General features: G+C 44.6%; 2 protein-coding genes across 2 annotated transcripts; one reads left to right on the top strand and one right to left on the bottom strand.

The window, feature by feature from the left end:
* Positions 1–5,678: 5,678 nt before the first annotated feature.
* klhl42 (kelch-like family, member 42) lies at positions 5,679–11,835 on the top strand. Its single transcript, XM_070901638.1, has 3 exons — positions 5,679–6,686; positions 9,044–9,237; positions 9,952–11,835. The coding sequence occupies exons 1-3, from the start codon at positions 5,935–5,937 to the stop codon at positions 10,395–10,397; spliced, it is 1,392 nt and encodes a 463-aa protein (XP_070757739.1). The 5' UTR covers positions 5,679–5,934; the 3' UTR covers positions 10,398–11,835.
* Positions 11,836–37,611: 25,776 nt separating this feature from the next.
* Positions 37,612–66,790, bottom strand: LOC139281539 (galanin receptor 2b). Its single transcript, XM_070901705.1, has 2 exons — positions 66,685–66,790; positions 37,612–38,570 (listed from the first exon to the last, which is right to left on the bottom strand). The coding sequence occupies exons 1-2, from the start codon at positions 66,788–66,790 to the stop codon at positions 37,612–37,614; spliced, it is 1,065 nt and encodes a 354-aa protein (XP_070757806.1).
* Positions 66,791–72,089: the final 5,299 nt, after the last annotated feature.

The following is a 72,089-nucleotide window of genomic DNA, read 5'->3' as shown; positions in this document are numbered from 1 at the left end:
TTTTAGGGAAGTGGAACAGGCCAAGAAGAGGGCTCGTGTTAAGTCTCTCTCTTCCAACTCGGGGTGACCCCTCCTGAAATTTGCCCACCTCCTATTAACTTCCAGTGGATCGTCCCCATCATTAATGGGCCCCAACTCGTGGCTACATGCGTCAGCACCAGATATGGGCCGTGAGTCGGTATGGTTACTGGTGATGTTGCCGTGCGCATTACGTCATGAAGAAGTGGTTACTAGGGCTACGATTGGCTCTTGTGTCTCCAAGGTATCCCATTCTACACCACTCTCCTGGGGATTATACTGACTTCCTCTTCCCAATCTGTTTCCCCCTTTTTCCCTTCTGCTGTCTCTCTTATGGCTCCCCTTGTTTCTGCGGATACCAGGGCCTGCTGCTCCCCCCCCCCCCCCCAACTTACTTTTTAGCCTCACTATTTATAGTTGCACTGGGAGTGGTCTGCCTCCCTATGTGGCTTCTTAATGACTTCTCTTAATCCACCTCTAGCATCTTCTATCTCTTGCTGGAGCCTCAAGTTTTCCAATTTATATTTTTTTAACTCTAATTTGTTTTCATTTGCTTCAACAACAGCTGTGGTGGCATTTAAGTTTGAAAGGCTTCGTTGCTGTAGCAGTGAGGCTGCCTGTTCGGCCCCTCTTTCTAATTGCTTAATACTGTGGTTTAAACGGCCAAATTCTTGTCTTAAATGCTGTATTTCTCCCTCTTCACTGCTTCACAAGTTGGAGGTGTTCTTCCTTTTGCTGTTTTATACCTTCAATCTCTCTTTCTTTTAACTGAATCTCTTTTATTTACAATTCTTTCAAATCTTATATCTCTTTGGTGTCTTGCCTCATTAATTCCTCATCTCTCCTGGCACAATAAAAAGCGCTAAATGCCATGAGACTGTTGGCCCGTTTTGATCTCAGCTCTCCCCTATCTACCTTCTCCTGGATGAGTTTCACCATTTCCCCAAATGATGCGGGTCTACCCTCGTGCTGTGCCTGTGTCCTTAACTCTTCTGCATCTTGTATCCGGAGCTTTTTGAACAACCTCTCCTGATAAACTAGTTCAACATTACTTTTTATTGTTGGCTTTCTGTCCATGTGTCTTTTGAACAGTTCCAACTATCGAGATGACTGCTCCCCTAAGACACAACTCCCAATCCATTTAATTGTTTCAATTATACTTGCAACACAGGTTAGAATCGCAACTCCCGAGATTTCCAATTGTTCAAAAGAATCATCAAAAAGCTGTCTCGCCAGTTGCCCGCATTCTCCACCAATTTTGTAAGATTTCTGAATCTCTCTGGGCTTATATTTGACAGTGAGACGATTTGTTCAAACCAATTGGAAGGGTTTATTAAAAACATACACACATGCACATTAGCAGCAGTGATCAGTTATCTTAAAAAGACACACACATGCACATTACCAACAGTTGTCAATTATGTTATAACAGAGCTACAATGAGGTTATAATAATGAGTGATGTATGTTACGTCCCTTTTGCTGGCTGGTTTGGACACACGGCTTGCTGTTTTAGCTGGTCTGCAGGGATGTCTCGTGCCGTGTGTCCCAGAGAGAGAGCAACCTGTGTGGCATGAGTTTTTAAATCCCTTAAGTCCATTGTCCCTCCTAAAGCCTCATGATTGGATCTTGGCTCCAGGGCAGCTCCTTATTGACTCTCCTCACACATGTGGCTGTCTGATCTGGCTCAGCCATCTCTGATTAGTTTAAATGGCTTTCCAATACACAAAACCCATGCGGCAGCTCTGGGGGCTTTCATTTTGTTTCTTACAAAACTTAGCCCATACTGGCAATCTGTGGGCTTCCATTTTATCTCAACACAAACAGGCCTTTCCGTTAATCTACACTTTTATCATTTATACATACACATAATCAATTTTAAACATTAATAAACACTTTTATTCTTGCAGTCATACCAAATATTCCAGCCAGGCAGCACAAAAAAGATGCAGATCAAATCTCTATACGGAACCAACAATGTGCTTCAACCTCAATCTCAGAAGAAGAATTTCTATTGTATTATTGTGACATTTTCCATTTCTCACAGCAACCATCATAGATCTCAGAGGTGAAAGGACAGTCTGCAAACTTATTGTGCCAAACACTTTCTTTACCACCTGTATACTCTTGCCGACAGTTTCAATCTCAGAAATAGAGTTTAGAGCAGAACAACCTAGGCTCATTACTCACATGTAGGAGACTTAATGTGTGGTTATATAATTCAAACTGCCTTTTTATAATCTCTGTATTTTTCCATTATAAATGGGAGATCATGGTTGGTGCATTTGAGGTCAGGTTTCCATCCATGCCACAGCAGTGAAACAGCCTTAATCAAATCACAATTAATGTCCTCTGTGTCTGTTACCATGGTGCACTTTCAGTCCTCATCCTCCACAACCTCTCTGCAGCCTTTGACACCACTGACCACACCATGCTTCTTCAAATCACCTTCTCTGTTGTCCAGCTCTATGAGACTGCCTTCACTTGGTTCCACTCTTGCCTATCCAATCATAGCTACAACAATTGATTTTCTTCCCATCCCCCACACCTTTATCTCTGGAGTCCTCCAAGGATCTATCCTTGACCCCAACCTCTTCCTCATACATACTGTCCCTTTGTCACATCATCTGAAGACATGGGGTCAGCTTCTACATGTGCAGTAATGGCACTTAGCTTTACTTCACTACCTCTCTTGACCCCTCTGTGTAGTCAGATTGCTTCTCTGACATCCAGTCCTGGATGAGCTGCAATTTTCTTCCAGTTAAACATTGGAAAGACTGAAGCTATAAACTCCAAATCCTTGCCACCAATTCCATCCTGTTCCCTGGCCACTGCCTCAGATTGAAGTCAACTGTTCACATTGACCCCGAGCTAAGCTCCTGAACGCATATCCTCTCCATCACAAAGACCACTGCTCTGCTTCCTTTCCTCAGCCCATGTCCTGCTGAAGACCTCATCTATGTCTTTGTCACCTCCAGGCTTTACTATTCCAATACATTTTGGGCCAGCACTCCATCCTCCACCCTCACTAAACTTCAGCTCATCCAAAACTCTGCTGCCCGTATCCTAGCCCACATCAAGTCCTGCTCACCCAGCACCCCTGTGCTCGTTGACCTATGCTGGCTTCTGGTCTCTAACATCTCCAATTTAAAATTCTCATGCTCATGTTCGAATCCCCTTGTCGCCTCGCCCCTCCCCATCCCTGTTACTTCCTTGAGCCTTACAATCCTCCAAGTACTCAACGTTCCTCCAACTCTGGCCTCTTACCTGACGCATCCTCTACTACCTTCACCCTACCGTTGGTGGCTGTTCATTCAGACACCTGGGTCCTCTGCTTTGAAATTCTCTCACTGAAGCTCTCTGCCTTCTCACCTCCTTTAAGACCGTCCTTAAACTCTACCTCTTTGACTAAGCTTCTAGTCACATCTCCTAATATCTCCTTCTCTGGCTCAGTGTTAATTTTTGTCTGATTAGGCTTCTGTGAAACACCATGACACATTAAAGGCGCTATATAAATGCAAATTTTTGTAGCATTGCATTGTAAAGTGAATTATAATTATTTTACAAAGTTAAGTACAGATGAAACAGAGTATCTAGTTTATCCTCCAAGAGAATTCCACCACCCCATCACAGTATCTGACTGCCTCTTGAATGATTCCAGAGATTTTGTCTCCACTACCCAATCCAGAAGCAATATTCCAGAGATTAATCACTCATCGGTCTGAAATTATCTTTTACTAGCTTCTACTTATATCCCCTGAAATAATGAGCCATTTATATTCTATTTAGTATCTTGTAAGAGTATTAGCTTGCTTTGAGTCATAGGCCAGTTTGGCCGAATGGCATGTTTCTGTATTCTATGTGACTCTCTATATATATGTATGTATGTAAAAGGGCGTGGGTTTTTCTCCACTCCAGGACTTGAGTACATTATCTAGGCTGATACTTGATGTAGTACTGAGGCAGTGATACTGTTATGTCTTCAGATGCTCTAATAATGACTCCACGAGACAATGTGTTGTGCTTGAACTGTAGTGACCTTAGTCCATTTAATGTAATTCCAGAGTGAGGATCACATCTGGTGGCTTGCCTTTTATACTAGACCTGGCACATCTGAAAAGGTAACCTACAAGTCTCCCACTGCAGTGCCCTCTGGTGGAACACCTTGAAATAGTACAAGCAGTAACCATGTAGGATACATGATAGATACATTGTTGGAGATGCCGTATTTCAGGTGAGACATTAAACAAAGGCCCTGTTTGCCTGTTACAGTGGATGTAAAAGATCCTGCGGTATTATTTGAAGAGGAGCAGGGGAGTTTCTCCCTTGTTTTGGCCAATATTTATCCCTCAACCACCACCATCAAAACAGATTATGTGTGGGACCTTGCTGCACATAGATTGTCTGCTATGTCTGTCAACATAACAGCAACTACACTTCAAAACAAATTCATTAGTTGTGCAGTGCTTTGAGACTTCAAAGGCCCTATATAATACAGGGGCTATGGTCTTTCTTATAGACTTCAACAAGGTCCCCTCTCATTCACCTCCTAAAGATTGTGAATTTGTCTAAACTTTCCTCCTGATTCAGTTCTCTGAAACTAATAGGCTTGCTCTGTACTCCTTTGGTTCTTTTGCCAGTCACTTTAAATCTGTGTCCTCTAGTTCAACCTTTGTACATTGGTGATTCCAGAACTGAACGCTATACTCAAGATGTGCTCTGACCAGAGCATGATACAGTTTCAGCATGATGCTGCAAACTTCTATTTTAATAAATCATAGAATGGTTACAGGATGGATGAAGGCCATTCGGCCCGTTGAGTCCATGCCAGTTCTCTGCAAGAGCACCTCAGCTCGTTCCACATCCCCACCCTTTCCCCGTAGCCCTACAAATGTTTTTCATTCAGGTACTGATCCAATTCCCTTTTGAAAGCTGTGATTGAGTCTGCCCCCACCACCCTCTCAGGCAGTGCATTCCAGATCCTAATCACTCGCTGCGTAAAAAAGTTTGTTCTTATGTTACCTTTGGTTCTTTTGCCAGTCACCTTAAATCTGTGTCCTCTGGTTCTTGACCCTTCCGCTAATGGGAACAGTTTCTCTCTATCCACTCTGTCTAGATCCCTCATGATTTGGTACACCTCTATCAAATCTCCTCTCAATCCCCTCTGCTCCAAGGCAAACAACCCCAGCTTCTCCAGTCTATGATCCAATAATATAACTCAGGATTGTTGATGTCTGGATTGAATACATGTTGAGTTATTTCTTCAAGAGAAGTACAGATAAACATAGACTTTCTCTTTAAAATGCTGTGCTTTCTAATTGTTTTGTCGTTTGCTCAGCTTTGTTTATATCAGTTGTTTAAATATATACAGTTGAAAAAAAAATTCGAGGTACAGCATTTGTGAAACAATCTTTTTAACAACATGTTACAATAATGTAGTCATTAATGTTTTCTAAAAACACTGATATAGGCTGTAACAGATAATATAAGGGACTTGAAGACGCTGTAATTTCATGGACAATCTGAGCGGTTGGAGTGCCTTTAAATGGTAAGGTGAGAGAACGGCAGATTGTGCAGCATGTTGCCTTTTACGTCGGAGATTGGTTGTTGGAAACGGAACGAGAAGTGACGATTCTGAAATGACAAGGATACAGGATTAAACAAGCAAGTGAGCAGACTCTTAAACTTCATCTGAATATGCATGAAAACGGAGCAAGCATTTAGTGGTCGCAGGCAATGTGTGCAACAAGGTTCTGCTGTTAAATTGAACGGAACACAATAATGTTGAGCTGAAACTGATGCATTGCCTGATGTAGGCCTGCGTGGATGGTCTGGATAAATGTAAATAACAGCTGGAACTCTCCACTTAAGGAAAACGATCCCACGGACGGATATTCAGCCCTCGTCTGCTGATACCATGTCTTCCGAAGAAATCATTGCAATCGTAATAGAAGATAAGACGTACAATGTCAGCAAAAGTAAGTTAATTGAGAAAAGCGACTATTTCAGAGCCCTCTATAATTCTGGGATGAAGGAATCCGAAGAGGACTCGGTACAGTTGCAAGGTTTGAGTGTTCGTGGACTGGAGCTGGTCATTGAATTCATCATTACCTCTAAAGTACATTTTGATAACGAGACACTAGAAGATTTGGTGGAAACGGCATCTTTTCTCCAGGTGACTTCCATCTTGAACCTGCTCCTCTCTGAGGTTAAGGTGGACAACTGTGTGGAGTTATATAAACTTTCTGAAATTTATGGAATCAGTGACCTTATGAATGCCTCTCTCAAGTTCATGGTATGTCATTACCATCCCATGCTAAGAAGGCAGGAATTCCGGCATCTACCGAGCACTTTGCGTCAACAGATCAAGGAGATGCGTCTTAAAGGCACCGCTACCTTGATGGCTGTTGGGGATTTCGTCAACGCCGCCTTCGACCTGGTTCCATGGTCAATGCTGAGAAATGATGAGGTGGCCCAGAAATGGCTTCCCCTGGCTAACAACTTCCCTCCGGACATTTTGAATGTGAGAGGTTATGGCTCGATAGTCCTGAATAATTACCTTTTTATTGTTGGTGGATACAGGATGACTAGTCAGGAAATCGCGGCTGCACATTGCTACAACCCCTGCAAAAACGAGTGGAATCAGATTGCGCCAATGAACCAAAAAAGGTACCGAGATCATTTGAATGACTCTCTTGGAGTTCACTCTCACCACATGGCGATATTAGAAATGCTATTTTCCCCCCCAGAATCTCTCTTCTGTTACAAAAACTACTGCAATATTTTTTACGAATAAAATTACATGTCTCAAAAATGTCAACAGTACGGTTCTACAACATTTCCAAGAAAGGTTGGCTTTCCCATAAGCAACGTTTTTACACTTGTGGCTGATACGAGTGGTGAGGCTGACCAGATAATTCATTTGGGTGTGGGATGGGTGGGTGGGGAGTCTCCAGTGAAGAACAGTGACCTCACCAGTTGGGATACTCACCAGATGTGTATGGCCAATTCTCTCTTTGTAAATGTAACACCTGTTCCGGCTTTTCAACTGAAGCAAAGTTAATTAAAACCAGTATTTTGGAAGCCCAATAAATGGGTTGAAACTATTTTGTTACTTACTTTGATATTACACTGATGTAACAGTGGAAGTATAATTTTAATTTCCTCTGATAATTCTCATATCAGCATTAAAAATAAAACACAAATGTTTTACAGCATTGAATGAGCATCATTGCTGTATATTTGTCAGATGTAACACTGACATTGTCCCAGTGTAGTTGTGCTGCCACTGGATTGTTCATGGGTTTTAAATATATAAAAGGCACAATTTACAGCCTTGTGCAACATTTGTAACTGTGCCTTATTAATCTGCATGTCGGGCTATAATGTCCAGAGTGCACGTAAGCTACTATGCAATCATCAAGATATTATGTAAACTATTAAGTTTTGCTTATAACCACTCAGTAAGCCAGAACTGGCTACATCCAGTAGGGAATATAAACCAGTAAGTGTTTGCACTGTTCCAAGTATTCCTTTTCAGCAAGAGAGCTGTCTGTTTTTCCCTTAACTAAGCTGCATTAAAGAAATGGGCACTTGGCAAACTGTTACAGGCCACTCAATATGTTCATAATTTCCTAAGGTTTTAAACTTCCATTAGTTTATTCTATTTGTCTTGTCCTTCTGCCCTGAGCACAACTTCAGAACAGCTAGGTCATTTTTAAATTAAAGTTTTGCGACAGCGGACATTATACTTTTACCACCCATTTTCTTCGTATTACATGAATCTCAACACCCCAAGAAAAGTATGAATATTTTTTGTTCTATGTCTAGTCTGTGCCAGCCTGACCTCCAATTCTAATGGAGCCTTCCAAATTATTTGCAATAGGACTGTGTCTTTATGAGGAAGAGACCTGGGTACACTGAAGGAATTCCTGTGACCTTATTTTTTCCTGTCGCACAAGTACTTTAAAAAAACCTTGATATGATGAAATGTTTGTATAAAGGATGAGATGGTGCATACAAGAACAACGACAGCCAGTATATTTCAGCTGTTGCTTGAAATATTTGGAATATACACACAATGAACAGCATCAGGCTACATTTTAGGAAGCCAGCAGGAGACTCAGACATTAGAAGGCAATTTGAGGGACAACCGTCATAATTTCAGCAGACGTTCAGCAGTGGTAGTATAGTATGAGTCACTTCACCCAAGATATTATGTTGTAACCTTCCTTTCCTGCTAGTCCTCTAGTGGCCTGATATCATCTGGGCTGTGATTACAATGTCAACTAGATACTGAGCCTGCTGCATTTGACACTACTTTGTGCCATGAACCTGGGGAAGGCTAAAGGGAGTGAGATATTTGTACATGAAGGGCAGCACATTTATTGGGCTGCTCATTTTTAGAAAGTGATTTCTCGTAAGTACCATTTCCCTTTTAATTCTTCTAATAAGTCCACCTTTACCCTTGGCATAGTCAGGGCTGCAGCATGCATATTGACTTTCAATGCACTTTTATAATCATATCTGAAACTTGGATCTGAATTTAGTCTCGCTTGACCGGATCCAACTCTTCTGTCTGCTGGCTATTATAGTTGTATGAGAAATGAGAATCTCAAGCTACAGAGCATAGGCCCACAGCACAAAGTTATCCTGAATTCAACATGACTAAGCGCTACATTGTCAATCTGACTCGGAGGTTACAGGATGGCTGGTTAGGAATATGGAAAATGACACACTGGTGCTGTAGGCAATGGGTTTGGGGGTGAGGTACGTTGTTGTGATAGAGGGAACTCTGCTCTGCATCTAACCATGCCACACCTGAACTGGGAATGCTTGACACTGACAATCAAAATAGAGAGTATTCTATTGCTAACACTAACTTACTTTACTTTGAGCACAAAATCTATATATTTTTTTGTCACTTAAAATGACCATATTCTATAAGCTCTCGTTGAAACTGCAAGTGTTTTTGAAAAATATAGTATTCAGCGTTTTATACTATTTCCATGTTTCTGTTTCTTTAGATCAAATTTTAAACTTCTGGCTGTAAGTGGGAAATTGTATGCAGTAGGTGGGCAATCACTTTGCAATGTTGAATGTTACAATCCAGAGATAGATTGGTGGAGTTTTGTAGCCTCAATGCCAGATCCTCTTGTGGAGTTCTCAGCCTGTGAATGTAAAGGGATGATCTATGTAATGGGTGGATACACAACACGAGGTGAGATGTTTTTTAGCTCTAGGTTTTAAGAGATTTGTTGTCTGCCTGCATGAATACAATATATATATATTAAAAATAAAAATTAATCCTTTATGACCAATTGGTGCACTGACTAGTGGCACCATGGCAATGATGAGACACTGATTTGACTTCCCTCATTCTTTTGAGTTCTATTCCTAAACAGAAATTGGAGAGCAGTTGGAGAAAATTAGTGAATTAAAAATTGCATTTAAGTTTACATTCACTCTAATGTAGTGTCGTACACTCATTCCCTTGCATGTCTGAGAATAGCTTGGCGTGCTTGAGCAAATAACATTTTATCTCTGTGATAAGATTTTTCCTGCCATAATGTGGAGAATCACATCAAGGGTCAGCACATGTGAGCTTCAAGTGGTTCGACTGCCTTTTGGATACTCTGATTATACCCTGATATCTACATGTCATCTGTCTCCACAACAGTTGAACACATTCAATTGCCACTCTAGCCGATGGTGCAATTTGGTGCAACTTTTGTCCAGTGTGCATTTTTCTTTTCAAAATCTATATTTTGGTTTTGTAATTGAGGTTAAACCTGGTTGTTTTGAAAATGAAACTACATGCTTAAAATGATACTTCTCAGCTTTGACAGTGTTCGGTTATCCACTTTGTAATTCTATGCATGTTTAGAAGTATTTATCTTGTTATTAAATTCATTAAAAATACTTTTAATTTCAGATAGAAATATGAACATATTGCGATACTGCCCGACCTCAGATGCCTGGACTGTGTTAGAATCCTGTGAGGTCCATATTCGTAAACAACAAATGGTTTCCCTGGAAGATACGATCTATCTTGTGGGTGGCTGCATCCATGAAAAAGATGGAAGTAGAAAGGGAAGCCATTCTGAAGGCGTGCTCACTATACAGTCCTACAATGTGACTACTAGGGAATGGCTGTACCTCCAGGAAATCACATTAAAATCAGGACTAAATTTAACTTGTACATTGCACAATGATGGAATCTACATCATAAGCAAAGATATTACACTATCGACCAGTCTTGAACATCGTGTATTCCTGAAATACAATGTATTTTCAGATATGTGGGAAATATTCCATCGTTTTCCAACATATGGACAAAACATTTTACTTTGCTCGTTGTATTACCCTAATGTAATTTAAAAGGCATTGTTTTGTGTGGAAATACAGTAACAGCAGCAAGATCCCTAAAATGAGGATGGACAGTTGAAATGGGCTAATTTAATGGTGCCACACTGCTCTGTATTGGAGCAGATCATTTCTCTCGGACATTTAGTAAAGAACTAAAAGATCACAATTGTAATAGAAACATCAGTTGACTCCTACATAATGGGGTTTGCATGAAAAATAATATTTGGGGAACAAAGTCTAGAATCATTGACAAAAGGCTAAGACTAATGAATTGCTTTGAATTAATAGTACAAACGTATTACACCTGTTCTTTGCCTTTAAATAAATGTAATACAGTGCTTGGTAATAGCCACTTGAGAAGGGGTCTCTAGTCTTATTCTGAAATGGCTGTTGATGGCAAGGCTGGCTTCCAGTGAAGCATAATGTTGGGCCTGTGAGTGCATTCTCATCCATGATGTGCCTTCAGTGCAGTATGCTTATAATCTAATAAAAGTTCAATTTTGCCCATCTAAAAGCCTTTTGGCCACTCCACATAGTAATAGTTTCCAATTAAATTTATATGGACATTTCACCAGCATCTCATAAAATGTGCAGTAGCTATCTGGCTTGCAGATCACTGCTATTTTATATATAAATGTGTATTTTGAAATGTGAATGTCTCTGTCAAGTTTCCTTTTAAAAATGAAGCCATTGCAAAGTCTTAATCAATTTCAACAGTTGTTCTGTCTTTATATTATGTATTTAATTTATTTTTGTTGAACATTTGTGTCAAAATATCGAGTGAAGAGGAGTGATGACATTGTTGGAGCTAGTTTCCTGGGTCTGGCTGTGTGCATGCTGAATTCACACTGAGGCTGGAATTTTCTGGAGGTAAGTGGGTTTGGGTGACCTCTGAGGCAGGTAGGAAACCCAGGAGGCCCTGCTGACTTTAATGGCGGAGCCTGCTTTGCATGTGAAGCCTTGGTTTCCTGCCTGCAGCCAGCCAGATTTAGAGGCTGGTTGGCTGCGGGCAGGTAGGCATGCAGCTGCATAGAGGGAGAGTTCGGTCCAGGGGAAGGATAGGGAAAGGATAAGGTTGGTTAGGGATCATGGAGGTCTCGGTCACTTACCTCCTGGATCCAGCAATTCATGCCTCACTTTTAACTGCTGGGTTGTGTGAACCCTGTCCACATGCAGTTATTTGCAAAATGGAGGTGACAAAAAAGGGTTCCAGCATCATTATAATATTTAAATTGACGTTCCACCACTGGGAGCAGTTTGGTCGCTTGTCTCCTTCCTGCTTCCGTTAAAACTGAAGGTGGGCGGGATCAGGTCAGGAATTAAATTTTTTATCAATTTAACTACCCCCCTCGCTCCAAACCCACCTGTTTTTTAGGGGGAAATTCCGGCCTTGTTTCTGGCACACATTCATTCTGCCTGGGTTTAAGTTTTCCATTTGACTGTCGCTGAAACAAATCCTGATATTACATAATAAAATTACTCTTACAAATCTCTAATGTATTAAAAAAAATTACTGTTATGTATTTGTCATTACTTTGTGTCCACCTCTATTATAAATTCCTATGTTCACAGTTACAATGGAAATTGCTTATGTGAAACATTCCTATGCTCCAGCAACTCTACCCAAATTATTGTATGTTTTGCTATTTAACCACAAATAATATAAAATCAAAGTATATAAAAATAAGGATAGACTATGTACTGGATGAAATTTTCTGCGGCAAGAGAGGGAGAGGCAGTGGCGAAGTGAAAGTTTTTTTAAAAAAGTGAACCCTAACCTGCCCACTTTCACTCAGGCAGGTTGGGCTACCAACCTGCTGCCAAGAGGCGGGTTGACAATTTAAATATGATAATGAGGCTTGAGGCTTTACTGCAGGTGGCCAAGGATCCCAGGTCTTGGGATTCCTAGCGGCTGCAATGAGGTGGACGCCGACTCGGGGAGCAATGGTTGTGGGCTGGGTTGAGCAGGAATGCTCCCCACACCCCACCTCCCCCAGGCTCCCGCACCAACAACTTGACCCTCCCTGGGGTCAGGGATCCAAACCCTCCCCCCATCCCAGAGCCTGAAACACACACGGCCCGGATCACCATTCGGGGTCGGGGATCAGTCTCCCTGAGATCGCAACTCTCCCCACCCCTGGGGATTAGACCCCTCCTCCCCCTGCGGGAGATTAGACCCCCTGGGCTTGGTAAGTAAATCAGCCAATAAGATGAATCACCAGATAATCTGTTTTGGAGGTGTTAGTTGAGAGATGGGCACCAGGAAATCTTCCATGCTCTTCAAATTGTGCATGGGATTGTTTACATTCTCCTGATGAAATGTATCATCTGAAAGACAGCTTCTCCAACAATGCAGCACTCCCTCAGTACTGCACTGAATTGACAGCCTAGATTATGTCCTGAACACCTGGAAAGGGGTTTCAATCAACCTGTGATTCAAGTGAGAATGCAACACTGATCCAAGCTGACAGTGTATTAGTATAAATATCCCTCAACCTAAACCACTAAAAATACATTATGTCATTAACTCATTGCTGTTTGTGGAACCTGGCTGTGTGCAAATTGGCTGCCAGGTTTCCCTATATCATAAGTGATTACACTTCATAAGTACTTCATTGGTTGTGAAGCACATTGGGACATCTTACGGTCGTGAAAGATGCTATATAAATGCCAGTTCTTTCCTTCTGTCAGTCTTTTTATTTCTAACTGATCATATTCTAATTTTATACATTTTTCTACATTTGTAATGCTTAAATACCAATTCCTTTCCCACTGCTCACTGTCCATAATGGAGGCGTGACCAACATCATTTAAAATTGCACTGTGATCCACTAAGATCCAACTGAAGGACACTTTAAGGCAATAAAGGATCTGAAGCTGATGTTTTCACATACCAAACTTAAAGTACTACCGCTCAGTGAGTTATCTCATCTGTGGCCTGAGAAGTGCAAAGAAGCCCCAACAAAGTAAGTTATTAGTGGCACTCAGCGTTAACATGTGTTTTCTTTAAACTCATTATCATGGGCGGTCCCTCGAACGAAGATGACTTGCTTCCACATGGGTTCACAGATGTTTCAATGAAGGATTCCAGTCCTGAACTCCAGTTGAGGGGGTGGAAGATGCCGGTGTGTGGATTTTTTTAACGTGTGGTGACCGTTGCACATCAATCACCACACGGGCTTGACAGAGCTAGGCATTATTCGGTGGCAAGGGTTAACCAGGACGACTGGAGACCTGCTCTGCTGCATGGAACTAGTGTGCACACATATCGCAGTGTAGGCTGGCCCGTGCTATCCCCGGGCCCTCGACTCTTCTAGGTTCCGTATCCTCATTTGTCGCACCTCCGTCGTGATCTCTCGCCGCTCCTCCGTCACAATCTCTCACCGTTCCACTGCTGTGTTAATGACTGGCTGTACTGAAGTTGATTCAGCTCCTTTACACTGTTAGACTCAGGACCTCCTTTCAATTCAGTTCTGTGATGATCTCACTGTTAAACAAAAATAATCACAAGAACAGGAAGTGGGAGAGAGGTTGTTGATGCATTTTGTGTATTTTGCTTTCTTTTAGTGGGTCACTGTTGATGGCATTTGTTCTTTAATTTTAAAATCAGTTCACACGGGCTTTTAATTTGTTACATACATCCCATATAAATTACTTGTATAATATTTAAATATTGCCAAGTGTACCATTACAATCTAATAATTATAATGGTCCAGATTTTGCTGCAGCAGTCCATCGAATGGTGTGTGCCATTAGACTCGCCCTTCCCTGTTTAGGTTGTGTGTGGCAAGTTGCTGAATGTGCGAGCTGACGTCTCAGCGAGGGGAACTGGGCATCGGGGACCTGAATCAACAGGGCAAGCAACTGTGTAACCAATCAGATTCAAGGATTGAGAATGAAGTGTAAATTAGAGTGGGTGAATTCAATGCCAAATCAGGTACAGTAAGAGAAATAAAGAGAGAAAGAAAGATTGGATTAAGAGAGAGTGAGTAAAAAGACAGGAGAAAAGTTTTTTTTAAAGTTTTAATTTAAAATTTAACATTTTTTAAATCTCTAACAACAACAATACTTAAAGAAATGAAACTTCACATATGTAGTAGTTAATTTTCAGTGTCAGAGAGGTTGATTGGGACTTATTAACACTTATCACATTGTTAAAATTTAAGAAAGGAGGGAGACAAAGCAGAAACTACAGACCAGTTAGCCTAAATCTGTCACTGGGAAAATACTGAAGTACATTATTAAGGAAGTAATGGCAGGATATTTAGAAAATCATAATGCAGTCAAGCAGAGTCAGCATGGTTTTATGAAAGGTAAATCATGTTTGACAAATTTGCTCAAGTTCTTTCAGGATATAACGAGCAGGGTGGATAAAGGAGAACCAGTAGATGTCATGTAATTGGATTTCCTGAAAGCATTCGATAAGGTGCCACATTAAAGGTTACTGCACAAGGTAAGAGCTCACGGGGTTGGCAATATAATATTAGTGTGGATAGAGGATTGGCTAACTAACAGAAAAGAGAGTCGGGATAAACGGATCATTTTCAGGTAGGCAAACTAGTGGGGTGCCACAGGGATCAGTGCTGGGGCCTCAACTATTTACAATTTATATTAATGACTTGGATGAAGGGACCAAGTGTAATGTAGCTAAGTTTGTTGATGATACAAAGATAGGTGGGAAAGCAAGTTGTGAGGAGGACGCAAAGAATCTACAAAAGAGATATAGATCGGCTAAGGGAGATGGCAAAAATTTGGCAGATGGAGTATAATGTGGGAAAATGTGAGGTTATCCACTTTGATAGGAAAAATAAAAAAACAAATTATTTTTTAAATGGGGAGAGATTGCAAAATGCAGTGGTACAGAGGGATCTGGTGGTCCTTGTACATGAAACACAAAAAGTTAGCATGCAGGTACAGCAAGTAATTAGGAAGGCAAATAGAACATTGGCCTTTATTGCAAGGTAAATGGAGTATAAAAGTAGGGAAGTCCTGCTACAACTGTCCAGGGCATTGGTAAGACCACACCTGGAGTACTACGTGCAGTTTTGGTTTCCTTATTTCTACTTGCACTGGAGGCAGTTCAGAGAAGATTCATGAGATTGATTCCTGAGATGGAGGGGTTGTCATATGAAGAAAGGTTGATCAGGTTGGGCCTAAACTCATTGGAGTTTAGAAGTCTTAGAGGTGATCTTATTGAAACGTATAAGGTTCTGAGGGGGCTTGATAGGGTAGATACAAAGAGGATGTTTCCCCTCGTGGAGGAATCTAGAACTAGGGGGTATAGTTTCAGAATAAGCGGTCGCCCATTTAAAACGGAAATGATGAATTTCTTCTCTCGGAGGGTCATGAATTTTTGGAATTCTCTACCTCAGAGAGCTGTGGAGACTGGGTCATTGAATGTATTTAAGGCAGAGATAGACAGATTTTTGAAAAGTAAGGGAATCAAGGGTTATGGGGAGCGGACGGGGAAGTGGAGGCGAGGCCAAGATCAGATCAGCCATGATCTTATTGAATGGCGGAGCAGGCTCGAGGGACCAAATAGCCTACTCCTGCTCCTATTGTGTTCTTATATAAAAGAGTACTTATACTTGAAATGACAAGACTTAACTTTCTGTGGCAAGTTTAGTTCATATCTACTGTGAAAATACAGTAACTTCACGACATTCAATGCATGTCAATGGGGAGGCAGGCAGGGAGATGCCATTTTTGTGAAGATAACGGAAGACAACAGCAATTCGGACAGCAATGTTTGGATATTGGTATTCAAATGCACATCTGCTCCTTGCCTGGAGTTACAGTACCATTTACACATAATTAACGGTGAGTGCCACTAGCCTCACTATTATTTTGACAGTAAAATCTGGCCCATTATTTTTTTAATTGTTTTAATTTTTTTTAAGATAAATTTATCCTGATTGCTCATGAGATTACTATTTTAATAGGAACAGGAGTAGGCCATCAGCTCCTCAAGTCTGTTCCAACATTCAACGAGATCATGGCTGATCTGTATCTTAACTCCATCCATCTGCCTTGGCTCTATATCTTTTTACACCCTAGGCTAGCAAAATTCTATTGATTTCATATTTTAAGTTGTTAATTGAGTTACCTTCTACTGCTTTGTGTGAAGAAGGGTTTCTTAACTTTTCGTCTGAATGGCTTGGCTCTGATTTTAAGCTTATGTCCCCTTGTCCTAGACTCCCCTACCAGCTGAAAAGGTTGATCGCTATCTACCCGAACAATTCTTTTCAAAATCCTAAAATCCTCAATCAAATCACCCCTTAACCTTATATATTCCAGGGAATACAAGCCTAGTTTATGTAATCTCTCCTCGTAATCTAACCCTTGGAGCCATGGTAACATTTTGGTGAATCTGCGCTGAACTCCTTCCAAGGCCAATATATCCTTTTCCTTGTAAGGTTTCATTCAGACCCAACAAAAGAATTGACAGTGAGACTACCACACTGCAACAAGTAGGGACAATTTATTAAGTATAACAGTATAAAAGCTTAACAAAATGGAGGCAGTAATTAACAGGCCTAGACAGGCTTTACTTCCCATTTTGGTCCTGGACAGCGGAGCACGCCGACTTAGCTTCAGTCACGTCTGTGTCTCTGCGTCCTTTCTTGCTTGTAGTTCTGTCTTCTCTACTGTGACAATCGGTGTTTGGCTTTGTCGTTGTTATGCAGTCCCGAGTGCCTAATCTGGCCAAGTGATTAGCTCTTCGAGCGCATGATCTGTCCATGATTGGTTCCTGTCGGCTTAGTCCTGGCCCCTGCCTAGTAGCGAGTGTAGAATCTCTCCATGTTATGTTTTTGTGTACATAAGTTAATTACATTAATCACGCACATCAATTACATAAGCACATTTTGGCAGTTACAGACCAGATGAAACCGAGGCAAACAGAAGCAGTTTTAGGCCTGTACATAGTTTGAGGTTAAGGGTTCGCTCAAGGCCTAAACTCCAGCATTAAAATCGCACATGTACATGATTTACCCACAGAAATTTAATACGAACATGATTTTTTTACAAACTTTCAGCCTTGAGGGTGAAATACATTTATTGATCCCTCACTAATTACTACTATTTCCTAATCAAAGAAGCTATCTCTAGACTATTTGTTCATTTATATAATTTTTGGACTAAGCGTCTTAAATACAAAGCATGATAATGTCAGCAATCAATATTAAGGCCTGAGTCAGGACCAACAGTATCGACAATGTCCTGAGCTATGGGTGTTGCCCTACATTATAGGCAGTTTCCAATCATGGCCCCTTGCTCCTAATTTCCGTCTGATTATTATTTGCATCATTCTTACTAAATGTTTTTGTGAAGTTGAGGACCACTGCAAGATAGACTGCACGCTGAGAGTAAGAAGGGGAAGAGGGTGGCCAAAGTGGGCTATTTCTCCCAAAGCTTCAGCTTGCATTGATAAATCCACCATAAGTTCGGAGACATTATGGACCTTCACTGGGAGCAATCTACGGTCCCCCAGTGTGGTCAGGGCTTTCGGCATGAAGCAATACATGGGCACATCAATGGGGCAGTCCTGATTTCCATGCCTCATTCTTTTAGCATTGGTAGTGACACATCATCCTCATAGGCAGTCTCTTGGAATCGAGGAAGACTTGCTTCCACTCCTAAAGTGAGTCCTTTGGCGGCTGAACAATCCAATATGAGAGCCACAGACCCTGTCACAGGTGGGACAGACATTTGTCGGGGGAAGGGGGGAGTGGGACTGATTTGCCGCACACTCCTTCCGCTGCCTGCGCCTGACTTCTTCACATTTGCGGCGAAGAGATTCGAAGCACTCAACGCCCTCCCGAATGCAGTTTCTCCACCTAGGGCAGTCTTCGGCCAGGGACTCCCAGGTGTCAGTGGTGTAATGTCTGTAAGCTTGTAATGTTTGTAGCTCCAACTGTGGATGTGGACGTATTGTGTACTGCAAGTGCAGGGTTAATAATAAACAGAACTGGGCAGATTTCCGGAGACTTCCGAGAGAGCTGCCTGCCATGTTAGGAAGCTGTGTGTGCTGTATTCTGTGAAGATATCACATTTGGCGACGGAAGATGGGATTTTTCGGATGATTTAAAGCTTAATTTTTGTTGGTGAAGGATTCAGCCAGCCCTCAGAGAGACTTTGGAAGTTTCTGCCTTTGGAAAAAAGCTACAAAATCCGAGGTAAAATACAGCAGATGGTGTGAACAGCTAGAGATTAAAATGGCAGGTGTATTGGGACATTTGGGAGAATATAGACACGACCGGGTACGTTTTAAATCGTATGTGGATCGGCTAGAAATGTGTTTCACTGCAAATAACATAATTGAAGTTCCAGACAATGCAGTCCAGAACCGGGCTGTGTTGGAACGTAAGAAAGCGATCTTTTTATCGGAGGCGGGTCCGGCATTATACGAAACCCTTGTAAATCTGCTTGTGCCTGACGAGCCAAAGGACACAACGCTTAAAGAGATTTTAACGAAGCTGGAGCAGCACTATAATCCCAAACCGTTAGAAATTGCTGAAAGCTATCATTTCAGGATTCAGAATCAGAAGACTGATGAAATTATCAGTGATTACATCGTAGCATTAAAAAAGCTATCAATGCACTGTAATTTTGGAAACTTTCAAAACCGAGCATTACGGGATCGTTTTGTTTGTGGGGTGAAAAATGATGCGATCAGAAGGAAGTTATTGATGACTTGACGTTTGAGATGACTTGACGTGAGGTCGATGAGCATGACCGAACAATATTCCCGAGAATTAAATAATGATTACGGTCATCAGTCAACTGAGGTAAATCACCTGCAGGTTCAAAGTAAAAGACGAGCATGGCCGAAAGTCTCAGAAACTGGAAATTCTACCAGAGCGTCGAAGTCGTGCTATAGGTGCCTGGGACAACACATTGCTCAAAGTTGTCCATACGTGAAGGCAGAGTGTTTCTTCTGCAGGAAGACTGGGCATCTTGCGAAGGCATGCGACTGAAGGGTAAACCAGCTTTTAAAGCTGAGTCCAGCGTTCAAAGCTATGAGTAGAAATCCAAAGAGACTACATAGCATGGAAGAACAACAACAGGACAAGGAGAGGTTAGAGTTACACATCATCAGGAACACGAGGTTAACGGACAGCGATTCGGAAAGCATCAAAATCCACATAGATGTTGCGGGATTCAAGATACCAATGGAAATTGACATGGGTGCATCCATGAGTGTAGTACCGGAGTCACTATATTGCAACAAATTGCATGATTTTCAACTGGAGAAATCCAAGTAAGAGCTGCGAGGGTACTCGGGAGAGAAAATTCCTGTAGTAGGCCGTATCACCGTACCGGTGAAATATAAAGATCAATTTCAGAACTTGCCTCTAATAGTAGTGAAAGGAGATAAGTCTGCCTTACTAGGAAGAAATTGGTTGAGCTCACTGAAGCTGGATTGGAGTAAGATTTTCTGTGTGGAAGCGAGATTTTCATCACCGGATGAGGTTATAAAGAAGTATCCGAAGGTATTCTGTGAAATGGGCAGTCCGATCCAAGGCTTCAATGCGAGTGTCAGGGTACAGAAGGACGCTAGATCGGTTTGCTACAAGCCACGTTCCGTACCATATGCACTCAAGGAGAAAGTTGAGCAAGAACTCAAAAGACTAGAGACTGAGAACATTATTTGTAATTTAGATCGATGTAATTGGGCTACACCCATTGTTGTTGTACCTAAGTCCAATGGTAAGGTAAGATTGTGTGGTGATTATAAAGTAACCGTAAACCATATTCTAGAGGTTACTGTCCCCAATACATTGCCGAATATAGAAGATTTGTTCACAACACTGACAGGTGGTCAGATCTTCTCAAAACTGGATCTTACGAATGCCTACTTACAGCTTGAACTAGATGAGGAGTCCAAGTCATGTTTGACTATAAATACTCATTTAGGCCTATATCAATTTAATAGGCTACCATTTGGAGTGTCTTCTGCCCCTGCCATATTCCAAGAGGTGATGAACTAGATTTTGCAAGATATTGAAGGGGTAGTATGTTATTTGGATGATATACTAATTTCAGCACCAAATAGATAAATTCATAATAACATATTGAATGAAGTCCTCAAATGGCTAGAGAAGCACAGAGTACGAATGTCTGCTTGTAAGTGTGAGTTCTTTAAAAACTCAGTGGAGTACTTAGGGCACAGAGTAGACAAAGATACACATCCATTCTTCATTCGTAGGAATGAATTATCAGTCGATAAAGATTGTATCATGTGGGGTGCAAGAGTGGTTATACCAAATAAATTCAGGTCCAAATTATTAGGAGACCTCCATGACCAGCACCTGGGAATGAGCTTGACCAAGAGTTTTGCACGCAGTTATTTATGGTGGCCAGCTCTTGATAAAGATATAGAGTACATCGTGAGTCAGTGTACGACATGTCAATCGGTAAGCAAACAATCACCACCAGTACCATTACAGCCTGGGAAATGGTCTCCCAGGGTGTGGCAAAGGCTACATATTGATTTTGCTGAGTTAGAAGGACAATTGTTCATTGTGATTGATAGCCATTCGAAGTGGGTTGAGGTGTTTCCAATGTGGAAAATAATAACAAGTAAAACATTGGACATTTTACGAAAATTATTTTCTTCATTTGGCCTCCCTGAAGAAATTGTTTCGGATAATGGACCACAATTTCGTTCAGAAGAATTTGCACAATTCATGAGCAAAAATGGTGTGAAACATACCAAGGTTCCACTGTACCATCCTGCTTCAAATGGTGCAGCAGAACGCACTGTACAAATTGTAAAACGTGCCCTCACAAAACAAATGTTAGATCTAAATCCAAGGAAACAACAGTTGTCATTGGATCGCAAATTGGCTAATTTTTTGATTACATAACAAAATACTCTTCATACTACCACTGGTAGAACACCAGCAGAGTTGTTTCTCAAATGACAGCCACGAACCAGATTCTCGTTGTTAAAACCAAATTTGGCACATTCTGCAGAAGAGACACAATTAAGACAGAAAGTGAATCATGATAGAGGTAGAGTAAAAGAGAGAAGTGTGAAATTAAACCAGAAGGTGAGAGTGAAGAACCATCACCATAAAGTGGTTATCAAGAAGAGTGGTGAAGATATGTGGTCCTCGCACATATTTGGTAAAGATGTTGATAATGGACAGGTTAGGTTTGTTCATATTGATCATATTTTACCGACAGACATGGAAGGAGTTGAAAGTGGGAATGATTCAATTATTTCTGACTCATCAGATAGTTTTGATATACCAGTAGCAAATCCTAAATCCAATGTACTGGAAACAAATCCAGGAGAGAATCAGAATGAAAGTCTGAGTCGGAGTCAGGAAAACAAAGAGCCTGAAGTTAGAGTGAGTTCAAATGAAAATCAAGGAAATTCCGTGGAGGAAAACGTTCCTCAGGATGAGCCTCGAATGAGTTTAGATTCAACACCATGTTTGAAAGGTTCTGTTCGAGAGCGAAGGTATCCTCTTCAAAACAGAAAACAAGTGGTAAAGTTAAATTTGTAAATATGAAAAAAAAAGTTTATATTCTGTGTTATGTATAAACATGAAAGTTATGTATGATGTTTGTTATGATGGCTTCTTCATTAAGGAGGGAGACGTGTAATGTCTGTAAGCTTGTAATGTTTGTCGCTCCACACTGTGGATGTGGATGTATTGTGTACTGCAAGTGCAGGGTTAATAATAAACAGAACTCAGCAGATTTCCGGAGACATCCGAGAGAGCTGCCTGCCATGTTAGGAAGCTGTGTGTGCTGTGCTCTGTGAATATATCACAAGTGGTGATGTCGCACTTTACCAGGGAGGCTTTGAGGGTGTCCTTGTAATGTTTCCGCTGCCCACCTTTGACTCGTTTGCTATGAAGGAGCTCCGCATAGAGCAATTGCTTAAGGAGTCTCTTGACTGGCATGCAAACTATGTGGCCTGCCCAGCGAAGCTGATCGAGTGTTGTCAGTGCTTCAAGGCTGGGGATGTTAGCCTGGGAGAGGACACTGATGTTGGTGTGCTTGTCCTCCCAGGGGATTTGCAGGATCTTGTGGAAACATCGTTGGTGATATATCTCCAGCGACTTTGAGGTGTCTTCTGTACATCGTCCAGGCCTCTGATCCATACAGGAGGGTGGGTATTACTACAGCCCTGTAGACCATGAGCTTGGTGGTAGATTTGAGGGCCTGGTCTTCAAACACTCTTTTCCTCAGGTGACCAAAGGCTGCACTGGTGCATTGGAGACAATGTTGAATCTCCGCATCAATGTCTGCCTTTGTTGATAAAAGGCTCCCGAGGTATGGGAAGTGGTCCACATTATTGAGGGCCGTGCCGTGAATCTTGATGACTGGGGGGCAGTGCTGTGCGGCGGTGACAGGCTGGTGGAGGACCTTTGTCTTACGGATGTTAAGCGTAAGGCCCATGCATTCATATACCTCGGTGAATACATCGACTATAGCCTGGAGTTCAATCTCAGAATATGCGTGGATGCAGGCGACGTCTGCATACAGAAGCTCAACGACAGAGATTGGGGTGATCATGGACCTGCCCTGGAGGCAGCGTAGGTTAAACAGCTTCCCGCTGGTTCTGTAGTTTCGTTCCACTCCAGCGGGGAGCTTGTTGACTGTGAGGTGGAGCATGGCAGCGAGGAAGATTGAGAAGAGGATTGGAGCAATGACGCAGCCCTGTCTGACCCCGGTCCGGACATGGATTGGGTCTGTAATGGAACCGCTGTTAAGGATCATGGCCTGCATGTCATCGTGGAGCAGGCGAAGGATGTTGACAAACTTTTGGGGGCATTCAAAACGGAGGAGGATGCTCCATAAGCTCTCACGGTTGACAGTGTCAAAGGCATTTGTAAGATCGAAAAAGGCCATGTATAAGGGCTGGCGCAGCTCCCTGCATTTTTCCTGCAGCTGTTGCGCTGCAAGGATCATGTCTGTTGTGCCCCATAGAGGACGAAATCTGCACTTTGATTGCGGGAGAAGCTCCTCAGCCACAGGGAGAAGATGGTTGAGGAGAACTCTAGTGACAACCTTCCCAGTGGCTTTTAGCAGGGAGATTCCCCTGTAGTTGCCGCAGTCGGATTTGTCCCCCTTTTTAAAGATGATCACCATCACTGCATCTTTGAGATCTCCCGGCATGCTGTCCTTCCTCCACATGAGAGAGATGAGGTCATGTATCCGCCCCAACAGCGCCTCTCCGCCATATTTTAGCGCCTCAGCAGGAATTCCATCTGCACCCGTAGCCTTGTTATTCTTGAGCTGTTTTATGGCTTTGCCTACCTCATGCAGCGTTGGAGTTTCACTGAGGTGGTGGCGGGATGGAGTTGAGAACACTTGAGTCAAAGGCAGAGTCTCGGTTGAGGAGATCTTCAAAGTGCTCCTTCCAGCAGGCTCTGACAGCCTCGGTGTCCTTGATGAGTGTTTTCCTGTTCTTGGCCAGGAGTGGGTTGGGGCCTTGGGAGTTTGGACCGGTGGATGGCCTTGACTGCGATGAAGAATCCTCGCATATCGTGGCTGTATAGCTTGTGCTTACTCCATCCACCATCTGTTCTTTAGGTCCAGGGTTTTTTGTTGGACCTCAGCCTTGAGCCATCTGTAACGTTGCTTTGCAGTTCCTGAGTTGGGTTGTTGCTTGAGGCTCAGAAATGCTCTGCGCTTACTGTTATGTATGCAATAAAGGTTCAAACTGAGTACTGTTTAACCTTGGCTCTGCTTTATTTAGGCCCAAAGTGCCTGACTCACAAAATGGCTGGCCTTTTACACCAGAGCAGCACCGTGTGCGTGCTGCTCAGTGGCCTCCAACAATGACACCATCTGAAGGCTACAAACAGCATGTACATACATGACACTTACAATCTATTAGTTCTGATCATTTTCATCAAACCAGTCCTGGTGTTTTCTGGTTGAATAACCAAGTGTCTCTTCATAGGCACTGGTTATGGAGACCTGGAGGGCAGACCAAGCACTGTGAGCATTCAGCATCTCAGAGTCATCAGGGCATGCCAGATTAGTTGTGAGGCGCTGGCTGTATTGAGCTCTCTTAGCTGGATCTTTAAGTGCCCCGGCATTAACTTTTTTGCGGCACTGCTTCTACTGTCTCCTCTGCTTTGGGGCTATGTTTATATTGATGATGGATCGGATTAGGCGATGGTCCGTCCAGCAGTCGTCAGTTCCTGTCATGGCTCGGGTGATGCGCACATCCTTATAACTCCTGGCTCGAACGATGACATGGTCGAGCAGGTGCCAGTGTTTGGAGCGAGGGTGTGGCCACGATGCCTTGTATTTGTCCCTCTGGTAGAACAGGGTGTTGGTGATAAGGAGTTCATGTTCTAGACATTTTGTCAGGAGTAGGGTACTGCTGGAGTTGGCTTTCCCTACCCCCTCTCGGCCAATCACGCCTCCCCAGAGGGCTGTGTCTTTGCCGATCCTGGCATTAAAGTCACCTAGGAGGATCAATTTGTCGCCTGTGGGGACGCAGGGCAGGGATATCTCGAAGTTGGAATAAAAACCCTCTTTAGCCTCATCCGTTGCATCGAGTGTTGGGTGTACGGACTGATGACTGTGGCGCATTGGTTCCGGGATAGGGTAAGACGAAGGGTCATGAGGCGTTCGTTACTCCTGCAGAGGGAGTCTTTGAGGCGGCCGACCAGTTCATTTTTGACTGCAAAGCCGACTCCATAAAGGCGGCGTTCTTCCTCTGGTTTTCCTTTCCAGAAAAAGGTGTAACCTCCACCAAGTTCCTTGAGCTGGCCTTCCCCTGCCCGCCGGGTCTCGCTTAGGGTGGCGATGTCAATGTCAAAACATCTAAGTTCCCGGGCAACTATGGTGGTGTGGCATTCCGGCCTGTTGCTGTTGGAATTGTCCATGAAGGTCCTGACGTTCCAGGTCCCGAACTTCATATTAGTGAAGTGGAGGATGCCTGTGCGTGAGTTCTTTTAACGCGGGGTGGCCGCTGCACATCGGCAACCACACGGGCTTAGCTGAGCAAGGTCTTGGTCCAGTGGCAAGGGGCTTCAAGACGACTGGAGACCAGGCACTGCTGTATGAGCCTAATTGCCTACTGCGAGGTGTTAGCTGCAAGCTCGGCGCCAAGTAGCGCCATTGATGGTAGATGGCCCGAGGCTTGGTTGGGGGGCAGGCATTAGGAAGGTCAGCTGTCCGCTGGGGTTTGGAGGGATGTTTTGGAAAATTTCTTCCAAGGTTAAAAATTTCCCGAAAGTTTTCCAAGTCGTTTTAAAAGTTTAAGAGTTCAAAAGTATTTCCAAATTATGTAAAAGAAAGTTACACAGGTTGATTGAAGCTTTAATAGATTACGAATAGGTTAAAAGTTGATTTTAAAAAGTCTAAAATGTAAATCAAGTTGTTTAAAAGTTAGTGTTCACCGCTAACGACCTAGGGCAGGTACAGCCCGTCATTGGGTCGGGCCGGCTGGTTGAGGTGACCCGGAGTGCGAGGCTGGGCCGGGCCCTCTGGCCGAAGGGACCTGGAGTACTGAATGTACTCCCACGATTTATAAAGCCCACACCTGGAGCACTGCGGAGAAGTAGAGGCCCAGTCGTCTCCGAAGGGGGCCCGAATGCCTGGATGCCGCTGGGGAGAGGTCTGGACCCGCCGGAGGCCCAAACGCCTAGGCCCTCTGCAATCCCGGGCCGAATGCCTCTCCGCTCCCGGCCTGCTGCAATGTGACACAATAGAATCCGTAGCCCGTATCCATCGCATTTCTATGTCATTTTGCAATCCCCACTGCTCCCTTCTTCAATGATCATCACAACCGAGAGCAAGGTAACGATACCGATAGTTGCTGTGACTGGCTCCATACCCTGTAAATGGCAAGATTAGTACATTATTTATTTTCTCACAATCTTTAGCTGATTAATATGCTACCATTTCCTAAATGTTGAGCCATTTTTCCCTGGAAACTGAATCAGATTAACTGCGGGATTCAAACAGTCCACAATTGGATATGGCCCTTTCCAAAGCCATTTTCCTTCTTCTCTTAATTTAAAACCATACTTTTTAATTTCCTTTTTTGACTTACCCAATTTTTGGGCCACGAACTGATTCACCTGGTTGATGTACTCTACCACTTGTTCCAACCATTTAGAACTGCACGGTGCCTGTACTAAGGGACTCATCCCTGTCAGTGTCAAGCGGCCTGGTGTTCGCATGAGTCTCCCAGTTATGACCTGATATGGAGAGACACTTGTCATTTTATGGGGTGTTGATCTTATTGCCATTAAACATATCAGCAACATGTCAGCCCATTGAGTGGAGTGGTCTGCACATAATTTTTTTAACATTGTTTTGAAGGTCCTGTTTCCCCTTTCTACCACTCCTCATGACTGACAGTGGTGGGAGATATAGAATTTATGTTTAATGCCCATGAGTTCCTGCAAATGGGTAAAAAATTTGCCTGTAAAATGCGACCATTGATCACTATCCACCTTTAGTGGCACTCCCCACCTGCGGAACTCTGAACTTGGCTGCTGGAAGTGCAGTATCAAACCTGCAGGGGAATGCCTCTATCCACTTGGTGAATTGATCCACTATTACCAGGGCATAAGCGTGGTTTCCCTGGGTTTGGGGTAATGGGCCGATGAAATCAATTTGCAGCTGAGTCTAAGGTCCCTCGGGGTAGCGCGGGGTGGGGGGCTGCACTCCTGAGGAAGGCACGATTGGTGCGTGGGGGAGGATTATGTTGGAGGCAGGGTAAGCATCGTGACACATACAGATTGACCGTTTCCTTCATGGCAGGCCACCTTGCTGTTGTGGCCAACTTTTCCAATGTCACCGTGGCCGCGTAGTGCCCTCCCATTGGATGGGAATGGAAGAGAAAGAGCAACCTCTCACCCATTATTGGCGGGACACACACCACAGGGCAGATGTCTGCTACCTTCTGGAATATTAACAACTGGGCATCCGAGCTGAGGCCAGGGTCCAGTAGAGTACCGGAGGCCCAGGCTGTGGGCTGAGGAAGGAGCTTACCCTCTTCATGCCATGCGATCACTGTAGCATAAGGCTGGTGTTGTCACCCCTAAATCAGTGGGGTCGGACATAGCGGCACTGGCCACAGGGGCACAGTGTTCAAACAAAGGGTCCTCGGGCTCACCTGACATGGACACCTCCTTGGCAATCCTGTCGGCTTCTGCGTTCTCTTTACTCTGGAGGCTGTTCTTCTTATGGCCCGCTACTTTCCCAATGAAGCAAGGCTGACTGTGCCCTTTTAAGTAAGTCCATAACATCTGTAACCAAGCCCCATGTACCAGGGGCTTGCCGTCTACCATATAATATGTGTTCTTATGGTACAGCGGTAGGGATAACATGGTGTTGATGGCATAGACACTGTCGGACCAAATATTAATGGGTCTATCAAAGGTTTCTTTGACAGCAGTTAAGAGTGCAGCAATTTTGTCATACTGTGAGGAATGTCGACGACACCGACGTCGAATAACCCTTTGTAGTAGCACCACAGCATAACCAGTACGAGGTAACTCCTGCACACAGAACTAGGAACCATCCACATATTCGTCCGGAGCACCTTCAATGGGCTCCTTTTGAACAGGATGCGACTCAAAATCTATCAGAGGCAGTGGACATGTGTGGATCTCCCCTCATATGCTAAGAATTGGGGTAGCAGTGTGGTTACTTTGGGGGGTTATGTCAACAGCTCCAGTGTCCATCTACTGAGTCGCTGGGATGAGACCAGAGAATCTCCAGGTCTCATGAATAAGATTAGTGGCATATGCGGGGAATGCAAGATGACTGCTTGTAGCCTTGTGATGTACGTGAAGTGATGTACTGCCCAGAACACAGCCGGTAGATGGCGTTCACATGCCTTGTCTCTGCCCCCTGAAATATTCGGGACGTGTAAGTGATCGGCTGTAGTCTGTCGGCTCATTTCTGTCAGAGGATGGCTGTAAGGCTGTGATCTGTTGCTCCCACCTCTAGGTGTAACAGCTGAGTTGGATCCAGAGTGATCAGGCAGGTCGCCTGTATAACGGCCGTCTTGAATTTAGTTACCGCATCACTGTGGAGCTCTGACCAGCTAGGGCGAATATCACCATCCTTTCCCTTTAAAACTTCATAAAGCAGCTTTGCCACCTCGGCAAAACTGGGGATAAAAGTTTTCTGATATCCGACCAGACCCACAACTGATCGGAGCGCTGTACGGGACGTCGGGATGGGCAGACTCTGGATGATTTCGACTTTGTGGGCGTCCAGCGCTAATCCAAGGAAGGGGTGTCACCTGCTCCCGGAACAACTGTGCCTTTCGCGGGTTAACCTTGAGGCCGGACCAAGTGAATATAGTTAACAGTTCGTCAAGGAGCAATAGATGTTTGTCTACAGTTCAGGTAGTTAATAATAAATTGTCCACATACTGCAACAAACACTCAGGTCTGGAAAGTTCTTTTAGGATATGTGCCATTCGTTTGTGGAAGATTGTCGGGCCATTGTGGAACCCTTGGGGCAGGCAAGTCCACGTATAACTCTGGTCCTCGAAGGTAAAGGCGAACTTGTACTGGTCTTCCCTTTTAACTGGGACATTCCAAAAACCATTTGATATGTCTAAGGTCGAGAAATATTTAGAGCCAGTCGGTATAAGCGATGAGAGGGTAGATGTCTCTTGCACAACCGGGGAATGAGTCGGTGTCACGGAGTTAAGCTTTCAGTAGTTTATGGTCAACCTCCAACTGCCGTCCGGTTTCTTTACAGGCCAAGGTGGTGAATTGATCATGAAAGTGTCAGGCCTAACAACACCCTGTTTAATGAGCGATTGGATCGTGTCCCTGGCTCTCTCTTGGGATGGGATACTGCTTTGCGAACGGGTGAGGGGGTCCGTTTATGGACTCTTCCCCTTTCATTTTCCCACAGTCATGTTTGTCAGTGAGGTGTTTTTGGATAAGTTGGCTTACGCGTTCATTCTCGTGTTCGGGAGGGTCATATGCGGACGGTTTCTTAATGTCAAAAACAGAATGAGCATCTGAAATTTCCAGACCCCATCCACATGCAATCCTGATTATAATCGATTATTGGCCCGTATTGATTAAGTACATCTGGTCCCAAAATTCCTTTACCGTCGAGGGTAGACATTAACATAGGTGACAAGACTGTACAGGTGAGATCTCCCAACTATAATTTTCTTACATACTTCCTTTATGTTATGTATTTAACCCCTTGCAACCTGCATCACACCTGTCCAACAGAGGGTCTACCTATTGGAGTCCCAAGGGATCCTAGCATCCCTTGGGAGCACAGTATATAAGCAGGCCACCCACGAGGTACCTGCACTCTGGAACCTTAATAAAGGAGTTAAGGTCACACTTGCTCATTACACACAGTATTCAGTCTGACCATTTATTCTGAGTGTAACAATTGGCGATAAGGTAACGAACAACCGCGCGAAAATGCAAAGAACAATCGGCATCCTGGAGAAATTCTCAGAGGGGGACGAATGGGAGGCCTTCGTGGAGAGACTCAACCAATACTTCGTGGCCAACGAGCTGGAAGGGGACGAGAACGCGATCAAATGAAGGGCAATCCTCCTAACTGTCTGTGGGGCAACAACCTATGGCCTCATGAAGAATCTCCTGGCCCTGGCAAAACCAACAGAGAAATCCTATGGAGAACTGTGTACGCTGGTCCGGGAGCACCTAAATCCTAAGGAAAGCATTTTGATGGCGAGATATCAGTTCTACACGTGTCAACGATCAGAGGGCCAGGAAGTGGCGAGCTACATCGCCGAACTAAAGCGCCTTGTAGGACATTGTGAGTTTGAGGGATTCCTAGAACAAATGCTCAGAGACTTTTTTGTACTGGGCATCGGACATGAGGTAATCCTTTGTAAATTGTTGACTGTAGAAACTCCGAATCTGAGTAAAGCCATAACGATAGTCCAGGCAGATTTCGCAGAACAAAGCAGTTTTGGCCAGTACTGTGCATAAAGTAACGTCGGTTTTGAGCAGAAATGTACAGGGCAGAACATACACGCCAGCTGCTGTGGCCTGACCTCAATTGACCCAGCGTCCACCATCATCTGTTAATGCGCGGCAGTTAACACCCTGTTGGCACTGCGAGGGTGATCATCGGCCCTATCAATGCCGCTTTAAGCACTATGCGTGCAATGGCTGCAGAACAATGGGGCACCTCCAATGAATGTGCAGGCAAGCTGCAAACCCTGCAAACCACCACGTTGCAGAGGAAGATCGATCCACAGTGGATCAGACAGAATTGGAAACTTGTACTGAGGAGGCAGAGATGTACGGGGTACACACATTCATGACGAAATGCCCACCAATAATGTTGAAAGTTGAACTGAATGATATTCCAGTGTCTATGGAGCAGGACAGGGGGAGCAAGTCAGTCCATAATGAGTAAAACACGCGATATTGAGATCAATGATCCTGTGTTTTGCTCAATTATGGTCATGGTCCCAAATGGCTCGCTGGCATGGTCACAGCCAAAGAGGGGAGTAGGGTATTTCAGGTCAAACTGACCAATGGACAAACGCACAGAAAACACTTGGACCAAATCAAATTGCGGTTCACCAACAGCTACGAACAACCCGAAGAGGACACCACCAACTTTGACCTTCCAACACACACACATGTGGCAACTGACATCGCAGTTGATCACGAAACCGAACTCATCATCCCCAGCAGCCTGGCAAGGCCGGCTGCCCCATAGCCTAGTGAAGAACTGACCAACCCACCCACACCAGCATTTGTATCGAGACGATTGACAAGGGAGTGCAAAGCCCCAGATCATCTCACCTTGTAAATAATTGTACTGTTGACTTCACGGGAGAGTGATGTTATGTATTTAACCCTTTGTAACCTGCATCACATCTGTCCACCAGAGGGCCTACCTGTTGGAGTCCCAAGAGATCCCAGCATCCCTTGGGAGCAAAATATATAAGCAGGCCACCCATGAGATACCTGCACTCTGGAACCTTAATAAAGGAGCTAAGGTCACACTTGCTCATTACACACAGTACTCAGTCTGACCATTTATTATGAGTGTAACACTTTAAATCCCTGGGATGGAATCCATCATGTCCTGGGTATTTGTCAGTCATTAGTGTCATTATTATTTCTAATACTTGCTTATATTAACTTTAATGAGTTCCTGTCTTTGATTCATTATTATTTCCCTGGAATGTCTGGTATATGATCCTCTTCCTCTACTGTGAAGTCTGACACAAAGCAATTACTCAACAAGTTTGTAATTTCCTTATTTTCATTTGCAGTATTACCCACATCTGCTTTTAAAAGGCCTACATTGCACTTGATTACCCTTTTTCTTCTAATACAATTTTAAAACCCTTTTGTGTTAATTTTGACATCCCATGTCCGTTTCATTTTGCAGCTCTTACTAACTTTTCTGTCTTCCTTTGCTGTTCTTTATATCTCTCCCAGTCCCCTGGATTTACACTATTTGTTGCACTTTTATATGCTCTCTCCTTTAGTTTTTATGTTATTTCTCACCTCTCTTGTTGACCATGGCTATTTTATATGGTAAGTAGAATTCTTTCCCCTTGGAAATATATATTAATCCTGATAAATAGATTCATTTTTAGAAATATTTTAAATAACTGTGGCATGAATTTATGGTTTTGATGAGTTGTGTCTAATTCCATTCATTCTCTGGGTCATTCTCAAACTGTCTAGTGCTCTGGTTAGATCACACCTTGAGTACTGAGTCCAGTTTTTGTCAATGAAACACAAGGGAAACATTTAAATACTGGAGTCGGTTCAGAGATGTCAGCTGTATGAGAAAAGATTGGAAAAACGGGCTATTCGGCCTCAAAAGGAGGAAACTGAAAGGTGATCTTATCGAGGTATATAAAGTTGAAAAGATTATAGCAAAGGGAATTCTGGAAAATTAGTTCAAATTAAACTGAGTAGGATAAGATGACTTAAATTAGTTAAGTGACAATTTAGGACTGATACCAGGAAGTTCTTTTTCACACAGAGAGTAATCAGCTCATGAAATGGATTTCCAGGTAGAGTGGTAGTGGTGAAAACCCTGGAATGATTGAAGAAACAATTAGATCCCACAATGAGGGGACTGTAGGATCCTTCTGGATGGATGAACTAAACTAGATAGAATATCCTTCTTCATCCATATTTATGTTGTGATCTTGTGATGTGAGTGACAGACATAATAAGGAAGGCTGACATATGACATGTGCTGATTAGGAAATGACACCTCCAACCTACCCATGTACAACAGTGGGCATCTTAGTGGATGGAGTTATTATAACTTCTTGGGATTATTTATTTTAATCTTAGCTGACAAATCACTCATCAGCAATATCAAACTGTTCCTTTCTAAACAAAAATAAAAAATGTGGAAAAAGGTTTAGTTATCAATATTTTGAACAAACTTTATGAATCTGTTATATTAATCCCCACACCTATACACAACTAAAAGGAAGCATTTCAAACCAGCTCACCACACTTCAGAAATTTTAAATAATACATCTAGAAAGCAAAACAAAACACTGCAGATGCTGGAAATCTGAAATAAAAACTGAAATGCTGAAAATGGTCAGCAGGTCAGGGAGCATCTGTGGAGAGAGAGACAGAGTTTCAGGTCAGTGGCCTTTTGTCAGAACTCGGTGAATTTAATTTTCTAGCTCGGTGAGAGCAGGAAATAGCACCGATACTGTCATCTTTGTACTGGAAAAAGAGGCGAGGGTGGGGACCCAAGTAGGACTGGAACAAAGAATGTTCCACACATCCCACGAAAAGGCAGGCCTAGCTAGGACCTATGTGGGTTCCCATAGCAACACCTTTAATTTGGTGGAAGAGAGTGGAGTCAAAGGAGAAGTTGTTCAATGTGAGAACATGTTCAGCCAGGCGGAGGAGGGTGGTGGTGGATAGGGACAAAGAAGAAGCGGAGGGCCCTCAGGTCATCCTGGTGGGATGGAGGTGTAGAGGAATTGGACATTCATGGTGAAAAGGAGATGGTTGGCGCCAGGAAACTGGAAACTGTTAAAGTGGCAGAGAGCATCGGAAGAGTCGCAGATGATGGTGGGAAGAGACTGGACAAGGGAAGAAATAAATAGAGTCGAGATGAGTTCTGATCAAAGGTCATCGACCTGAAATGGTAACTCACTTTCTTCATCTAGAAATCAAGTTATTTTTAAGCCTGTTTAAAAATGTTTGCATCTTTTAGCTGCTTCTCTTTTTCCTAGTGATATTTAAATTGTTATGTTATTGAAGCAGTTTCAATATAGACAACACTTTTTTTATGTGTTTAAATAAAAATGAAAGAGACTGCCCACATAAAAAATCCATACACATTTACCACCGCTCATAGATTTTGTATTCCATAGTAATGATGAAATTGAGCTTCCTATTTCTGTTTAGAGCATCAGCACCCTCTGTTGACTGTTTTCAGGATGGTATGAGACTGGATTCTGAAAAGCCCCTGTGATCATTTTTCCACCCCATTTACTCGTTCTAGTTATAACTAGGTCCCTTTTAGCTGTGACATTTTGTTGAGCAATGCTCTTTAATTATTTAATCCTTTTGTTGTTGGCTGCTTTGATTATTGAAAATGAATGTTAATGAGATTATTTAAATATATCCTCAATAATATTTAAAGTCCTATTTGATATTTATTATGTACGATTTAAATAACTGGTGCTGCCAATAACGTTATAATTAATTCCTGGGAGGGATGAGGGTTTTACTGTTGATCATTACTCACTCAAACCTTAATCTCACAGTTTGTGATTTGATTGAACTATCATTTTGTGACTCCATAGCAGCTACATGTGTTCTTAGATATAATATACGAAGGAGAGTCACACTGAAGATAGACTCACATGTTAAATTGGATAATAGTTTTATTGAATTAATGAAATATAGTTGTGATCAGTGGTCAACAAAATAAGTAAAATTTTAGAAGGCTGAGTTCTTCGCCTGAAGCAGCAGATCCAGACAGGTTGGTATGCAAACTAACATGCTAAAGCCTTACAGAGAACATAAACACAGCAAATCTATACAAGTTATTTCATATTGTAATCAGTATACACAGTTGCCCATTGTTAACAATCAGGTATTGGAATGAGACCGAAATACTGCACTGAAAATTAGAATAAAAAATTGCTTTGATGTGTGTAGTATTATTGCAGAAAAACAGCTGTGTGGATTGTATATCTGGTGGATTGATGTTATTAAACTGGAACAGAATTGGAGCTGCTCAAATAACAACAGATTATTAATTTGATAGTGAAACTACATGGTCAGAGCCAAATGATGGAACAATTATACAATCAAAACAAAGGAGTAAATTATTTCTTCTCATCAATTCCCCTCAGTTGTTTATTTTTGTTGGTTACTCTTCATTTTGACACTCCACAAAATTAAAATTAGTTTTTCAGGGCCATAGTATTTGTTTAGCAATCAATACGCTGTTAAAACCCCAGTTACATCTAATCCAACAGGGGCTAACATTTAATGGAGTACTTAACAGCGATATTACAGCGGAAAAGCCCAGGTTTTCATCCTTTTCACTAATTTCACTGATTACACTGATTGCCGGCTATTGGGAGGCGTGGGGGTTCCACAGCACTGTTAGTGTCAGAGCCATCATCATAGGAAGTCCCACGGAATCGAGGAAGACTTGTTTCCACTCCTGAAGTGAGTTCTTTGGTGGCTGAACAGTCCAATACGAGAGCCACAGACTCTGTCACAGGTGGGACAGATAGTCGTTGAGGGAAGGGGTGGGTGGGACTAGTTTGCCGCATGCTCTTTCCACTGCCTGCGCTTGATTTCTGCATACTCTCGGCATTGAGACTTGAGGTGCTTAGTGCCCTCTCGGATGCACTTCCTCCACTTAGGGCGGTCTTGGGCCAGGGACTCCCAGGTGTCAGTGGGGATGTCGCACTTTATCAGGGAGGCTTTGAGGGTGTCCTTGTAACGTTTCCCGTTGCCCACCTTTGGCTCATTTGCCGTGAAGGAGTTCTGAGTAGAGCACTTGCTTTGGGAGTCTCGTGTCTGACTTGCGAACTATGTGGCCTGCCCAGCGGAGCTGATCGAGTGTGGTCAGCGCTTCAATGTTGGGGATGTTAGCCTGGACGAGGACGCTGATGTTGATGTGACTGTCCTCCCATGGGATTTGTAGGATCTTGCGGAGATATAGAAACATAGAAACATAGAAATTAGGTGTAGGAGCAGGCCATTCGGCCCTTCGAGCCTGCACCGCCATGCAATAAGATCATGGCTGATCATTCAACCTCAGTACCCCTTTCCTGCTTTCTCTCCATACCCCTTGATCCCTTTAGCCATAAGGGCCATATCTAACTCCCTTTTGAATATATCTAACGAACTGGCCTCAACAACTTTCTGCAGTAGAGAATTCCACAGGTTAACTACTCTCTGAGTGAAGAAGTTTCTCCTCATCTCGGTCCTAAATGGCTTACCTCTTATTCTTAGACTGTGACACCTGGTTCTGGAACTCCCCAGCAAGGGAACGTTCTTCCTGCCTCTATCCCGTCAGAATTTTATATGTTTCTATGAGATCCCCTCTCATTCTTCTAAACTCCAGTGGATACAAGCCCAGTTGATCCAGTCTCTCCTCATATGTCAGTCCTGCCATCCCGGGAATCAGTCTGGTGAACCTTCACTGTACTCCCTCAATAGCAAGAACGTCCTTCCTCAGATTAGGAGACCAAAACTGAACACAATATTCTAGGTGTGGCCTCACCAAGGCTCTGACAACTGCAGTAAGACCTCCCTGCTCCTATACTCAAATCCTCTAGCTATGAAGGCCAACATGCCAGTTGCCTTCTTCACCGCCTGCTGTACCTGCATGCCAACCTTCAATGACTGATGCACCATGACCCCCAGATCTCGTTGCACCTCCCCTTTTCCTAATCTGTCATCATTCAGATAATATTCTGTCTTCCTGTTTTTGCCACCAAAGTGGATAACCTCACATTTATCCACATTATACTGCATCGTTGGTGATATTTCTCCAGCGACTTGAGGTGTCTGCTGTACATGATCCATTTCTCTGAGCCATACAGGAGGGCAGGTATTACTACAGCCCTGTAGACCATGAGCTTGGTGGCAATTTTGAGGGCCTGATCTTCAAACAATCTTTTCCTCAGGCGGCCGAAGGCTGCACTGACGCATTGGAGGCGGTGTTGGATCTCATCGTCAATGCCTGCTCTTGTTGATAGGCGTCTTCCGAGATATGGGACATGGTCCACATTGTCCAGGGCCACGCCATGGATCTTGATGACTGGGGGGCAGTGCTGTGCGGTGAGGACAGGCTGGTGGAGGACCTTTGTCTTACGGATGCAGAGTCAGAGCGGTAAATGACTAATGGCAACTGCAGGATTTCCGCGTTTAGATGCGCATGCGCTACATTCTGAAGTTGCGGTCAGTTTCAAAGGGATAATAACAGTGCACACTGTTAGTTCGCCAGTTTTACCCACCGGAAGTTTTGGCCCAATGTGACTGGCTCACCTTCTGATCGTCCCTGTCTGTTTAAGGAAGTCCCTAAGTTTTATTACTATCTTTTTTTGCACTGCTGAGGCCAGAAAACTAATCATATGACGAATCAAGTGCATGAATCTATGGAACTCCAAATCATTATGCTGCCATACTGCCTGATCGATTGGTTTAACTTTAAAGATTTATTTTAAACTATATTAATTTTTTTTTAAATATTGACTGAATAGTGTTTTTGGATAACGAGATGGAAAAACAGAAAATATATGTTATCATTTAAGATTTCTGCATGCTGTCAAGCAATGCTCGCTTACATTTCAATTTATTTGAATAAGTTAGCAGAAAATGCCATAATTATCCTCCATCTTACTGGTGCCAAAACTCACTTGTGGCACCCTGGCAGCAATACATTTCCCTACATATAGTGTACAAACTTTCGTCATACAATTATTTATTTGAGTTAAATTGCAATGTGGTGTTTAGCAGCAGTCAATGAAATAAAGATTTGCCAAATACATTATAATACACTATCTCTTTGGATTCCAATTTGGCTGATCAGTTATTACATTTTCTGTGTCAGACAAGACTGACCTGCCTGGTACCCCCAAAAAAACTTGCATTCGTATATATCCTCCCAGTTAAATTTCAGAATGCTACAGAACTGCACTTAATGTCGGTCTCTTAAGATTTGAGGAATGGGCTGGTACTTTCGCTGTGGGTATTATTTGGGGACAACTATTTAGGGAGATATGGGTTCAATGGCATGAGAAAATCTTCTCATCTAGACATTTGTTTTTTAGTGGGCTGTTCTTGGGGTGCACTTTATGTGCTTTAAAAGGCATGCTCCAGCATGATGTCGCATTCCGATATTTCTTGGCAAGCAACACGTAAATGATCGGGTTGACACACGGGTAGAAATAGTTAAGGATGGTGCAGCCGAAAAAGAGCATTTCCCAGGTCTGCCCAGGATGGCATGAGCCCAGGTATACGCAGAACTCTAAGATATAGCTGGGCAGCCAACACGCGGAGAAGGTGCCGGTTGCAAATAAAATCATGATGGACGCCCTCCTGGTGTTTCTGGAACTGACCAAGGACATCATGGGGCTTTTAAGAAGGAAGACTGCAAGCCGAGCGTAGTTAAAGGCGATCACCAGCATGGGCAGCAAATAATAAAGAACGAACTGAGCCAAGATCGTCTTGTATTTTTGCTCGGAAAACCCCGAGGCGCAGAGGGTGATGTTGTGGTCCCCTGTCCCTGTTGTGGCGTTGATCCGGAGAGGTATGGTCACACAGAGGCTCAAGACCCAGACGAAGCCCAGCATGACCACGCTCAGAGTCATTGCAGGGGGGCTGTGGGGTTTCATGATGATCCAGGCCCGGGTAATGGAGACTGCGCACAGAGAGTAAGCGCTAGCGGCCACGGAGAACGCCAGGAGGAACTGGAACACCTTGCAGAACGTCCTTCCAAAGGGCCAGGTGTATCCCAGTACAGCCACGATGAGGAAAGGGTCCAGGAGGAGAGAGATGAAATCTGCCACAGCCATGCTCACCAGCAGGATGTCCAAGCGGTTTTTACGGAATGAAACGTACTTGGCGAAGATGTAGAACACCAGCGTGTGGGCGAACACCCCAACCAACACGATGACACTGCAAGTGATGGCGAAGATGATCCCATATGCAATGGCCATGGTAAGAAATTCACAGTGGCCAGGGTCTTTTGCAGAAAGGTATCAAAAAATACAATGACTCAGTTTCTTGGTGTCCAGACACACGTGGAGACAGTTCTCTGCGGGAATAATAGCTTTTGATCGTCGCAATTCCCGTCTTCGCAATTCGACGAAAACTGGCTAAATAATGCAGTCAGGCGAATTGTTGCAGATGGAGACAGACGCTGTTAATGCTCGCTGATTGAAGGTTGACCGCTTTACTGACACACTTTTGCCCCAGCAGAAAGGAATAATTTACATGGGTCTTCCTGTCATTTCTGTCCTTAGGTAAACGTCCCAATCTATTGGATATTGACAAATTCGATCGTCACACAGTGTAAGAGCTGGAGTTACTTCGCGTATCCCAGCTCTGATAATAAACCTGTTGTGAATAATTAACTTTCTGACGTTGATTGCTTAGAATGTGTGTGCGTTTACAGTGAATCACAGGAAATGGATGCGAGGAGTGCTGACCCGAACTGTGATACAAAAACAGCTTACATTTATATATCGCCTTTAAACTAGAAAAACGTCCCAAGGTGTTCACAGGAATATAATCAGACAAAAGATGGCTCCAGCGGAACGAGATATTCATTGTGATGACTAAAAGCTTGGTGAAAAAAATAGATTTTAAGGAAGGTCTTAAAGGAGGAGAGAGAGGTGCAGGGTTGGAATTCCAGAGCTTAGGGCCTAAATGGCTTAAGGCACCGCTGTCAGTGGTGAGGCAAAGTGAGCGAGGGATGCACCAGAGGCCAGAGTGGTCGGATTGCAGAGCTCTTGAAGGGTTGCAGATGAAGAGGTTACAGAGATAGGGAGGGCTGAGGGATTTGAAAACAAGGATGAGAATTTTAATATTGGGGCATGTGGGACCAGAAGCCAATGTCGGTCAGCGAGCACAGGGGTGATGGGTGAATAGAACTTGGTGCAAATTAGGATATGGGCAGCAGAGTTCTGGATGAACTCCAGTTTTCAGAGGGTGGACAATGGGAGACTGGCCAGGGGAGCATTGGAATAGTTGTGTCTGGAGGTGATAACGACGGGGATGTGGGTTTCAGCTACAGATGGACATGCAGGGGTTAAGTCGAACAATGTTATGGAGGTGGAAGTTGACGGAAGTGATATGAATTTGGAAGCTCAGCTCGGAGACAAATAGGATGCCGAGGTTGTGAACAGTTGGCTTCAACAAGAGACACTGGTCAGGGACTGGGATGGAGTCGGTGATGAGAGTACGGAGATTATACTGGGGTCTGAAAATGATCCCACTAAAATCATCTTTTTGCCCACTCACTTAGCCTGTTTAAGAGAAAAGATATCCATCCGTGGCTAACTAAAAAAATCAAGGACGGTATCCAATTAAAACAAAGGCATATAAAGTGGCCAAAACTAGTGGGAGGACAGAAGACTGGGAAGCTTTTAAAAGCCAGCAAAGAACGACTAAAAAAATGATTAAGAAAGGGAAGATAGACTATGAAAGTAAACTCGCACAAAATATAAAAACAGATAGCAAGAGTTTCTACAGTTATATAAAATGGTCACTTAGGGGACGAGACCGGGGAATTAGTAATGGGGAACATGGAGATGGCAGAAACTCTGAACAAATGTTTTGTATCAGTCTTTTACGGTAGAGGACGGCAACAATATTCCAACAGTGGATAGTCAAGGGGCTATAGGGGAGGAGGAACTTAACACAATCACAATCACTAAGGAGGTGGTACTCAGAAAGATAATGGGACTAAAGGCAGATAAATCCCCTGGACCTGATGGCTTGCATCCTAGGGTCTTAAGAGAAGTAGTGGCAGGGATTGTGGATGCATTGGTTCTAATTTACCAAAATTCCATGGATTCTGGGGAGGTCCCAGCAGATTGGAAAACTGTGAATGTAACACCCCTATTTAAAAAAGGAGGCAGACAAAAAGCAGGAAACTATAGACCAGTTTGCCTAACATCAGTGGTTGGGAAAATGTTGCAGTCCATTATTAAAGAAGCAGTAGCAGGACATTTGGATAAGCAAAATTCGATCAGGCAGAGTCAGCATGGATTTATGAAGGGGGAGTCATGTTTGGCAAATTTACTGGAGTTCTTTGAGGATGTAACAAATAGGGTGGATAAAGGGGAACCAGTGGATGTGGTGTATTTGGACTTAGAGAAGGCATTTGACAAGTGCCACATAGAAACATAGAAACATAGAAAATAGGTGCAGGAGTTGGCCATTCAGCCCTTCGAGCCTGCACCGCCATTCAATGAGTTCATGGCTGAACATGCAACTTCAGAACCCCATTCCTGCTTTCTCGCCATACCCCTTGATCCCTCTAGTAGTAAGGACTACATCTAACTCCTTTTTGAATATATTTAGTGAATTGGCCTCAACAACTTCCTATGGTAGAGAATTCCACAGGTTCACCACTCTCTGGGTGAAGAAGTTTCTCCTCATCTCGGTCCTAAATGGCTTACCCCTTATCCTTAGACTGTGACCCCTGGTTCTGGACTTCCCCAACATTAGGAACATTCTTCCTGCATCTAACCTGTCTAAACTCACCAGAATTTTAAACCTTTCTATGAGATCCCCTCTCATTCTTCTGAACTCCAGTGAATACAAGCCCAGTTGATCCAGTCTTTCTTGATATGTCAGTCCCACCATCCCGGGAATCAGTCTGGTGAACCTTCGCTGCACTCCCTCAATCGCAAGAATGTCCTTCCTCAAGTTAGGAGACCAAAACTGTACACAATACTCCAGGTGTGACCTCACCAAGGCCTTGTACAACTGCAGCAACACCTCCCTGCCCCTGTACTCAAATCCCCTCGCTATGAAGGCCAACATGCCAATTGCTTTCTTAACCGCCTGCTGTACCTGCATGCCAATCTTCAATGACTGATGTACCATGACACCCAGGTCTCATTGCACCTCTCCTTTTTCTAATCTGTCACCATTCAGATAATAGACTGTCTCTCTGTTTTTACCACCAAAGTGGATAACCTCACATTTATCCACATTATATTTCATCTGCCATGCATTTGCCCACTCACCTAACCTATCCAAGTCACTCTGCAGCCTCATAGCATCCTCCTTGCAGCTCACACTGCCACCCAACTTAGTGTCATCCGCAAATTTGGAGATACTACATTTAATCCCCTCGTCTAAATCATTAATGTATAATGTAAACAGCTGGGGCCCCAGCACAGAACCTTGCGGTACCCCACTAGTCATTGCCTGCCATTGTGAAAAGTACCCATTTACTCCTACTCTTTGCTTCCTGTCTGCCAACCAGTTCTCAATCCACGTCAGCACACTACCCCCAATCCCATGTGCTTTAACTTTGCACATTAATCTCTTGTGTGGGACCTTGTCGAAGGCCTTCTGAAAGTCCAAATACACCACATCAACTGGTTCTCCCTTGTCCACTCTACTGGAAACATCCTCAAAAAATTCCAGAAGATTTGTCAAGCATGATTTCCCTTTCACAAATTCATGCTGACTTGGACCTATCATGTCACCTCTTTCCAAATGCACTGCTATGACATCCTTAATAATTGATTCCATCATTTTACCCACTACTGATGTCGGGCTGACCGGTCTATAATTCCCTGTTTTGTCTCTCCCTCCTTTTTTTAAAAGTGGGGTTACATTGGCTAACCTCCACTCCATAGGAACTGTTCCAGAGTCTATGGAATGTTGGAAAATGACTGTCAATGCATCCGCTATTTCCAAGGCCACCTCCTTAAGTACTCTGGGATGCAGTCCATCAGGCCCTGGGGATTTATCGGCCTTCAATCCCATCAATTTCCCCAACACAGTTTCCCGACTAATAAGGATTTCCCTCAGTTCCTCCTTCTTACTAGACCCTCTGACCCCTTTTATATCCGGAAGGTTGTTCGTGTCCTCCTTCGTGAATACTGAACCAAAGTACTTGTTCAATTGGTCTGCCATTTCTTTGCTCCCCGTTATGACTTCCCCTGATTCTGACTGCAGGGGACCTACATTTGTCTTTACTAACCTTTTTCTCTTTACATATCTATAGAAGCTTTTGCAGTCCATCATAATGTTCCCTGCAAGCTTCCTCTCGTACTCTATTTTCCCTGCCCTAATCAAACCCTTTGTCCTCCTCTGCTGAGTTATAAATTTCTCCCAGTCCCCGGGTTCGCTGCTATTTCTGGCCAATTTGTATGCCACTACCTTGGCTTTAATACTATCCCTGATTTCCCTTGATAGCAACGGTTGAGCCACCTTCCCTTTTTTATTTTTACGCCAGACAGGGATGTACAATTGTTGTAGTTCATCCATGCGGTCTCTAAATGTCTGCCATTGCCCATCCATTGTCAACCCCTTAAGTATCATTCGCCAATCTATCCTAGCCAATTCACGTCTCATACCTTCAAAGTTACCCTACTGCACAAAATTAAAGTTCATGGGGTTGGAGGTAATATATTAGCATGGATAGAGGATTGGCTAACTAACAGAAAACAGAGAGGCGGGATAAATGGTTCATTTTCTGGTTGGCACAGGGATCATTGCTGGGACCCCAACTATTTACAATCTATATTAACTTGGAAGAAGGGACTGAGTGTAATGTAGCCAAGTTTGCTGACAATAAAAGATGGGAGGAAAAGCAATGTGTGAGGAGGACACAAAAAATTTGCAAAAGGACATCGACAGGCTAAGTGAGTGGGCAAAAATTTGGCAGATGGAGTATAATGTTGGAAAGTGTGAGGACATGCACTTTGGCAGAAAAAATCAAAGAGCAAGTTATTATTTAAATAGAGAAAGATTGCAAAGTGCCGCAGTACAGCGGCACCTGGGGGGTACTTGTGCATGAAACACAAAAGGATAGTAAGCAAGTACAGCAAGTGATCAGGAAGGCCAATGGTATCTTGGCCTTTATTGTAAAGGGGATGGAGTATAAAAGCAGGGAAGTCTTGCTACAGCTATATAAGGTATTGGTGAGGCATGCAGTTTTGGTTTCCATATTTACGAAAGGATATACTTGCTTTCCTTTCAGAGAAGGTTCACTCGGTTGATTCCGGGGATGAGGGGGTTGACTTATGAGGAAAGATTGAGTAGGATGGGCCTCTACTCATTGGAGTTCAGAAGAATAAGAGGTGATCTTATCGAAACGTATAAGATTATGAGCGGGCTTGACAAGGTCAATGCAGAGAGGATGTTTCCACTGATCGGGGAGACTAGAACTAGAGGGCATGATCTTAGAATAAGGGGCCGCCCATTTAAAACTGAGATGAGAAAGAATTTCTTCTCTCAGAGGGTTGTAAATCTGTGGAATTTGCTGCCTCGGAGAACTGTGGAAGCTGGGACATTGAATACATTTAAGACAGAAATAGACAGTTTCTTGAGCGATAAGGGGATAAGGGGTTATAAAGAGTGGGCGGGGAAGTGGAGCTGAGTCCATGACCAGATCAGCCATGATCTTATTGAATGGCGGGGCAGGCTCGAGGGGCCGTATGGCCTACTCCTGTTCCTATTTCTTATGTTCTTATGATAGTTGGGGTCTTCCCAACATTTAACTTGAAGTAATTATAGCTCATCCAGGACTGAATGTTGCTCTGTTAGGCTGATAACACAGAGCCAGTGGAGGGGTTGAGAGAGCTGGTGGAGAGGCAGAGCTGGGTGTCCCCTGTGTACGTGTGGATCCTGATGGCACATATTTCGGCATTGTTTGCTCATTGCAATTATTGAAGAGAAACTCTACTCAGTCATTAGCCCCTGATTAATTGGTTAATTCCTCACCATTCCGTTTGAGTCTCATTGTGTTAGTTCACCTTGCAATTGAAACTCGTAAGAATCATTACTGTGTAGAACACACAAATATTTTCAACGTGTGCAGTATATTTATTACAACAGGTCTTTTACAGCATCTCCAGTAAGATCATGCCTCTTTTCTTACATCTGTAATAAGATCATATCCCCTTAATATTAATTTGTACTTAAATTGATTTTGTGATGTTAAACCCAGAAGATTGCTTCCCTGTTTGATTTCCAGAAAATTGATTTGATGTCATGTTATCAGAGAGTGACTATGATGTTTTCTTTGCAATACTGTGTTCATTTTGATTACATAACCCCCATCTTATCATCACTTTATAGTCCAAAGAAAACAAATTATAAACCTCAGTACCTAACTTAAACAATCCGTGTTAGTGATTTTTGTGAGATGAAGGTACACACCTGTTCAATATTATTTACTGTTTGATTTTACAAACACTTTCTACCTGAACAGACTTTAGGAGTGCTTTATCATTCTCTCCAATTATATAGTGCATATCTTTGACAGCGTTATATCAGGTGCCTGGCTCTACCATGCATGTTTCGCAAGGTAACAACTGCAGGAAAACAGGTAAGTAAACATGAGCACTGAGCACTCTATTTACTCCTCATTTCATTCACCAGATGTATGGAGCAGATTCTGTCAAAGCAAGGGAGTGGTTAAAGTCTGCTTTAAATATTCTGACAACAGAGCTATGTTATTCCATTGGGATTGGTAGGAACAAGGGACTGAAAATAAAAAGTTTGTTTTTAAAAAATTATAACAGCTAAGCTCTTTGTAATTACACTTTCATACCTTATTTTATCCATATTATCCATTCCACTTCTAATGGCCCAGCACACATTTCAGATTTTTTATGTACACTCTCTGATTGTGAGGTGATTAAAAAGCTGTTGCCCCGGACGTTCCATCTCCTGGGCACTGGGACCCGGCTGGGAATAGAGAACCTATAGCCCCGCCCACAATCTGTCCCTGGCTTAAATGGCCGCACATGCGCCGTGCTCCAGCCTTGTCCGAGATGGATTATTTTAGTGATTTTAAAATCAGAATTTCATAAACCACAATGTGTTAATGGCCCAGTGAATTTTGGGGAGCTGGAACTAGACTGGTGTAATAGACATTTTGATGGCAGCCGACAAGGGTTCTTGTGAAATTAATTTAATTAATCTCAACCTAATAGGCATAATCCCATAATACAAAACTACTCACAACTCTGCACAAATTTTCACGAACCTAGCAAGATGTAAGGAAAATTGGTGTGGGAAAATGCAATAATCACACCAGTGCAATAGTAGTGCAGTTAATAAGGATTAAGATGTTACGTAATAAAGGGAGTTTATTCTTCATCTGCCTATGTCACCTGTAGGGATTTAGCCAGATTCACTTTTCTTCACTGAAGAAAAACATAACTCACTTTGCCTACACTTTTTATTTGTATTTGACACACCACTAAGGATAAGGGGTAAGCCATTTATGACCGAGATGAGGAGAAACTTCTTCACCCAGAGAGTGGTGAACCTGTGGAATTCTCTACCACAGAAAGTTGTTGAGGCCAATTCACTAAAAATATTCAAAAAGGAGTTAGATGAAGTCCTTACTACTAGGGGGATCAAGGGGTATGGCGAGAAAGCAGGAATTGGGTACTGAAGTTGCATGTTCAGCCATGAACTCATTGAATGGCGGTGCAGGCTAGAAGGGCCGAATGGCACCTTCTAGCCATTTTCTATGTTTCTATGTTTCTATGTAACATAATTTACATATTTTATAATTTGCTTTTATAATTCCTTATTGCAATGAAGTTCTGCACTAAAACCTTTCTTTTAAGCTCTTGCCACCTTCTTCCACTATCAAAAGCCTCCTTACTTTCTTCATTTTAACGAGGTTATCTATTCCTCTCATTAGGCAAAATAAAAACAGAGAATGCTGGAAATTTCAGCGAGTCAGGCAGCATCCGTGGAGAGAAAAACAAAGTTAACGTGTCAGGTCGACGACCCTCAGTAGCCTCTCGTTAGGCTACTAGGGATCTAAATTATTTGAGATGAACTGTATAGTTTTCAGGATATAGATTGACACCAATCACATTTTCAACTGGACTGGCATGCTTGGACAGAAACTTCTAAACGGTAAACCGGAAACTAAAACCTTGAAAATACACGTAGAGAATTATCATATTAGCATTTAAAATGACCAAGCTAATGCATTTAAAATAGTGAGCAAAAGATATACCTACGAGTGCATAAGTGTTCATGGTTTAATGTTCATACAGCATTCCAAAGCCTAAAAGTCTGTTTTCTAGTAGGGAGACTTGAGATACAAATAATTATATACAGAGAAAAACTGCAGTGATGAGCAATGGGCTATCATTTGTCTCCTTTTGTTACAAACTATTTCTGTAAGGACTGTAATGATTTTAAATTAGAATCAGAGAAATTTACAACAAGGGGGGAGGCCATTTCGGCCCATCATGCCGGCCAACCTAGAGCTATTCAGCCTAATCCCACTTTTCAGCTCTTGGTCCGTAGCCCTGTAGGTTATGGCACTTTAAGTGCACATTCAAGTACTTTTTAAATGTAATGAGGGTTTCTGCCTCTACTGCCCTTTAAGGCAGTGAGTTCCAAAGCCCACCACCCTCTGGGTGAAGATATTTCCCCTCATATCTCCTCAAAATCTCCCCCCAATTACTTTAAATCTATGACCCCCGGTTGTTGACCCCTCTGCCAAGGGAAACGGGTCCTTCCTATCCACTCTATCCCGGCCCCTCATAATTTTATACACCTCAATCAGGTCTCCCCTCAGCCTCCCCTCAGCATCTCCAATCTTTCCTCATAGCCAAAATTCTCCAGTCCAGGCAATATTCTTGTAAATCTCCTCAGCACTCTTTCCAGTGCAATCACATCTTTCCTGTAATGTGGTAACCAGAACTGCACACAATACTCCAACTGTGGCATAAATCAGTGTTTTATACAATTCAAGCATAACCTTTTATTTATATTCCATCCCTTGACTAATAAAGGAAGAATTCCATACGCCTTCTTAACTACCTTATTTACCTGGCCTGCTACCTTCAGGGATCTCTGGACCTGCACTCCAAGGTCCCTTTGATCCTCTACACTTTTCAGTGGCCTACCATTTAATGTGTACTCCCTCGCCTGGTTAGACCTCCTCAAATGCATTACCTCACACTTCCCTGGATTGAATTCCATTTGCCACTGTTCTGCCCATCTGACCAGTACATTGATATCTTCCTGCAGTCTGCAGATTTCTTTTTCATTATCAACCATACAGCTTATTTTAATGTAATCTCCAAACTTCTTAATCATACCCCCAACATTTAAGTCCAAGTCATTGATATATACCACAAAAAATAAGGGACCCAGCACTGAGCCTTGAGAAACCCCACTGGATACAACCTTCCAGTCACAAAAACACCCATCAACCATTACCCTTTGCTTTCTGCCTCTGAGCCTAATTTGGATCCAACTTGCCACTTTGCCCTGGATCCCATGGCTTTTTACTTTCAGGACCAGTCTGCCATGTGGGACCTTATCAAAAATTTTGCTAAAATCCATATACACTACATCATATGCACTACCCTCATCAACACTCCTGGTTACCTCCTCGAAAAATTCAATCAAGTTAGTTAGACACAACCTTCCCCTAACCAATCCATGCTGACTGTCCTTGATTAATTCATACCTTGCCAAATGAAGATTTATCCTGTCCCTCCCCTCAGGATTTTTTCCAATAACTTTCCCATCACTGAGGTTAGGCTGACTGGTCTGTAATTACTCAGTCTATTTGTTTCTCCTTTTTAAACAAAGATACAACATTAGCAGTCCTCACCACTCTCTTTTGTGAAAACAGATGCAAAGTATTCATTAAGAATCTGCCTCCACACACAGATTTCCTTTATGGTCCCGAATAGGCCCCACTCTTTCTTTAGTTATCCTCTTGCTCTGAATGTATTTGTTGTGTATGGAGAAAGAGTCAGACTGAACACTGTGAGCTCAAAGTAAAGTGTGACCTTAGTCTTTTATTGCAGGTCTCCAGAGTGCCTCTCCAAACTGTGAAGACTCCTTAAATACCTGTGCTCCTAAGGATCCATTGGGATTCCAGGGGATGAGCCCTCTGGTGGCTGTACAGAGTAAATACAAGTAGACATATATAACACTCCTCCGACAAAGTCAATAGTGTAACTATATAAAACGTGAGTCGATCTGGGGGCCCTTCTTGCCCTGGTTGATCGTCTCGGTGTGAAAGCTTTGAATCATTTGTTGGGCCCTCGATGGACTGCTGTGCAGGTGGCCTTGCTGGGCTGCCTGGTGTGTTGGGCCCTGCTGGGCTGCTGTGGATGATGGGTTCTGTTTTGTGGTCAACTGTGGTGCCGGTTGCCACTGATGTGCATGTTGGGGGATCAAAAAAAGTAGGATCCAAGGTGGGTTGCTCAGGATAGTCTGTGAATCTGAGTTTGATTTGATCCAAGTGTTTCCGGTGAATGGGTCCTTTTGAAAGTTTGACTGGAAACACCCTGCTCCCCTCTTTGGCCACGACAGTGCCGGGAAGCCACTTGTGACCTTGATCATAATTTAATACAAATACAGGATCATTGATTTCAATCTCACGTGACACATTTGCGCTATCATGGTTTGCACTTTGTTAAAGCCGCCTGCTCTCTACCTGTTCATGTAGATCAGGGTGAACTAATGAGAGCTTTGTCTTAAGTGCTCTTTTCATGAGCAGTTCAGCAGGTGGGATCCCAGTGAGTGAGTGGGGTCTTGTGCGGTAGCTAAGCAGGACTCGGGATAGGCGAGTTTGCAAGTGAGCCTTCAGTTATCCTCTTCAAGCCTTGCTTGATGGTTTGTACTGCTCTCTCTGCCTGACCATTGGAAGCTGGTTTAAACGGGGCAGATGTGACATGTTTGATCTGGCGTGTTGGCTGTGCCCTCGCTGGGCTGGCGTGTTGTTGGCCCTGCAGGGCTGCTGGGTGAACCTGGCCTTGCTGGGCTGCTGGGCATGATGGACTCAATTTCCTGGTCCGGGGTGGAGTCGTTGATCCTTTGGGTGTGTGTTGTGGGCTCGAAAAAGGTGGTGTCTGCTGTGGGTTGTTCAGGGCAGTCTCTGAACCGCAGCCTCGTTTGGTCCAGGTGCTCTCTGCAAATTTGTCCATTGTCTAGTTTGACGACTATCACCCTACTCCCTTCTTGAGCTATCACCGTGCCCACGATCCACTTGGGACCATGTCCATAGTTTAGCACATACACAGGATCATTCAGATCAATTTCCCGTGACACAGTGGCGCGACCATCGTTTACATTTTGTTGCTGCCGCCTGTTCTCTACCTGATCATGCAGGTTGGGGTAAACCAGCGAGAGTCTGGTTTTAAGGGTCCTTTTCATGAGCAGCTCAGCCGGGGGCATCCCTGTGAGCGAGTGGGGTCTCGTGCGGTAGCTGAGCAGTACTCAGGACAGGCGGGTTTGGAGTGAGCCTTCTGTGACTCATTTGAGGCTCTGTTTGATTGTTTGTACTGCCCGCTCTGCCTGCCCATTGGAGACTGGTTTAAACGGGGCCGAGGTGACATGTTTGATCCCATTGCGGGTCATGAATTCTTTAAATTCGGCACTGGTGAAACATGGCCCGTTGTCACTGACCAGTATGTCAGGCTGGACGTGGGTGGAAAACATGGCCCTCAGGCTTTCAATGGTGGCGGCGGCGGTGTTTCCCGACATTATTTCACATTCAATCCATTTTGAAAAAGCATCCACCACCACCAGGAACATTTTACCGAGAAACGGGCCCGCGTAGTCGACATGGATCCTCGATCATGGTCTGGAGGGCAAGGACCACAAACTTAGTGGTGCCTCTCTGGGCGCGTTGCTCAACTGAGCACACATGCTGCATTGCCGTACACAGGACTCTAAGTCAGAGTCGATACCGGGCCACCACACGTGGGATCTGGCTATCGCTTTCATCATTATTATTCCCGGGTGTGTGCTGTGGAGATCCGAGATATATGTCTCCCTGCCCTTTTTTGGTAGCACTACATGGTTACCCCACTACAGGCAGTCTGCCTGAATGGACAGCTCGTCCTTTCGCCACTGGCAGGGCTTGATTAGCTCTTGCATTTCAACGGGGATGCTGGCCCAGCTCCCATGCAGTACACAGTTTTGTACTAGGGACAGCAGAGGATCTTGGTTGGTCCAACTTCCTCGCAATGCTAGTTTGTAGTAATACACACCCAACTCCATATGACGACGCATCACATCCCCCTGCAAAACAGATACACTGCTTTGGGTACTGTTGAGGGGGATGACTCATCAGGGGAGGGCAGCAGCAGCCAAGTTCAAGGCACCATGGCTGGCTCTGTTGCACTTGAGGGCAGGAAAAAGTGTGGGAGAGCGATAGTGATAGGGGATTCAATTGTAAGGGGAATAGATAGGTGTTTCTGCAGCCGCAACCGAGACTCCAGGATGGTATGTTGCCTCCCTGGTGCAAGGGTCAAGGATGTCTCGGAGCGGGTGCAGGACATTCTAAAAAGGGAGGGAGATCAGCCAGTTGTCGTGGTGCACATTGGTACCAACGACATAGGTAAAAAAAGGGATGAGGTCCTACGAAACAAATTTAAGGAGCTAGGAGCTAAATTAAAAAGTAGGACCTCAAAAGTTGTAATCTTGGGATTGCTACCAGTGCCACGTGCTAGTCAGAGTAGGAATCGCAGGATAGCGCAGATGAATACGTGGCTTGAGCAGTGGTGCAGCAGGGAGGGATTCAAATTCCCGGGGCATTGGAACCGGTTCTGGGGGAGGTGGGACCAGTACAAACTGGATGGTCTGCACCTGGGCAGGACCGGAACCAATGTCCTAGGGGGAGTGTTTGCTAGTGCTGTTGGGGAGGAGTTAAACTAATATGGCAGGGGGATGGGAACCAATGCAGGGAGACAGAGGGAGACAAAAAGGAGACAAAAGCAAAAGACAGAAAGGAGATGAGGAAAAGTGGAGGGCAGAGAAACCCAAGGCAAAGAACAAAAAGGACCATTGTACAGCAAAATTCTAAAAGGACAAAGGGTGTTAAAAAAACAAGCCTGAAGGCTTTGTGTCTTAATGTAAGGAGTATCCGCAATAAGGTGGATGAATTCACTGTGCAAATAGATGTTAACAAATATGATGTGATTGGGATTACGGAGACGTGGCTCCAGGATGATCAGGGCTGGGAACTCAACATCCAGGGGTATTCAACATTCAGGAAAGATAGAATAAAAGGAAAAGGAGGTGGGGTAGCATTGCTGGTTAAGGAGGAGATTAAGGCAATAGTTAGGAAGGACATTAGCTTGGATGATGTGGAATCTATATGGGTAGAGCTGCAGAACACCAAAGGGTAAAAAACATTAGTGGGAGTTGTGTACAGACTTCCAAACAGTAGTAGTGAGGTTGGGGAGGGCATCAAACAGGAAATTAGGGGTGCATGCAATAAAGGTGCAGCAGTTATAATGGGTGACTTTAATATGCACATAGATTGGATTAACCAAACTGGAAGCAATACGGTGGAGGAGGATTTCCTGGAGTGCATAAGGGATGTTTTTTTAGACCAATATGTTAAGGAACCAACTAGGGGGGAGGCCATTTTAGACTGGGTGTTGTGTAATGAGAGAGGATTAATTAGCAATCTCATTGTGCGAGGCCCCTTGGGGAAGAGTGACCATAATATGGTGGAATTCTGCATTAGGATGGAGAATGAAACAGCTAATTCAGAGACCATGGTCCAGAACTTAAAGAAGGCTAACTTTGAAGGTATGAGGCGTGAATTGGCTAGGATAGATTGCCAAATGATACTTAAGGGGTTGACTGTGGATGGGCAATGGCAGACATTTAGAGACCGCATGGATGAACTACAACAATTGTACATTCCTGTCTGGCGTAAAAATAAAAAAGGGAAGGTGGCTCAACCGTGGCTATCAAGGGAAATCAGGGATAGTATTAAAGCCAAGGAAGTGGCATACAAATTGGCCAGAAATAGCAGCGAACCCGGGGACTGGGAGAAATTTATAACTCAGCAGAGGAGGACAAAGGGTTTGATTAGGGCAGGGAAAATGGAGTACGAGAAGAAGCTTGCAGGGAACATTAAGACGGATTGCAAAAGTTTCTATAGATATGTAAAGAGAAAAAGGTTAGTAAAGACAAACGTAGGTCCCCTGCAGTCAGAATCAGGGGAAGTCATAACGGGGAACAAAGAAATGGCGGACCAATTGAACAAGTACTTTGGTTCGGTATTCACTAAGGAGGACACAAACAACCTTCCGGATATAAAAGGGTTCGGAGGGTCTAGTAAGGAGGAGGAACTGAGGGAAATCCTTATTAGTCGGGAAATTGTGTTGGGGAAATTGATGGGATTGAAGGCCGATAAATCCCCAGGGCCTGATGGACTGCATCCCAGAGTACTTAAGGAGGCGGCCTTGGAAATAGTGGATGCATTGACAGTCATTTTCCAACATTCCATTGACTCTGGATCAGTTCCTATGGAGTGGAGGGTAGCCAATGTAACCCCACTTTTTAAAAAAGGAGGGAGAGACAAAACAGGGAATTATAGACCGGTCAGCCTGACATCGGTAGTGGGTAAAATGATGGAATCAATTATTAAGGATGTCATAGCAGTGCATTTGGAAAGAGGTGACATGATAGGTCCAAGTCAGCATGGATTTGTGAAAGGGAAATCATGCTTGACAAATCTTCTGGAATTTTTTGAGGATGTTTCCAGTAGAGTGGACAAGGGAGAACCAGTTGATGTGGTATATTTGGACTTTCAGAAGGCTTTCGACAAGGTCCCACACAAGAGATTAATGTGCAAAGTTAAAGCACATGGGATTGGGGGTAGTGTGCTGACATGGATTGAGAACTGGTTGTCAGACAGGAAGCAAAGAGTAGGAGTAAATGGGGACTTTTCAGAATGGCAGGCAGTGACTAGTGGGGTACCGCAAGGTTCTGTGCTGGGGCCCCAGCTGTTTACACTGTACATTAATGATTTAGACGAGGGGATTAAATGTAGTATCTCCAAATTTGCGGATGACACTAAGTTGGGTGGCAGTGTGAGCTGCGAGGAGGATGCTATGAGGCTGCAAAGCGACTTGGATAGGTTAGGTGAATGGGCAAATGCATAGCAGATGAAGTATAATGTGGATAAATGTGAGGTTATCCACTTTGGTGGTAAAAACAGAGAGGCAGACTATTATCTGAACGGTGACAGATTAGGAAAAGGGGAGGTGCAACGAGACCTGGGTGTCATGGTACATCAGTCATTGAAGGTTGGCATGCAGGTACAGCAGGCGGTTAAGAAAGCAAATGGCATGTTGGCCTTCATAGCGAGGGAATTTGAGTACAGGGGCAGGGAGGTGTTGCTACAGTTGTACAGCGCCTTGGTGAGGCCACACCTGGAGTATTGTGTACAGTTTTGGTTTCCTAACCTGAGGAAGAACATTCTTGCTATTGAGGGAGTGCAGCGAAGGTTCACCAGACTGATTCCCGGGATGGCGGGACTGACCTATCAAGAAAGACTGGATCAACTGGGCTTGTATTCACTGGAGTTCAGAAGAATGAGAGGGGACCTCATAGAAACGTTTAAAATTCTGACGGGTTTAGACAGGTTAGATGCAGGAAGAATGTTCCCAATGTTGGGGAAGTCCAGAACCAGGGGTCACAGTCTAAGGATAAGGGGTAAGCCATTTAGGACCGAGATGAGGAGGAACCTCTTCACCCAGAGAGTGGTGAACCTGTGGAATTCTCTACCACAGAAAGTTGTTGAGGCCAATTCACTAAATATATTCAAAAAGGAGTTAGATGAAGTCCTTACTACTAGGGGGATCAAGGGGTATGGCGATAAAGCAGGAATGGGGTACTGAAGTTGCATGTTCAGCCATGAACTCATTGAATGGCGGTGCAGGCTAGAAGGGCCGAATGGCCTACTCCTGCACCTATTTTCTATGTTTCTATGTTTCTACATGCTAGCACAAGTCTTTTACACGGGTTATACAATACAAGCAGCTTGTTGGAGCATAAAATGTTTCTGGCTTTTCAAAAGCAATTACTTGTTTTTTTCTCCATACCCAGTTCTCACCTTTACGCAATAACACATGTAGAGGCTCTAAGAGGCTGCTTAACCCTGGTAGGAAGTTACCAAAATAGTTGAGGAGTCCCAGGAACGACCGCAGCTCCGTGATGCGCGTTCCTGAGAGCCTCTGTCTTCGCGTCTGTGGGCCGAATGCCATCCGCTGCGATCCTTCACCCCAAAAACTCCACTTCTGTTGCCATGAAGACACATTTCGGCCACTTCAGCCACAGCCCTACATGATCCAGTCGCTGGAGGACCTCCTCCAGGTTTTGTAGGTGCTCAACGGTGTCCTGACCTGTGACCAATATGTCGTCCTGAAAAACCACCATGTGTGATACCGACTTGAGTATGCTCTCTATGTTTCTCTGGAAGGTCGCTGCAGCCGACCAAATTCCAAGCTCGCATCTGTTGTAGAAGAACAGTCCCTTGTGCGTGTTGATGCAGGTGAGGCCCTTCGAAGACTCCTCCAACTCCTACGTCATGTCGGCCGAAGTCAGGTCGAGCTTGGTGAACGTCTTGCCTCCTGCCAGCGTCGCAAATGGGTCGTCTGCCTTAGCTAGCAGATATTGGTCCGGCAGCGAGAAACGATTAATAGTTACTTTATAATTGCCGCAAATCCTAACTGTGCCATCACTTTTAAGTACTGGAACAATCAGGCTGGCCCACTCGCTGAATTCTGCTGGGGAGATGATGCCCTCGCGTTGCAGCCTGTCCAGCTTGATTTCCACTCTCTCCCTCATCATGTGAGCTACCGCTCGCGCCTTGTGGTGAATGGGTCGTGCCTCTGGGACCAAGTGGATCCGCACCTTCGTCCCAGAAAAGTTTCCAATTCCTGGCTCAAAAACGAAGGAAATTTATTAAGAACCTGGATACATGAGGCCTCATCGACATGTGATAGTGCTCAGACATGCTATTGCAATGGCCTTACTGAGGGTCGGTATCTCTGCAGTCAAAAGTTTTCGTAGGATGGTCTCATGGCCAATGCCCAGTACAAGAAAGTCTCTGAGCATCTGCTCCAGGTAGCCATCAACCTCACATTGTCCTGCAAGTCGCCTTAGCTCAGCGACGTAGGTCGCCACTTCCTGACTTTCAGATCGCTGGCACGTGTACCTCGCCATCAGCACGCTCTCCCTCGGGTTAAGAGGCTCCCGAACCAGTATACACAGCTCCTCATACGACTTATCTGTGGGTTTCATCGGAGCCAGAAGATTCTTCATGAGGCTGTAGGTCGGTGCCCCGCAGACCGTGAGGAGGACCGCTCTCCTTTTTGCAGCGCTTCCTTCACTGTTCAGCTCGTTGGCTACAAAGCACTGGTCGAGCTGTTCGACATAGGCTTCCCAGTCCTCACCCTCCGAGATCTTCTCCAAGATGCCCACAGTTTGCTGCAGCTTTGCGTTGGATTCGTATACTCGTCGCCAGTTATTGTGTTCCTAACACAGATGAGACTGCACACAGGGAGGTTAAAGTAACAGTCACTTAGGGGCCGGCTGATGTACTGATGCTGGGATCCCTTGGGACTTCAGGGGATGCGCTCCCTGGTGGCGGAACATGGGAGTCCATGCTTTACAGATACACAACACAATCCACTTGGAATACGTGTCTACAACCACAAGGAACATTTTACCCAAGAAAGGGCCTGCATAGTTGACGTGTACCCTCGACCACGGTTTAAAGGGCCAAGACCATAAACTTAGCGGTGCCTCCCCGGGTACAATGCTTAACTGCGAGCATGTGTTACATCTGTGAATGCAGGACTCTAAGTCAGCATCGATACCAGGCCACCACACGTGGGATCTGCATATCGCTTTCATCATTACGATGCCTGGGTGAGTACTGTGGAGGTCATTGATGAAGGTGTCTCTGCCCTTCTTGGGGACCACTATTCGATTGCCCCACAGAAGGCAGTCAGCCTGTATAGACATTTATTCTTTGCGCCGCTGGAATGGCTTTATCTCTTCCTGCGTTTCCACTGGGACACTGGATCAGCACTCATGAAGCACATAGCTTTTGACTAGAGATAATAAAGGGTCTTGGCTTGTCCAGGTTTTGATCTGCCGGGCAGTGACTGGTGATTGGTCACTCTCAAATACTTACATAACCATGGCCATTTCCACCCCCGTGGTGGGCAATGGCAGCCTAATGATACCATCGGCGCAGTTTCTGTTGTATGCGGACAACGTGAGCGCCCATCTCTGGATCGGGCCGATGCGTTGGTATTTATCCCTTTACTCTCGGAGAACAGGGATATAAGTGGCTTATGGTCAGTTTCCAATTCGAATTTTAGCCCAAACAGGTATTAATGCATTTTCTTTACCCCATAGACACACGCTAAAGCTTCTTTCTCAATCATGCTGAAGCTCTCTCAGCCTTAGACAAACTCCTGGATGCATAAGCAACTGGTTGCAGTTTCCAAAATCATTAGTTTGTTGCAATACACACCCGACGCCATATGACGATGCATCACAGGCTAGTACCAAACGCTTACATGGATCATACAACACAAGCAATTTCTTTGAGCATAACAATTTTCTCGCTTTTACAAAGGCATTTTCTTGGCTTTTGCCCCAAACCCATTCATCCCCTTTTTGTAGTAAGACAAGTGCTGAGACCCAGTAAGAAGTTACCAAAGTAGTTCAGGAGTCCCAGAAATGACCGCAGCTCCGTCACGTTGTGTGGCCTCGGTGCGATCTTGATTGCCTCCGTCTTCGCGTTGGTGGGCCTGATGCCGTCCACCACAATCCTCCTTCCCAGGAACTCCACTTCAGGCGCCAGGAAAATACACTTCGAGTGATTTGACCTGAGCCCCACGCGGTTGAGTCGACTAAGAACCTCCTCCAGGTTCTGCAGATGCTCAACTGTGTTCCGACCTGTGACCAAGATATCGTCCTGGAAGACCACGGTGTGCGGGACCGACTTCAGTAAGCTTTCCATGGTTCTCTGGAATATCGCTGCCGCTGAACGGATTCCAATTGGCCACCTGTTGTAAACAAAAAGACCTTTATGCGTGTTGATGCAGGTGAGGGCCTTCGATGATTCCTCCAGTTCCTGCGTCATGTAGGCTGAAGTCAGATCCAGCTTCGTGAACGTCTTTCCTCCCACCAGCATTGCAAAGAGTTCGTCGGCCTTTGGTAGTGGGTATTGGTCCTGCAGGGAGAAATGATTGATAGTTACTTTGTAATCGCCACAGATTATTACGGCGTCGTCTCCCTTGAGGATTGGGACGATAGGACTGGTCAACTCGTTGAACTCGATCGGGAAAATGATGCCATCTCTTCGCAGCCAGTCTAGCTCGATGTCTACCCTTTCTCTCATCATGTACGGTACTGCTCTCGCCTTGTGATGGATGGGTCGCACCCCCGGAATTAGGTGGATGTGAACATTTGCTCCTTGGAATTTCCCGATGCCTGGTTTGAACAGCGAAGGAAATTTGTTTAAGACCTGGGCACACAAAGTGTCGTCAGCGGGCGATAGCGCTCGGACGTCGTCCCAGTTCCAGCGTATCTTTCCCAGCCAGCTCCTGCCGAGCAGCAGGGGACCATCGCCCGGTACCACCCAGAGTGGTAGCTTGTGCACAGCTCCATCATAGGAGACCTTTATGGTGGCACTGCTGATTACAGGAATCAGTTCTTTCGTGTAAGTTCTTAGTTTCGTGCGAACTGGAGTTAAGACTGGCCTTGAGGCCTTGTTGCACCACAACCTTTCGAAAGTCTTTTTGCCCATGATGGACTGGCTCGCGCCCGTGTCCAGCTCCCTTGACACTGGGAGTCCATTTAGTTCAACATTCAGAATTACCGCGGGACAGTTCATGGTGAATGTGTGCACCCCATGTACCTCTGCCTCCTCGGTCTGAGGCTCTGGTTCGTCGTGATCCTCCGTGGATATGTCCTCCTCTGCAACATGGTGGTTTGCAGGTTTAACAAGATTTGCAGCTCGCCTGCACATACGTTGGAGGTGTCCCATTGTGACACAGCCCTTGCAAACGTACCCTTTGAATCGGCATGAATGGAAACGATGATCACCCCTGCAGTGCCAACAAGGTGTTAATGGCCTTGCATTCATCACCCTTGCTAGTGGACTCTGAGACATCTGCAGACGTGTAGCTGCAGGTATGTGTGACCTGCCCTGTACGTTACAATTCGAAAACAACATCACTTTGTTCACAGTACTTGTAGCAGCACTTCTGTGCTGAGAGATTTGCTTTGTATTGTCACTGGTGGCAATGAATGCCTGGACTATCGCTATGGCCTTCCTCAAGGTTGGGGTCTCTACAGTCAAAAGTTTGCGAAGTATGGTTTTGTGGCCAATGCTAAGTATGAAAAAGTCTCTGAGCATGTGCTCCAAATGTCCTTCAAATTCGCAATTTCCTGCACGGTATCTTAGCACGGCGACATAACTTGCCACTTCCTGACATTCAGACCTTTTGTAGGTGTAGAACCGGTACCTTGCCATCAGAATGCTTTCCTTTGGGTTCAAATGCTCTCGGACCAGTGTGCACAAATCGTCGTACGATTTCTCCGTGGGTTTCGCTGGAGTGAGCAGATTCTTCATGAGGCCATACGTTGGTGCCTCACAGACGGTGAGGAGGATCGCCCTTCGTTTGGCAGCATTCTCTTCCCCATCTAGCTCGTTGGACACAAAGTATTGGTTGAGTCGCTCCACAAAAGTTTCCCAACCATTTCCCTCTGAGAATTTCTCCAGGATGCCCACTGTTCTCTGCATCTTTTCGTTCGCTATCTGTATCTCGTCACTAGTTTTGTGTATGGAGAAAGAGTCAGACTGAACACTGTGAGCTCAAAGTAAAGTGTGACCTTAGTCTTTTATTGCAGGTCTCCAGAGTGCCTCTCCAACCTGTGAAGCCTCCTTAAATACCTGTGCTCCCAAGGGATTATGGGATCCCTTGGGGCTCCAGGGGTGAGCCCTCTGGTGGCTGTACAGAGTAAATACAAGTATACATATATAACAGTATTTATAAACCATCTTTGGGTTTCCCCTCATTTTACTTGCCAACATTCTTTCATGCTCTCTCTTTGCTTTCCTGATATATTTTTAATTGCACCCCTACACTCTTATACTCCTCTAGAGTTTCTACAGTATTGAGTTTTTGGTATCTGTCATAAGCTTCCCTTTTTTCTTCCTCTTCCCCGGGGCTTGACATCCAGGGGCTATAGATTTGTTAGCCCCCTCCTTTTTTTTAATGACATAGGAATTTATAATAGAAAAGTCGACACAAAGATGTGCGACAAAACATGACAACAGGTTTTGTAGACACGACTTTTAATATATTATAGATATATGCCACAGGTTTGTTATTTGGTGCCCTGGTGACAACATGCACACCATCGGTGATGCCTTACACTCTTGGGAATGCAGCCTGCTGATAGAAATACTGGGCCTTCGACAGTTATTCCCGAATTCCTAAAGTGTTGCTCCTGACAAATAAGGCTGTGGTGACCTGTTTGATGCAGTGGTGTACAGACAGCTGACTTATCTGACAAATGTCACCATTAGTGCCTTAAAATGAAATGGTTGCAAAAAGTTTCAATGGTGGCAGAGTTGTCCCAATACTAGATGTCATCTGTCGGTCAAACTATAACTTAATACATGGAATAACTTAATGACTAACTCCCTGGTGAAGAGTGTTGTGTATCTGTAAAGCATGCACTCCCATGTTCCGCCACCAGGGAGCTCATCCCCTGAAGTCCCAAGGGATCCCAGCATCCCTTGGGAGCACTGTATATAAACCAGGCTCTAAGGCCTGTTCCTCACTCTGGAGTGTCTTATTAAAGACTGAGGTCACTGTTACTTTAACCTCCCTGTGTGCAGCCTCATCTGTGTTAGGAACACAGTAACTGGCGACGAGAATACGAATCCAACGCAAAGAAGCAACAAACTGTGGCATCCTGGAGAAGTTCTCGGAGGGTGAGGACTGGGAAGCCTATGTCGAACGGCTCGACCAGTGCTTTGTAACCAACGAGCTAGACGGAGAAGGAAGCGCTGCAAAAAAGAGAGCGGTCCTCCTCACAGTCCGCGGGGCACCGAACTACAGCCTCATGAAGAATCTTCTGGCTCCGGTGAAACCCACAGATAAGTCGTATGAGGAGCTGTGTACACTGGTTCGGGAGCATCTTAACCCGAGGGAGAGCGTGCTGATGGTGAGGTATTGGTTCTACACATGCCAGCGATCTGAAGGTCAGGAAGTGGCGAGCTACGTCACCGAGCTAAGGCGATTTGCAGGACGATGTGAGTTTGATGGCTACCTGGAGCAAATGCTCACAGACTTTTTTTTTACTGGGCATTGGCCACGAGACCATCCTACGAAAACTTTTGACTGTAGAGACACCGACCCTCAGTAAGGCCATTGCGATAGCACAGGCGTTTATGTCCACCAGTGATAACACCAAACAAATCTCTCAGCATACAAGTGCTAGCAATGTTCATAAATTAACTGGAACTGTGTTTGTGAGCAGAAATGTATAGGGCAGAACCAACGAGTCTGCAACTGCAGCAAGCCTCAGGTGACCCAGATGACTCAGAGTCCACAACAAAGGATGATGCAAGGCAATTCACACCTTGTTGGCATTGTGGAGACTTCTATTCAGCCTATTCATGCCGCTTCAAAGGGTATGTTTGCAAGAGCTGTGGAACAATGGGGCACCTCCAACAAGCTTGCAAACAAGCTGGAAGCTCTGCAAAACCTGCGAATCATCACATGGCAGAGGAAGATCGGTCCATGGTGGATCAAAGCAATTTCGAGCCTCAGAGAAAGGAGGCAGATGCTGAAGTACACGGGGTGCACAGATTTTCGACGAAATGTCCACCTATAATGCTAAACGTAAAATTGAATGGCTTACCCATAGCCATGGAACTGGACACTGGTGCTAGCCAATCCATCATGAGTAAAATGATGTTTGAGAGACTGTGGTGCAACAAGGCATTCAGACCAGCCCTGAGCCCCATCCACACGAAACTGAGAACGTACACCAAAGAGCTTATCACTGTCCTGGGCAGCGCCATCGTCAAGGTCACCTACAAGGGCACGGTGCACGAACTGCCACTCTGGATTGTCCCGGGTGATGGCCCCACACTGCTTGGAAGGAGCTGGCTGGGCAAAATACGCTGGAACTGGGATGACATCTGACCACTATCGCATGTTGGTGAGGCCTCATGTATCCAGGTTCTTAACAAATTTGCTTCCCTTTTTGAGCCAGGCATTGGAAACTTTTCCAGGGTGAAGGTGCGGATACACTTGGTCCCAGAGGCACGACCCATTCACCACAAGGCGCGAGCGGTACTTCACATGATGAGGGAGAGAGTGGAAATCGAGCTGGAAAAGCTGCAATGCGAGGGCATCATCTCCCCAGCGGAATTCAGCGAGTGGGCCAGCCCGATTGTTCCAGTACTCAAAAGTGATGGCACGGTCAGGATTTGCGGTGATTATAAAATAACTATTAATCGTTTCTCGCTACAGGACCAATACCCACGAGCTTAGGCAGACGACCCATTTGCGACGCTGGCAGGAGGCAAGACATTCACCAAGCTCGACCTGACTTCGGCCGACATGACGCAGGAGCTGGAGGAGTCTGCGAAGGGCCTCACCTGCATCAACACGCACAAGGGACTGTTCATCTACAACAGATGCCCGTTTGGAATTCGGTCGACTGCAGCGATCTTCCAGAGAAACATGGAGAGCCTACTCAAGTCGTCTTTCAGGACGACATATTGGTCACGGGTCGGGACACCGCCGAGCACCTACAAAACCTGGAGGAGGTCCTCCAGCGACTGGATCGCGTAGGGCTGCGGCTAAAGAGATCGAAATGCGTCTTCCTGTCAACAGAAGTGGAGTTTTTGGGGAGAAAGATCGCGGCGGACGGCATTCGGCCCACAGACGCCAAGACAGAGGCTATCAGCAACGTGCCCAGGCCACAGAACGTCACGGAGCTGCGGTCGTTCCTGGGACTCCTCAACTATTTTGGTAACTTCCTACCGGGGTTAAGCACCCTTTTAGACCCCCTGCATGTGTTATTGCGCAAAGGTGAGAACTGGGTATGGGGAAAAAAACCAAGTAATTGCTTTTGAGAAAGCCAGAAACATTTTGTGCTCCAACAAGCTGCTTGTATTGTATAACCCGTGTAAAAGACTTGTACTAGCATATGACACGTCGTCGTACGGAGTCGGGTGTATCTTTCAACAAGCTAACGTTGCGGGGAAGTTGCAACCTGTTGCCTATGCTTCCAGGAGCTTGTCTAAGGCCAAGAGGGCCCATAGCATGATTGAGAAAGAGGCATTAGCGTGTGTGTTCGGGGTAAAGAAAATGCATCAGTACCTGTCTGGCCACAAATGTGAGCTGGAAACCGATCACAAGCCCCTCACATTCCTGTTCGCTGAAAACAAGAGGATAAATACTAATGCCTCAGCCCGCATGCAAAGGTGGGCACTAGCGCTATCAGCTTATAACTATACCATCCGCCACAGGCCAGAGACCGAGAACTGTGCGGATGCTCTCAGTCGGCTACCATTGCCCACCATGGGGGTGGAAATGGCGCAGCCTGCAAACTTGTTGATGGTGGCGCAGCCCGCAGACTTGTTGATGGTCATGGAAGCACTTGAAAATGATAAATCACCTATCACGGCCCACCAGATTAGGACTTGGACCAGCCAAGATCCTCTGCTGTCCCTAGTAAAAAACTGTGTACTGCATGGGAGCTGGGCCAGCATCCCCGTTGAAATGCAAGAGCCAATCAAGCCGTTCCAGTGGCGAAAGGACAAGCTGTCCATTCAGGCAGACTGCTTGTAGTGGGGTAACCATGTAGTGCTACCAAAAAAGGGCAGTGAGACGTACATCTCGGATCTCCACAGCACAAACCCGGGTATAGTAATGATGAACATGATACCAGATCCCACGTGTAGTGGTCCGGTATCGACTCTGACTTAGAGTCCTGTATACGGCAATGCAGCGTATGTGCTCAGTTGAGCAACGCGCCCAGAGAGGCACCACTAAGTTTGTGGTTCTGGCCCTCCAGATCATGGTCGAGGATCCATGTCGACTATGCGGGCCCGTTTCTCAGTAAAATGTTCCTGGTGGTGGTAGATGCTTTTTCAAAATGGATTGAATGTGAAATAATGTCGGGAAGCACCGCCACCACCACCATTGAAAGCCTGAGAGCCATGTTTGCCACCCACGGCCTGCCTGACATACTGGTCAGTGACAACGGGCCATGTTTCACCAGTGCCGAATTTAAAGAAATCATGACCCGCAGTGGGATCAAACATATCACCTCGGCCCCATTTAAACCAGTCTCCAATGGGCAGGCAGAGCGGGCAGTACAAACCATCAAACAGAGCCTTAAACGAGTCACAGAAGGCTCACTCCAAACCCGCCTGTCCCGAGTACTGCTCAGCTACCGCACGAGACCCCACTCGCTCACAGGGATGCCCTCGGCTGAGCTACTCATGAAAAGCACACTTAAAACCAGACTCTCGCTGGTTCACCCCAACCTGCATGATCAGGTAGAGAGCAGGCAGCAGCAACAAAATATAAACGATGGTCGCGCCACTGTGTCACGGGAAATTGATCTGAATGACCCTGTGTATGTGCTAAACTATGGACATGGTCCCAAGTGGATCGCGGGCACGGTGATAGCTGAAGAAGGGAGTAGGATGTTTGTAGTGAAACTAGACAATGGACAAATTGGCAGAAAGCACCTGGACCAAACGAGGCTGCGGTTCACAGACTGCTCTGAACAACCCACAGCAGACACCACCTTTTTCGAGCCCACAACACACACCCAAAGGATCAACGACACCACGCCGGACCAGGAAATTGAAGTCATCATGCCCAACAGCCCAGCAGGGCCAGGCTCACCTAGCAGCCCTGCAGGGTCAACAACACGCCAGCCCAGCGAGGGCACAGCCAACACACCAGAACAGACATTTGTACTGAGGCGGTCCACCAGGGAAAGAAAGGCTCCCGACCGCCTCACCTTGCAAATAGTTTTCACTTTGACTTTGCGAGGTGGAGTAATGTTGTGTATCTGTAAAGCATGCACTCCCATGTTCCGCCACCAGGGGGCGCATCCCCTGAAGTCCCAAGGGATCCCAGCATCCCTTGGGAGCACTGTATATAAGCCGGCCCCTAAGGCCTGTTCCTCACTCTGGAGTGTCTTATTAAAGACTGAGGTCACTGTTACTTTAACTATGTGCAACCTCATCTGTGTTGGGAACACAATAAAGAGTAGATGGCAAAGGGAGGTGACTTCCAACATTCCCAAGTAGTTGTGCTTGGGTTGTTTGATCTAATTCCTGGGTTACCAGTGGATAAGTGTCAGGTGCCTGCTTTGCCAATGCACTTGATCTCCTCCCTCCTCTGGAACTGCTCTTCCTCCAAAATCCAACACAGTCACTGGCAACCTTAATGGAATGCCCATAGTCAGCACTGATTGCAGTTGCTGGGTGAACTGGTGGCAGCAGGAATGCTGTTGTGGAAGATTGGCATCTAAAGAGCACTGAAGTGAAGAAAGCCAGCAGCATGCAATAGAAAAGAAAACGGGAGCTCTAATGAAAGTTTCCTTTGCGAAGTCTAAACTAAAGTCATTTAGAATGTAACTATCACTAATATAGTAACCTGACTTTAAATAGTGGAGTTTTCAAGGAACTGCTTGCAGATCCCCAGCACGCTTTTTAACTGGGTGCTCAGTGAATGAGGTAAAATACTATAAAAAAAAGACACAGGGAATTCTGAGTAAGAGAAATTTGCATCCATTGCATGAATTTTAGTATATATTGAGGCTAAAGATGGGTGGGAAAGCAAAATCTGAGGACAAATTTGGCAGCTGGAGTATGATTTGGGAAAATGTGAGGTTATCCACTTTGGCAGAAAAAATAGAAAAGCAAATTATAATTTAAATGGAGAAAAATTGCAAAGTGCTGCAGTACAGAGGGACTTGGGGATCCTTGTGCATGAAACACAAAAAGTTTGTATGCAGGTATGGCAAGTAATCAGGAAGGCAAATGGAATGTTGGCCTTTATTGCTAGGGGGATAGAGTATAAAAGCAGAGAAGTCCTGCTACAGCTGTACAGGGTATTGGTGAGGCCACACCTAGAGTACTGCATACAGTTTTGGTTTCCGTATTTAAGGAAGGATGTACTTGCATTGGTAGCTATTCAGAGAAGGTTCACTAGGTTGATTCCGGAGATGAGTGGGTTGACTTATGAAGATATGTTGAGTAGGTTGGGCCTATGCTCATTGGAATTCCGAAGAATGAGAGGTGATCTTATCAAAACATATAAGATAATGAGGGGGCTCTAAAAGTGGATGCAGAGAGGATATTTCCACTCATAGGGGAAACTAAAACAAGGGGACATAGGGTTAGACTTTCCATAAGTTTTGCATCGCTACTGCTCACTTAACGTCCATTTTAATGCTGAGATGAGGTATAACGCCTAGATATCGCCCACTCAGCCCAAAAATGGAAACTTACGCCCATTTATCGCTCACTTATCGCCCAGCGTTACTTTCAGCATATAGTTAACGCCAAGAATTAATCATACTGCCCGCCTATTTTATTTGCCGTAAATGTCAGAAAAATGGAAATTAACGCTCATAATATTGGCAAGTATTACTTTCAGCATCTCGCCCACATACCACCGAAAATATCGTTCACCGAAACAAACGCTGAGAAAAAGCTGCTGTCACCTGACCTTAACCCAGCGGTATGGATGCCATTTTGTAAATCGGAGGATTTTTCATATAAGATGCTGCTTCAATTTCTGGGGAGTTTTGATGTACTCTGCAGTTATTTTAAGGTGATTTGAACATCTGAACAACATCTTATCATACTAAAGATGAATTGAATTTATTTTATTTATTTTAATCGGTAAATTTATTGTTTGTGAACAATAGGTATAATACCGACAGTTATTGTAATGGGGCCTGTAATTTCTCAGCCTGTCTTGATGACTACGCACGTGCTACAGACTAGAGATGGGAGAAGGTATATTGAAGAGCATTATGTGCCCAATCAAAGAGGTGGCAGACTGAGGAGGAGGAGGACGAGAACTTACACCCGACGCACTTATCGTGAGAAAATATCTGAGAAAATGCAATGTTATGTTAAATAAAATAAATTTAATGATAATATTTGTATTAATTCATATTGATAACTCTAAAAAATCCCGAGGAGGGAACATCCTCTGAGCCAGAAGCAAGAGCTTCCTCTTGGCTCACATGTATCGTTGGCAATGGGGGTGCAGCACCTTGGGGTTCAGTGCTGCATTCCGGGAACACTGGTAGCCCTCTGGCACCAGTGTTCCTGGCTATCACCTCCAGGGCCACCGCCATCCATGGCATGTTCTTTGTCATGGTCGCGGATATTATGGCCAGCTGTTGTGATATGCCCCCCATTGTCTGGAGGATCTGCTAACCTATGTCAACACTCCTCCTAGACAAATGAACCATGCCCCCGCTGAGTTCTGCCGATCGTGGAGCAGTCCTGCTGTGTCGAATCAACCTCCGCGGGGTCAGTGCTGGCATGGAGACACTTGGGGTGCCCTGCGGCAAAGTGCTTGGGCCCGCTACCTCCACGGTGGAGGAGAACATGGCCGCAGGAGAACTATATGTCATCGGTGTACTTGACATGGTGCATGCTGCTGCAGGCTCCTCCAACTCTGTCGTCAGTGGAGAGGGCACCCTGCAGCTCAACAGGCGATATTCGGGGCTCCTCACCACCAGATGCACGATCAACCGCCGCCGCCGGATCCGCACCTTGCCTTGGCGCTGTTGCCAGTGACTGCACTCTTGGTTGAGCTACAAAACATAAATGAGATTATTAGAGGAGAAGAGGGTGCTAGGGTCACAAGGTGATTCAAACGCTGCACACAGCATATGCACGAGAACAGCACTACCACTATCAAAATAATCACAGACATCACATTTAATGAACATAACCAAATTCTACATTACAATGATTTTCATGAGCCCATCATTAATGACATAACACTTTCATCAATCAACTTTCATATATTGTACATATATTGTATGGATATGAGTGGATGTGGCATCTATTAACTTACATCATGCAATGATATATACTTTACTCATGTGGCATAACATCTGGTTCTGCTGCTGCACGCGTGGCCGATTGGGTGTGGATCCCCACTAGTGCCAGCGCTCGCTCCTCGATGTCCGTCAGCTCACACATCACTGGTGGGCCACCACCCATGCGCCACTGCTCGGCCCTATTCTTCGAAAGCTTCTTCTGCAAAAGGTGACAACAGCACGACATAGCATAAGATCATTACGTAAGATCATTGCTAGGTACTGTCACAGATACTGATACCCATCATCATGGGCGATCCCTCGAACGAGGATGACTTGCTTCCACGAGTTCACAGGTGTTTTGATGAAGGACCCGATGTTCCAGTCCTGAACTCCAATTGAGGGGATGGAAGATGCCTGTGCGTGAATGTTTTTAACATGTGGTGACCGTTGCACACCAGCCATCACATGGGCTTGACAGAACTAGTCTTGGTCCAGTGGCAAGGATTAACCAAGACGACTGGCGACCTGCTCTGCTGCATGGACCTAGCGTGCACACATATCGCAGTGTGGGCTGGCCCGTGCTGCCCCTGGGCCCTCGGCTCTTCTGGACCTCATCTGTCGCACCTCCGCCATGATCTCTCGCCATAAACATTCACTGCATCTCACCACAAACACTCGCCACTCATCTGCCCCCACTCCTCTGTACCTGGACTTCACCGATGTTCCTGCCAATGCTCCAAAATGCCATCCAGGGTTTTGATGACGTCACCCAGTCGCCCATCTCAAAATCATCGCACACTTGGAGCAGCTCGCGCTGGAGGTTGAAGTGGTATGTCGCTCTAGCTCTTTTATAGCCCGACCTGCAGAGCTGTTCTCTCACAGGTCGGTCTATAAAAGAGTTGAAGCAGCGGGCCCTGGTACATCGGATCAGATACTGATACAACACATAACCGACAGATGTTATAATTATTCTTATTATTATTAACCTAAGCAAGTACACTGTAAACGTAGGATTTGAGTAAAACATTACTGGTCTAACTGCAATATATCAGATCTGAATTTATTTACTCATTAAACTTACAATTCCAATTGTATAAATATATAAGTAAATCAAAATAAATGTAGTACTTACTCTGCCGGAGCCAACAAGGTCGTTCCAACACTCATGGCACTGGTTGCCCTCATGCACCTCGTGCGTCACTGATGAGACCACCTCAGCGATTTCAGCCCAAATCTTCTGATAAACCTTCAGGGTAGGCTTCCCACGCCCAGCCCGGGTCAATTGACCTCAACGTGACTCCACCTCCTGCTGGAGGGCAGAATTTGCCTCATCCGAGAATGTCCTCGCTCTTTTTTGATCTCCCATCTCCACCTCCTGTCCAACTTCACTGCCCTCACCAGCCTCCTCCACCTCCATATCGTGATCTCTCGTCTCCTCCATGCCTTCCATTTTTTAAATATTTTTGTGACAGATATTTCTGTCTCACAGAACTAAATAGTGCTATTTTTAATGAGTACTCCTCATAAAAATCCTTCCAAACTCCCACAATAGCCAAACAAACCACAAACATCTACACAACAAATCCACACACGCTTTCTCTTCCTCTCTGCTCTCTCTCTCCTCTTCTGCACATGTATTGATGATGCCTGACCTCCTGAAATGCGGGAAAAGAAACTTGTTATGGCGTTGCTATGGACGGCGACATTTTACGACAGAAGAAAAAAAAAGTACCACTAATGCCCATTTTATATCGCTCCCGTTAATGCTCATTTTGTAAAGTGGAAACTAGAGGGTTTGAAAATAGGCAATCTCAAAACCGATAATAATCGCCAATGCTGGAAATAACGCCCATTTTTGGGCGATCTGCACAATAATGGAAAGTCTAGTCCATAGTCTTAGAATAAGGGGCCGCACATTTAAAACTGAGATGAGGAGAAATTTCTTCTCTCAGAGGGTAATAAATCTATGGAGTTCTTTGCCCCAGAGAGCTGTGGAAGCTGGGTAATTGAATATATTTAAGGCAGAGCTCGACAGATTTTTGAGCGATAAAGGAATAAGGGTTATGGGGAATGGGCAGGGAAGTGGAGCTGAGTCCATGATCAGATCAGCCATGATCTTATTAAATGGCAGAGCAGGCTCGAGGGGCCAGGTGGCCTACTCCTGTTCCTATTTCTTATGTTTTTATGTTCTTATGTCATGCATGCACATAGCATTGCCTTCAAATCTCATAAAACATCTTGTCCAGCAGAATTTGGAGTTCAGGGCTCAGCGTCCAAAAGCCGCTCATCCCGATTTCATGGGCAACACGCTTTGCTGGAGAGGGGCAGAACCATATGTATTACCCCACAGGATTGGCTTTTGTAAGTAATCACTTTGGGTTGTCTAAACTCAGCTACCAGGTTCCATCAGGTGCATCCATTTAGTTTAGATCTGGCTCTAACAACAACAATAACTTGTATTTATATAGCATCTTTAACGTAGTGAAACATCCCAAGGCGCTTCACAGGAGTATTATGAGATAAAAATTTGACACTTAGCCGCATAAGTAGAAATTAGCACAGGTGACCAAAGGCTTGGTCACAGATGCTTTAAGGAGTGTCTTAAAGGAGGAAAGAAAGGTAGAGAGGCCGAGAGGTTTAGGCGGGGAGTTCCAAAGCCTAGGCAAGAGAAGGCACAGCCACCAATGGTTGAGCAATTATAATCAGGGATGCTCAAGAGGGCAGAATTAGAGGAGCGCAGACATCTCAGGAGGTTGTGGGACTGGAGGAGATTACAGAGATAGGGATGGGTGAGGCTATGGAAGTATTTGAAAATAGCATGAGAATTTTGAATCGAGGCATTGCTTAACAGGAAGCCAATGGAGGTCAGCGAGAACACGGGTGATGGGTGAGCGGGACTTAGTGCGTTAGGACATGGGCAGCCAAGTTTTGGATCAACTCTAATTTATGGAGGATAGAATGTGGGAGGCCAGCTCGTAGTGCATTGGAATAGTCAAGTCTAGAGGTAACAAAGGCATGGATAAGGGCTTCAGCAGCAGATGTGCTTAGGCAAGGGCTGAGATGGGCAATGTTGCAGAGGTGGAAATAGGCAGTCTTAGTTATGCTGCGGATATGTGGTCGAAAGCTCATTTCAGGGATACCAAAGTTGCGAACAGTATGGTTCAGACTCAGACAAAAGTTGGGGAGAGGGATGGAGTCAGTGGCGAGGGAACGGATTTTGTGGCAGGGGCCGAAAACAATGGCTTCTGTCTTCCCAATATTCAACAGTTCATAAAACTCATGTTATTCCTTTAAAATAAGAAACAATAATTTTAATATAAAATAAACAAATTGCTAATGAAATTACAAATATATGCTTAATATCTTTATCTTTTTGCACCTCCTTTGACACCATGATTGTTGTTGTGCTGTCTGACTATCTGATGTTAAGTTGAGGATAGGCCAGAACCTGCCCCAGGTAGACATGAGCATGACTGAAACCATCCTGTTCAGTTCTTGCCAAAAGTTTAATGCCCTTGGCTCTGAATCTATCCCCTTTTTTGGCTGCTCACTCAGGCTGAGCCCAACAGTGTATAACTCTAGCATCCTGTTTGACTCTGAGCTGGGCTTCAAACCAGACATACTGTTTATTCAAGGTTGCCTATTTACACATCCAAAACATCATCCAGCTGCATCCCTATCTCATTCCTACGGCCAGTGAAATCCTCGTCCATGCCTTTGTCATCTCCAGGCCTGACTTTTCTAATGCTCTCCTTGCTGGCTTTCCAGACTCCACCCTAAGCAAATTGCAATACATCCAGAAGTCTACTGTCAGTATTCCATTCAGTCGAAATCCCATTCACCCACCATCATAGTCCTCACTGATCTCCACTGACTTCCCATCTTCCAAACCAGTGATTTCAAAATCTTTTTATTCATGCATGAATCCTTCCACGATCTCATTTACCTTACTTCTGCAAACAGCTCCAGCTCTACGTCTAGCTCACAATCTCTGCTCTTCTCAGCGTAGACAACTGTGAGTTCCCCCTCCCAATTCAGAGAGCATTGATTTTTCGCTAACATTAAGAAGATTCCATAGTAAGTTTGAAAGTTTGCCAGGAAGTAATGCCCAGAGCGCTTTTGAAATATGGCACCACTCCATTTGTGACATTCTGTGCAGAGCCCAAGAATCACGAGACTATATGTTAGAGATAGTCACATTTCCTGCCTCAGTAATTCAAGCGTCAGATTTTGACCAACTCCCAAGTCACACTGCTGCTTTTGGAACTGGTTTACATTGATTTTTATTGATATGTTTTAATTTATAAGTTGCTCATCTTCCAGCTTGTCCTTCACAATATCATTATGCTGCACTGCGGGGATGAGGTTGATAGGCTAAGGAATGAGAACCAACATTTTTAATGTTGATCTTTTTCTTTTATTTAATTGAGTAAAGACCACGTGTTCTAATGTATCCTTTGATCTGTGTGGGCCCAACGAAAGGGCAATGGGTGTAGTCAACTTCGGAAGAAAATAAATAAGCAACCCACATCTGTAGCTGATCTATTTAACGTGTTTTCTGGTTATTTTGGAAATTTAAGTGAAAATTTTAATTAATGACAGCTTTACAAATGTTTGATTG

Source organism: Pristiophorus japonicus, chromosome 15 (assembly GCF_044704955.1).
Source record: "Pristiophorus japonicus isolate sPriJap1 chromosome 15, sPriJap1.hap1, whole genome shotgun sequence".
NCBI lineage: Eukaryota > Metazoa > Chordata > Chondrichthyes > Pristiophoridae > Pristiophorus > Pristiophorus japonicus.
The sequence above is the reverse complement of the archived record's forward strand: the minus strand, read 5'-3'. Positions and strand labels throughout refer to the sequence as shown.

Excerpts from the sequence above, each read along its gene's own strand:
- klhl42 (XM_070901638.1), top strand. The coding sequence starts at position 5,935 with ATGTCTTCCGAAGAAATCATTGCAATCGTAATAGAAGATAAGACGTAC. Across the intron at positions 6,687-9,043 it reads GCGCCAATGAACCAAAAAAG|ATCAAATTTTAAACTTCTGG; the intron begins GTACCGAGATCA and ends CTGTTTCTTTAG. Across the intron at positions 9,238-9,951 it reads GGGTGGATACACAACACGAG|ATAGAAATATGAACATATTG; the intron begins GTGAGATGTTTT and ends TTTTAATTTCAG.
- LOC139281539 (XM_070901705.1), bottom strand. The coding sequence starts at position 66,790 with ATGACAAAGAACATGCCATGGATGGCGGTGGCCCTGGAGGTGATAGCC. Across the intron at positions 38,571-66,684 it reads ATGCAGCACTGAACCCCAAG|ACCCTGGCCACTGTGAATTT; the intron begins GTGCTGCACCCC and ends TTTCTGCAAAAG.